General features: G+C 40.7%; 8 protein-coding genes and 1 non-coding gene across 10 annotated transcripts in view; 7 read left to right on the forward strand and 2 right to left on the reverse strand.

Moving 5' to 3' along the window:
* LOC139645984 (GTPase IMAP family member 6-like) overlaps window positions 1–2172 on the forward strand; it is a 2565-nt gene extending 393 nt beyond the window's left edge. Inside the window, exon 2 of the mRNA XM_071521874.1 lies at window positions 1448–2172. Coding sequence (XP_071377975.1) covers window positions 1448–2172 — 725 coding nt within the window. The remainder of the gene's footprint in view (window positions 1–1447) is intronic.
* A 4293-nt stretch (window positions 2173–6465) lies between these two features.
* Window positions 6466–11511, forward strand: LOC139645983 (interferon-induced very large GTPase 1-like). The gene is made up of 3 exons (XM_071521873.1): window positions 6466–6828; window positions 6904–9652; window positions 9722–11511. Exons 1-3 carry the CDS (start codon window positions 6466–6468, stop codon window positions 11188–11190), a joined length of 4581 nt encoding a protein of 1526 aa, XP_071377974.1. The 3' UTR covers window positions 11191–11511.
* A 907-nt stretch (window positions 11512–12418) lies between these two features.
* Window positions 12419–15084, reverse strand: LOC139645972 (galectin-2-like). Its single transcript, XM_071521859.1, has 5 exons — window positions 14958–15084; window positions 13964–14038; window positions 13681–13760; window positions 13135–13306; window positions 12419–12565 (listed from the first exon to the last, which is right to left on the reverse strand). Exons 2-5 carry the CDS (start codon window positions 13970–13972, stop codon window positions 12419–12421), a joined length of 408 nt encoding a protein of 135 aa, XP_071377960.1. The 5' UTR covers window positions 13973–14038; window positions 14958–15084.
* Window positions 14561–21649, forward strand: pick1 (protein interacting with prkca 1). The gene is made up of 13 exons (XM_071521858.1): window positions 14561–14706; window positions 15166–15230; window positions 15649–15760; window positions 16031–16159; window positions 17132–17198; window positions 17415–17504; window positions 17687–17740; window positions 17994–18056; window positions 18163–18296; window positions 18744–18836; window positions 18983–19033; window positions 19227–19371; window positions 19734–21649. The coding sequence occupies exons 2-13, from the start codon at window positions 15190–15192 to the stop codon at window positions 19991–19993; spliced, it is 1239 nt and encodes a 412-aa protein (XP_071377959.1). The 5' UTR covers window positions 14561–14706; window positions 15166–15189; the 3' UTR covers window positions 19994–21649.
* Window positions 21650–22213: 564 nt separating this feature from the next.
* On the forward strand, window positions 22214–22286 carry trnar-ccu (transfer RNA arginine (anticodon CCU)). Its single transcript has one exon. It is a non-coding gene; the product is annotated as a tRNA-Arg (tRNA).
* Window positions 22287–22546: 260 nt separating this feature from the next.
* On the forward strand, window positions 22547–29730 carry plbd1a (phospholipase B domain containing 1a). The gene is made up of 11 exons (XM_071521870.1): window positions 22547–22730; window positions 23255–23477; window positions 23870–23953; window positions 24646–24787; window positions 24985–25125; window positions 25955–26099; window positions 26413–26613; window positions 27024–27164; window positions 27521–27706; window positions 28442–28548; window positions 28658–29730. Exons 1-11 carry the CDS (start codon window positions 22661–22663, stop codon window positions 28832–28834), a joined length of 1617 nt encoding a protein of 538 aa, XP_071377971.1. The 5' UTR covers window positions 22547–22660; the 3' UTR covers window positions 28835–29730.
* Window positions 29731–30463: 733 nt separating this feature from the next.
* On the forward strand, window positions 30464–35459 carry LOC139645990 (tumor necrosis factor receptor superfamily member 13C-like). Its single transcript, XM_071521879.1, has 3 exons — window positions 30464–30612; window positions 31518–31700; window positions 33777–35459. Exons 1-3 carry the CDS (start codon window positions 30504–30506, stop codon window positions 34097–34099), a joined length of 615 nt encoding a protein of 204 aa, XP_071377980.1. The 5' UTR covers window positions 30464–30503; the 3' UTR covers window positions 34100–35459.
* A 1573-nt stretch (window positions 35460–37032) lies between these two features.
* On the reverse strand, window positions 37033–53667 carry gucy2ca (guanylate cyclase 2Ca). The gene is made up of 27 exons (XM_071521865.1): window positions 53457–53667; window positions 51121–51233; window positions 50267–50334; window positions 49939–50163; window positions 49363–49481; window positions 48646–48742; window positions 48399–48510; window positions 48081–48225; window positions 47393–47478; window positions 46569–46683; window positions 46240–46321; window positions 45921–46014; window positions 44913–44975; window positions 44706–44777; window positions 43782–43886; window positions 42812–42898; window positions 42450–42582; window positions 41934–42071; window positions 41611–41699; window positions 41324–41415; window positions 40959–41117; window positions 39685–39877; window positions 38601–38775; window positions 38236–38334; window positions 38028–38122; window positions 37818–37894; window positions 37033–37240 (listed from the first exon to the last, which is right to left on the reverse strand). Exons 1-27 carry the CDS (start codon window positions 53665–53667, stop codon window positions 37033–37035), a joined length of 3252 nt encoding a protein of 1083 aa, XP_071377966.1.
* Window positions 53668–60348: 6681 nt separating this feature from the next.
* LOC139645974 (phosphomannomutase 1-like) overlaps window positions 60349–69832 on the forward strand; it is a 13876-nt gene continuing 4392 nt past the window's right edge. Inside the window, exons 1-7 of one of the 2 annotated variants that reach the window (XM_071521864.1) lie at window positions 60349–60445; window positions 60593–60743; window positions 62721–62838; window positions 64560–64636; window positions 65685–65776; window positions 66174–66273; window positions 67656–67731. In XM_071521864.1, the coding sequence (XP_071377965.1) occupies window positions 60660–60743; window positions 62721–62838; window positions 64560–64636; window positions 65685–65776; window positions 66174–66273; window positions 67656–67731 (547 nt within the window). In that variant the 5' untranslated portion in view covers window positions 60349–60445; window positions 60593–60659. Of the gene's footprint in view, window positions 60744–62720; window positions 62839–64559; window positions 64637–65684; window positions 65777–66173; window positions 66274–67655; window positions 67732–69832 lie in introns of both variants that reach the window. The other variant, XM_071521863.1, reaches the window with a different exon arrangement.

The raw sequence follows: 69832 nt of genomic DNA on the forward strand, positions 1-69832 counted from the left end.
GTGACTCATACACTGTACACAAAGAATGGTTCTGATTGGCCCATAGTAGGGCTGGGCGATATGGACCAAAAATCATATCTCGGTATTTTTAGGCTGAATGGCGATACACGATATATATCTCGGTGTTTTCTACGAAGTAGGCTAAATGTTCAGTTGTAAGTCAAAGCCACATGTGAGATGTCACAAGCACTTTCATTAAAACAAGACTGTGATCAAAATAAAATGCAAAGACAGGGTTTCCTTCCCTGTTTTAGAACAGTCTGGTAAGTTCAGAAAATGACATCACTTTATTGTAATGCAGCCTTTAAAACCAGGAAAAGACAACACTTATGCCATATCACGATATTACAATATCCAAAATCTAAGACGATATCTAGTCTCATATCACGATATCGATATAATATCGATATATCGCCCAGCCCTAGCCCATAGGGGGCGCTATTATGAGCCCTCAAAATCTAAGGCTCAGCACTACCACACCGTTAGTCATAGAGATGTGAAACTTGGTAAAGATATGTATCTGGACATACTGAACATTTTTGCCAGTAGGACCCATAATGTCCACTGTAATGGAACATTTTATCATGTGCATATAAATTTGATAGGTACTTTCCTAAGTTGATTTTAGCTTATCAAACCTATCTCTGTGACCGGGACATGACCCTAGCCAAAAGGGAAACTTCTGCTATCATACTCAGACTTCTGCTATTGTTCAGACAGAACAGACAACAGAAGATGCTATTTAAAGGGAACTTCATCCTTTGTCTGTATCAGTCTGCCTTGAGATCTTGAAACGCTCAGTAGCTGATCCTTCCCTGTGCCGAGAAGCTCAATAAAGAATAACCAAGAGAGTTGTTCAAATTTGCCTTTATTACCTGAATTTCCATCACATCCACCATACATTTTTGACCACCATTTGGATTTTTTTTTAAAAACCTTCAAAAATCTTCTTCTTATGAACCACAGAATAACACGAAATTGGCAAGTACATTAATTGGGAATGCCTCTACTTTGTGAAATGCTAAGGGAGCGTTCCAAATATGGTCAAATTATTTCGTTTTTTAAAAATGCACAAAAACTTCAACTGACCATAAAATTATGACAAAGTAATCAATCCACTGGAAGTTTTACTGGTTGGTCATTAACATCATTGTAAAGATATCTACCTAGCCGCTTGATATATTGAAATTTGAAGAAAATACAGTAATTGGAACTTCTGGTATGTTGTGATAATGACATAAACTCCAGTACCCACAATGCCTTGCGGGCCAATCAGGGAACTCAGTGCATTGGTTGTCACGCTGTACTAACTGGCAGCTATATTTATTTCTTTTTATTGCTTTTTTTGTGCAATATCTGTAGACTTTTTGTGAAATTACTTTGTTGTTGCTATCATTTCTACAGTTTTCCATAGTTACATGTTGTTCTTCCTGTCATTGTGTTTCAGTGATGCCTGAGCTAACAGTTGTGTTGATTGGTGACACAAATTCAGTGGAGACTGGATCAAAAAACCTCTTACTTGACCATGATGAGCAAACAGCTGCAGTAGATGAATTCACACAGTTTTCATCCAAACTGTATGATTTGTGCGGTCGGCACATCTCTGTTATCAACATGCTCGGCCTTCAACATGCTGAACAACTGGAACAGGAGTCGTTGAGTCACATTGATCAGATTGTACATGAGCAGGGAATCCAGGCCTTTCTCTTACTATTACCAAATGGTCAGCATGTCAGCCACTACACTTCAGGACTGCAGTGGTTAGAGAAAATATTTGGGAAAGGATCGCTTGCTTTTGTAATGACTGTTGTGACTCACGAGTCAGATGAAAAATGTGAAAGTGCATTGGCAGGCCTGAAAGCCTTTAGTGATATTGATGAAAAAAGGTTCCACACATGTACAAAAAGTATGAGGGATGAAACAGAGATAATAGCTTTGTTGGAAAAAATAGATGTCATGGTCTCTGAAAATGAGACGCACTGCTACAGTGGACCAATGTGTGTTGAAGAGAAAGAGCAGAAACAGAACCTGAAGCTGGACCACGAATCCCAAGAAGAAGAAAGGACCACCGGCTCAGTGTTTCAGCAAACTACGGAAAACGGTGAGATTTTAATGTTGTGTTCTAGTGGGACATTGATAAAATCTCCCCAAAGCCAGATTCTAGAGACCTAATGAACCTATAAGGTCATCAAGAGCTTTTTGAGTGAGTCAGATACTGATTTTTTGGACCTGCAGAATGTTAGTGTGTGTGTGTGTGTGTGTGTGTGTGTGTGTGTGTGTGTGTGTGTGTGTGTGTGTCTTCATACCAACTACTACTAACTCAGTTCATGTTAGTTAGTTATTAATCTGAGGTCCCAGAAGCGATAGCAAAGATTTTAGTTTAGTAAGTGGCCATATATTTTAACATGCCTCGCAGTTGCTAGTTGCTAGTCGCAGTTGCACCCTAGACTGGAGAGAATAAAAGCAACCCCTGAAATCAGGAGTTACAGTAGGGTCCAGCTGCACCCCAGAAAAGCCCCTGGCTTGGCATAGCACACTCACCCTAACCCCTATCCCTAACTTCGCCTTGCCTAGCCAGGGGCTTCTCCGGGGCTGCAGCTGGGTGCTATTGGAGTAGCAATCCAGCTAACTCAGTTAGCTAGCTTCATAGTAAACCCCCTGGTTGACACTTACTCGGCCATACATGTACAATTTGTTGTCAGGATGTCGCCTTTTTCAGTATGCACGTACACCCACATGCATCACGTGCATCACAGGGCTTTGCCTTCACACTTTGATGCTGGCTGGGTAAGACCTCTGCTCTGAAAACACAAAACTCACCAGAGATGTAATGTTTAATTTGTTGCACATGCCCACATACTACGTAATTTACAGCACCAAGAGATTTGTATGCTCGGAGGCAGTCTTACGCTAGGCTTTTCAATAAGATACCTATATATGTCTGGCCATTGGATGGGTGGCCACTTGGCCATGTCTACAACCCATTCATCAAGTCAGTCAGCCATTCATCGATCCTAAGGGGGTAGGATCCAGGTTTAAACCTAAAGCCATTATGAGCCATATGGGCCCTGCTGCCCTCACAGGCTGGCTTCAGTACTTCAGTACTACAGTACAGTAATTCTAAATCCCGCCTACACTCCTAAGGAAGGAGATTTTGAGATGTGGAACATTAGTATGAACCTACGTGGAAATTTCTATCACTTCCCATTGTGTGAAGTGATTTCAGTTTCACCTGATCTTTAGACATTAGTCAAGCCAAAGAACCATTGGAATACAACATGGAAAATCAGCAAATGCCCTTTAATATATTTAATAATACCACAACATCTATGTTAAATGTTATGATTTCTTTCTCTTTCATGCTCTGCAATCTGTTTTTTCTTCCAATACCCTGCAGTAGGTGAATTGAAGGAGGGTACAGCTGAAACCAAGATTAAGGTAAGATCTTTTGACATCCATCAGTCATCATTATATAACTGTTTTGTACTGTAGAATGTGAAGTACAAATATATAGTAGCACTTATATTCAACTGTCCAGGATGATGGGTAAATGCTAAATTTCAAACTGAGAAACCCAGACACCCCATTTTTCTTCTCGAGATACAAAAGGACTAACAACAGGGGTGCGAACTACTCACCTTTCGGTGAAATTTGCTGTTTTGAATCCAAAATACGTGACCTACGTGATTCGTGTAGATCCGTTTTTGTTTTTGTTTTTTTTTGGGACGGGGGGTTCTTGGGGGGCCTGTCTGCCTGCCTGTTTTGTGTCATTAATCGAAAGAGTGATGCGCGTGTTGAGCACTACTGGCTGTATCCAAGGCTCAGCCAATCGGGCAGCACGGACAGCACGCGTGTGAAGAGAGAAGAACCAACTTGCCAGTTACAGCAGCATCTTGTGCTCTGGAAAGACAACGGAGAGTGGAAAGGCAGCCAGTTACAGCAGCGTGAACTTGAAAGACGACAGAGAGGGAGGTGATTAGCAAGCTAGATATATGTTCGATACTATTTAGGCTGCTGGCACCATGAATCTGGATCGAATGTTGAGGAACATTCGATAACTGAACAAATTATTGAGTTTGTGGTGTAAAACATAACTGGCTAATAGTGATGTGTGGGTCAGGTTTTTTTTTCAACCCGCGACTGCCCGATCGACACATAAACATATCCAAACCCGCCCGACCAATTTTCATACACATAAATAAAACAATGACCCGCCAACTCGGGAAAAAATATATTCAGGCAGGCAGGAAAATTTCCAAAGACTCCTGTGTAACTAAGGCTATATGTAATGCATGCATGTTTCTTCATTTTTACTATTTTACACCTTTGAGAAAAAAGTGCTAAATCAAAAATATCTTATATTTTAGATTATATTTTAGATTCTTTAAAGTAGCCTGGGCCTGGGTGCCATGTACTGCTTATTTTCTTTGTTTTCCGGCGAGAAAAATGTTGTCACCTTTTTGGACCCTCACCAGTTTGCACCCCTGAACAAATTGGTTAATAGGTTGCATTTCCATCAGTTTCTTTCATGCAAATTGCAAATTCTAGTACAAAATATCCAATGTTTAAAAAGTGATGACTGCTCCTAGAAATATTGTCAGCCGAAAAGGAAAATGAAAGAATCATATTAACTATTCAGTGGGTTAATCGGAAAGCTGGCAGTTAAAGGAAGATGACATTGTCTCAGTGCTGCCACAAATGTAACTATATAATGTCTAGCCCAAATAATTCCAAATATTTACAAAAACCCCAAATAATAAAATCAAAAGTGCATAGGTTTATGTAGAAAAATACAAAATTGACTTAAGTAATTTTGGTGAGATTGTACTCCTGTTGTATTTCTTGCAGTGTACAGACAGTCAGTATTCAAAGTTAGTAATACAAAAAGTTACAAATATGCTGGCAGATCAATCATATGTGGAAATGATAATAACAAAGAATCTTGTGGCAGACTCAGTAATGAAAGATCTTATGACAAATTCAATAAAGAGTAGTTTTTGTTTTGTTTAGTCATTAACCTGCTGGTTTGATAAGCGAACTTTCGTGAGCTCTGCCATGGCGGAGCGGCGATCGAAGCTCGATCTCGTGAAACTGTCACACTGGTGAACAACACATGCAGGCCAGCGGCAAGTTTCACCAGAATTGAGATCACCTCAACTTTTGAGTGTTCATCGTGGTGTTGTCGCACATGGTCCAGCCAATCGGTGGAGATTATCTTGAACGACCAATGACATTTCACTTTGTTGTGAAGCTGGATAAGCTATTTGAAGATGGAGGAAAATTACATTTTGGCTGTGTTTGACTATAACAAGTTTATTTCTGTTATTTAATGTGTGTAGTTATGACAATGGGACACCTGGCGCATGTGACACAGTGACAGCGGCAGTATCTAGGTAACCACCGTGTGTTGAAAGCAAACTTCGCTTCTCTCCTTTTGGAGAAACAGAGACATTTATTCCTGTGCACATGGGAGGCAAAGCGATTTGCAGATATTTGCTGCTTATTGGTGTATTGTGTATTTATCCCATTATACAGAAGAGTTTACTTTATTCTCTCTTTTATGTATTTTATTGTATTTTATCGATTGCTTTAGCTTGCTTTTTCTTTTATGTTGTATTGACTGTATTCAGACTTTGTACATCTTTGGATATTGTTAGTCTTGAACTTGTCAATGGGACTAACCTGGTTAAATAAAGGTTAAATAAAATCACCTGTTTTCTTAGTGTGATCCAGTGAGTGAACCTGGTGATGTCAAACACTCCGAGACCAATGATATGGCTGAAAAGGATGACAAGACAACAGTAGCAGGCAAATCTGAAATCAAATCTGTAATCATGTCTGCGACAAATGAGAAAGGTAAGACTTAAATTAATAATTAAAGTTAATGATAACTTGGATGTCCTAAAAATTACTAGCAGAGAGAAGGAAATACTAAATTGATAATATGGTAAATTAATAACAACAACATAATACTAATACGAATAATCATCAACATCAACACCATCATCATCATCATTATCATCATCAAAGTATATTTAATTGTACTGGTGTAATATTTAGCACTTTTTTCTGTCCCTCTAATGATGCAATTCAAATAGGTACCATAGATGAAAACACAGGTGAAAACAAGGATGAGGTAATAAACTGTTAATTAAATTTACAAGATATTTAGGAATATTTACTCCACGTTACATTGCATGAAGTAATCATTTTTTAACATACAGTATATGATGATTTACTTTAAAGGTTGAAAAAAGACAAATGACTGTGAAGAATTCTGAAGAGATCAGCCGGGTGAAGCAACGTCAAAGAGAAACTGAATCACTGCTTAGCAGACTTCACCTCAAAGACAATTATCAAGAGAAGTTGACACCAGCAGATTTTCTTAAAATAGGCCCACCTGTGAAACAGCACCATGAGACATCTGAGAAGGATTTAGCTCATACTTTCCTACAGAGGTTGATGATGCTGGACCACAGAGCCAGATATATTCCTGTAAAAGAAGACAGTACTGAGGGGAGCCATTCAAAGCATGTTCCTACATTTGACGATGTTGATACAGAAGAACGTAACTTTGATGCTCTTTTCAACACCAGTCCAGACACTGATCAAAGAAAACCAACCCATGTTCATCCAATGGATGTTCAAATGGCAGTATTTCACTGCTCAGACAGTTTTCTAAGGCAGAACATGATTACTAAGTTATCACAATGTCAGTACGCCTTACCTTTGCTTGTGCCTGACCCACTCACAATGGATATTGAGTGTCCTCTGTGGACACTTAGACAAATAAGAAAAAGCTGGAAGTTGACAGATAACTCAAATGTTGTCAAAGATAACTCAAATGTTGTCACAGATAACTCAAATGTTGTCACAGATAACTTAAATGTTGTCAAAACTAAGAGTATGCCTATTTGCAAAGCTGAGACACCCATGGTGTCATTTTTCCGCCTTGGTTCAGTATCATTGTCTAAATCTCAGCTGATGAACACCTTAATCAACGACCGTCACAGCACTTTCTTTCATAGGAATTGCCCAGGTAGCACCAAATCTCGCTACTTGATGGACGGTGTGGCAGAGATTGCCTGGTACTGCCCTGCTGGAAAAACCAATGATGCTTTCACTGACTGCATTACCTTTTGTAATCTTCATGGTGATGCTCTATCAAGTGAAAAACAGCGTGACATACTGATTGAAAAAGCTTCAGTCAATGTTGTTCTGTTACCAACTCTAGAAAAAGGTCACAAAAGTATGACAATTATATCAGCCCTTCTCAATAATCCAAAGCCTCTTATTTGTCTCATTGTTGATAATGAGAGTGTTGCAGTTGAGATGAAGCCAGGAAAATACAAGATGGGTCTGAAAGACAGAAACCAGTCAGATGTATGTGAAGAATTGAAAGGAATCATTAGAAAACTTTTGTCTAGACCATATTTGGCCTTCCAGCTTGAAACCATGACTAGTGACTCTGGGATCAGAGTGGATGAAGATGACAGGGTCTGCCAAACAGGGAAATCTGCTGCTTCACAGATACTGAATTTGCTCCAGGAGATGGACGTTTCCAAGATCAAAGACAAATTTCTCCCATGTCAAGGCCAATTGTGGCATGAGTGGTGCAGAAAAAACAAAGAACTGTATTGCCTCAAAGGACAAATTGAGAAGGAAAAATGTAAAAAGCAACAGGAACTGAAGCAAATACGACAAAAACAATGTGGCACTTCCTCCAGTGAACTCATGCAGTTGTTTATTGAAAACCTCCGGTCTCTGCCATCAAATGAGAAAATGTATTTCCTGAAATGGATTGGAATCTTACTGGATGACCTCTCCACAGATGATCTTTCTGTAATTCTCCACAAATATGATGAAAAGTGGTCTGAGGTCTTGGCTTTGAAAAAGAAACATGACAAATCAGATCAGCTAAAAATCAAGCAAATTGAGCTGGAAGAAATGTCAACGAAATTGCAGTCAGCAACTTTTGGCTTAGAGCACATCTTCAGGGAAATGGGACAGATCTATGAAGCCCATGCATCTCTGCTGATAGAACCAAAGACAGGAAAGATTAACTGGTCAAAGTACCCTGAGCTGGCTGCAGAGCTTATGATATCAGGACACCCAATGGAGCTGATGGATGGTGATGCCGGTCACGTGCCTTTAAGATGGATCACTAGTCTTCTGGATGAAGTCATCAAAAAACTGGGAGACCAGCGAGTTTTTGTTTTGTCAGTTCTAGGCATCCAAAGCAGTGGAAAATCAACAATGCTGAATGCCATGTTTGGATTACAGTTTGCAGTAAGTGCTGGCAGGTGCACAAAGGGAGCCTTCATGCAGCTAGTGAAAGTATCAAAGGAGATGCAGAAAGAATTTAACTTTGACTATGTTCTAGTTGTGGACACTGAAGGACTGCGTGCTCTTGAGTTGGCAGGGAGCACCACTCTTCACCATGACAATGAATTGGCAACGTTTGTCATTGGTCTGGGAAACTTGACTTTGATCAACATCTTTGGTGAGAATCCAGCTGAGATGCAAGACATTCTTCAGATTGTTGTTCAGGCTTTCATGAGGATGAAGAAGGTTAAACTGTCCCCAAGTTGTGTGTTTGTTCACCAGAATGTTACAGATATTGCAGCTGCAGAGAAAAACATGGATGGAAAGAGACGCCTACAAGAAAACCTGGACAAGATGGCCAAACTAGCTGCCAAAGAAGAGGTATGTGATGCCGAGTGCTTCAGTGATGTCATTGCTTTTGATGTGCAAAAAGATGTGAAATACTTTTCTCAACTATGGGAGGGAAGTCCACCCATGGCCCCTCCAAACCCAGGTTATAGTGAGAGCATCCAAGAGCTAAAACACATCATCCTCTCAAAAGCATCAAAGTCTAAAGGAATGGCTCTTTCAGAATTCAAAAGCAGCATTCGGGACCTCTGGAACGCCCTGCTGAATGAACACTTTGTCTTCAGTTTCAAAAACACGCATGAAATTGCAGTGTACAGAAAGCTTGAGGCCCAGTATGGGAAATGGACCTGGGCTTTGAGGAGTGCCATGTTGACCATTGAAAACCAACTTCATAACAGAATTGCAAATGGAAAACTTGACAAGATTGAGCACAGTTATCTTGTTAAAGAGATGAGAAATTCTCATGAAGAAGTGGAAAAAGCTATGAGAACATACTTTGATGATGACGAGGATAAAGAAATGTTGGTTCAATGGCGAGGTCGATTTGAAAGCAAAATAAAGGAGTTTCATGATGAGCAGGTGAAAGGAGTTAAAAGAAAACTGGAGGAAGTTATCCAGCAGAAGAATGCTTGCAAAAAGCTTGATGATAAGAAGACAGAGTTTGAGAACAAGCTACTACAAAAGAGCAAAGAGCTTGCTCACAAGTTAAAAGACAAGGCAAAAGATGAAAAGGAACTTGAAAAGCAGTTCAACAGTGTTTGGAATGTGTGGGTTACTGAATTAACTGAAGGTACACCTGCCATAAAGGATATCAACATACAAGAAGATGAGTTTTGTATCCTTGAAGACCTTGGTATTGAATGGTCTCTAATAAATGACCGCAAAAGCTGTGGCAGATACAAAAACATATCAAAGATAGGGGACTATTTGGATTATGTAACTCTAACCAAGCACCAAGATCTCCGTAACAAAAGTCAACAATCTCAAGATCTTGAGAAGGAGAATAAGGATACAAGAGAACAAGGAAAAGCAGCCAGGACATGGGGGACTTTCACAAAACTCCTTGGATTTGGCTCACAAACACAACTAAAAATTGAACACCATGACTCACGGAGTGCTTTTCCTTATGAAGAACAACAACTCATCAGATCCCTCATTGACAGTGTTGAAAAACAGTCCATAAATATAATTAAGAGCAAACCTGTAGCTACAAGAGGCTACAGTATTGGATACTTGCATGAAGTAGCCAATAATGTCAGAGAAAAAGTGAAAGATTTTCAATCAAAGAGTAAGACATATACTCTGAAGAATGAGTTTAAAGTCGATCTTTTACTTTATGCATGTAGCATTGCAGGGAATCAGCTTGTAGAGTCCCACAACAAATTCAAGATGAACAATGATGCGCTCACTTATTTAGAAAGCAAGAAAATGCAATATTACAGCATATTTGGGAGCTTGTGTAAAGGTAACTCATCTGCTGTTGTGCTTGGTGAATTGATTTGTAGCAAACTGAAAGTTTCCACAGTTCAGGCTGTCTATCACAAGACTGCCATTGAGCTGGCTGGAGAGATGAAGTGCAGTTTCCCACCATTCAGTGGGAATAAGTTGAACTTGGAGAAACACGTCTTACAATCACTGGCAGAGCAAGAGGACTTTGACAGTTACATGAACTACATCAGGCACCCAAGGAAACAAGTAGAGAGTTTCATAAAAGAAGCCGTAAAGAAATACATCTTCACTGAGCACAACGATAAAGCACTCGGTATACTCAAGAAAAATGCCAAAGTCATAGGGCAGCTTGTGAGTCAAGCACTGTATACTGCAACAGAGGAAGTCAAAACTCAGGGAGGAGACACTGACATGTGGCTGGAGGAATTTTCCAGTTCACTAGAAGCTGAGCTAACCTTTGATACTAACTCTTGTCAAAATTTTGATGATATAAACAATTTTGACTTTCTTAAGGAGGAGATAGAGAAAGGCCTTTCATCCATAATTGAGGAGATGAGTAGACTCTCATTACGCAACATGGAGGAATTCAGGGTGAGGCCTGATAAAATCCTTATTGACCAACTTTGTAAGTGCTGTTGGGTACAGTGTCCATTCTGTAAAGCCATTTGTACAAACACCTTGGAGGATCACAGTCCTGATGATCACAGTGTCCCTTTTCATCGCCCTTCTGGGATCGATGGATGGCACCGTAGAAATACAGTGGAACTGTGCATCAATTTCTGCACAACATCAGTTGCAAGTGATCGACGTTTTCACCCTAGTCATGATTCAGAAGAGAGCATTCCCTATAAGCTGTACCGAACTGGTGGCCCTAAATATGCTAACTGGAGGATTACACCTGATGAGTCTAAGCTGACATACTGGAAATGGTTTATATGTCGGTTTCAAAAGGAACTGGAAGACTACCATGGAAAACATTTCCAGGGCAGAGGAGAAATTCCCGGTGAGTGGAAATTACACACCAAAGAGGAAGCTATTAAAAGTTTGGACAACATGTACAATCTGTGAGTGACCCAGAGACAAAAACAGCCCTCCTCAAAGTAACAACACTCTCATTCCAACAGCAAGAGATTCACAAAGTCTCATGTTGCTTGAACTTGTCTGTGAATGAGAAACAGGAACAGACAGAGGCTTTGACTAGAATAGAAATCGGAGTTCTTGATTGTAATGAACAAGTAAAACAAAGTAATGGAGGGCAAAAAAACAACAGCACTGTGGAGGATGCAGTCTTCCTCAAATGACTAAAATCTATTAATTTTGATTATTCATGAATTCACCAATGTGTCAAATCCATTAAATGAGTTACATGATGTAGGGATTCCTGAATATGGCGCTATATTGCTTGGAAGCAAATTAGAATACAAAACATATATCATTTTAAATCAGGAGTTTGTTAGCCACAAAGGGATGATGATGAAATGTATAAGACACAGTGAAATGAGTCTTTTTTTTTTATTATTATCTTTTTTATTAAAGTTGTGTTATTTGTTAATTTTAACAAGATGGTTGAATTGTTGACAATTGTTAAGTTCCATGATCAAGGAAACAGAAGTGAGAAGTTGAGCTGAGACATATGTTCTCAGAAATGATGGACTTATATTCATTCATTTAAAATAAGGAATACAAGCAACGATTTACATTTTTTTATTACCTTTTTTACTATTATCTACAAATCTAATCTGATAGTCATGACATGTAACACAAGTGTCATTTATATATTTTCACTTCTTTTTAAGTTTTAAGAATCAAACATAACTGATACAGGATTTATGTTTTTCGAAAGTATTGAAATATGTTGTGCTTTAACTGTCATTTAAACTGTCATTGTTTTAAACATTTAAATCAATCAATCTTAGTATTTTATATATACAGAGTTTTGTTGTTTGCTTAATTAGACTGCTGCTCTGTCATTTGTACAAATGGGAAATTAGACAGATATCGAAAGTTACTGTAAATCATGTTATTCTGTGTGACAACTACAGCTTTCAGAGCCAGGATTTCATCATTTATACAGTTGATACTTCAATGACAACACAACAAGATCACTTGAGTTTAAACGTTTTATGTTAACATGCACAATGGGAATTTGTTAAATAAAATACATATTTCAGATAATATCCATTGAAAGACCAGGTCTCTTATTGATTGATGTTTCTGATTATAACTGACTGTCATACATTGAGCGTTGAACCAGACTGACCAATACAGCATGCATGTGTGAAGATAGTTGTGTCTCCTAGCAGATCTTGAAGGAGGTGAGTTTGAAGTCCCCTCTGACTCTGATGTAGCTGATGACGTCCATGCCGTCACGGTTGGGGAACTGGACTTCCTGTCCATCAGGAAGCTCCACTTCAAACATGTCTCCAGTCAGTTTCAACACAATCTGCAACAAGAAACATGCTTATAGTAATACTTCATTTTTTACACGTTTACAATGCTTTTATGCCAAGAAAGTGTGGCACTGTTTAATAGAGTACTTCACTGTCACTCCCCACCTGTAAAACACCCTAGAGTTATTTATTAAACAAATACTGTAAAAACAAAGAGAGCAAACAGGCCCTGTCAATAGACTGAATAGACCTTTTTGACAGCAGCCATTTTGGCATGTCATAGCAGGGTAAACACAGGTGTAACTAATAACATTAATGATTACATTCCATTTAGGTGTTCCAGTTCCATTCCAATGAGTCAGCATGCACAATACCAGGGCCTTGGCCCTGGAAAACCTAAATGGAATGGAACCATCATTAATGTTATTAGTTACACCTGTGTTTACCCTGCTATGACATGTCAAAATGGCTGCTGTGAAAAAGGTCTATTGAATAACTATTTAGAAATATGCCATCACCACTTAAGCTTTATAAAAAGATGCTCTGCTATCCAAAACTTCCTCAGTACTTCTCACTGTGCCACCACCTACACATCATCTCCTCCTCCATCCGGTTCTCTCACCTTGACGTCCGAGCCCCTCTGTAGGGGGTTGTGTAGTTCCCGCTTCTCATCTCCCCAGCAACCAGCAGTCTTTGAGTTGCACACAAGCACAGCTCCATCGGCGTCGTCATGGAAACGGGGGTTAAAGTGCAGCGCCAGGTCATCTGCATCAAAGCCGAGGTCAATCTGGAACCTGAAAAGATCAAGGATTGAATTGAAAAAAATCAAATCCCAATGACTAGTTTGTGCAGTACTTTGAATGAGGAGTAGATTATATATGAACATCCTCACTATATTTTATAAAAATGGAGCTGGCTAAAGAGAAGAAAAACTTGACTGAAAATACATGGCATCTACACACTTCAGGTCTCTACAGTACATTACTGCCCAGGTCTTTAACTAACGTGCTCCACTTCCCATGAAAGTCGTCATTTTTCCTGATTTTAAATTTTCCACCTCAGCAAAGAACCAGAATGCTTTTGGAGACACATTGACACTAAATTGTATCCAGTAAAAGGGTCCAAGAGTGAATACATGTAAAGTTTTTCTAATGTACCATAAGCTTACCTCTGAGCATCATGCAGAATTGTCCCCTTCAGTTTCAGCTGATCTCCAGCTCTCAGATCCACATTCTTCAATTCAAGTTCCTGAGAAACACAATGTTGCAGTTCAGGGTTTGAACAATGTTAATTTGAAAATGTGAGATTAAAGACGGTAAATTACAGTAAGATATATGCACAGTAACAGTATGCCTTTTTTGACATTCAACAAAGAGCATATTACAGAGTGCAGACCCAAAGTTCATTCAGATACAGTAAAATAAAAGCGGCACTAAAGCAGTCACACATACCATGCTCATTTTGGGTACTGGTGTTGAGGAATAATCCTGGTGGGAGCTGCAAGATGGTCTTGGGTCCACACACTCCTGGGAGACAAAAAGTGGTTTGGTAAATTCCAACACCTTATTTATACTGTAAAGCCCAAGGGGTCAAGAAAGGGCCTGTTAAATTTGGGCCTAATCATCATCATTATCAAGTAGCCTATTCAATGCAGACAGAGCACTTTCAACCACTCTGTTCATTCATTGCTGTTGAACTCACTTTGAAAATATGATTAATGGCCTCCTTGATCACTGAGTAAACTGTAAGTAATGCCAGTGTAAAGTGTTTCAACCAACTCATCTACTAGTGTTGTATCTGCAAAGCTTTGTCTTTTTAGGGCCTGCTAAGGAATAAGGCGTTTTGCTAATGATGCCTTTATACGAGTCTAAATACAACACAGAGATTAGGCCTCGGTATTGAGATTGATCAAGTCAGAGATTGATCGAGACTGATAGTTATTAATTGCATGATATTGATTTTGAATGGGTTTTTTTTTATGATGTGCATTTTGAATGGCTCTCCGCTCTCTGAGAAAACTTCCGTTTATATGGCGGAAGTGACGAAGGGGAGTAAACAGAGGAGCTGTCAGACATCAAATGATCCAGAAATGAAACATTCGTGGCTAAAGGGAACATTTTAAGAAAGACATCTTGCTTTGTATGCATAACAGGGGACATTTACATGAGAATAGCCGGTTCGCACTATAATAAAGGTAAATCTGTGACGTGTTATTGAACCACCGTAATTTGCAGTTGCACCTGCTACTAGCCAAACGTTACAGTAGCTAATTAGCCAGTGTTAGCAAGCAATTTTCTTGCTAGTAGTAGTATACGTCACCATTGGGAAATCTTTCAGATTTAACTTTGTTTTCCAGATAAGTCCATGCATGCAATCTAGCTATTACACCTTCTCTCGCGTGCTAATTTAACTGGCTAACATTAGCTAAGAAGCACTGTACGTTACCAGCTGTTTGCACAGCTACTGCAGCAGCTAGCAGCCTGTTCCCCCTTTTCACTGTTCAGCCCAAAAATAAAAGGATTCAGGCGAGCGCAGCTAGTTATCATTCGCTGGCTTGATAGCTGCTTCTAAATATGTGTTTCTTTTTGCTTCATCATGTCAGTTCTCATAAACACCAAAGTCAGATGTATGTAACGTTAAGGGTTTTCCACAGGAACAGGAGTGACACTGTCCTGCAATGTTAACAGACATGGACTATGAGTTGGAGGAGGACAAGTTGTAAGTCACAATTATATTTTTCCTTTTTATGATGTGGGCCATTCAGTGACATGTATTGGTATTTTAATGTGAGTTTGCACAAAGCCAAAATATTTAGCAGTTATATATGCCAAATCTTGAATCTTCTGTTTATGTATGAATAACGTTTACAGTTGTTTCTTAGTGTGGGCCATTACCCAGCTACACATGGTGACAAATCAAGCCATGCTGTTGAGAGACATGGACTAATTGCTGAAAACACTTCATATTTAATAATATGAGCCTAAATCATGATCTGACCTTTGCACTCCTCACTATTGGTTGTTTGTAATTTTGGTAATCGAGGAATGATTCTACTGCTGCAATTATTGTAAGTTTCCCAATTAGAGTGTCGGCTAAATGCATAATATATGAATGTAAAATGTTGTTTCCTCAACAGGGGGATACCAACTGTACCTGGCACCGTGTCTCTGAAGAAAGATGGTCAGAACCTGATAGGGATCAGCATTGGGGGTGGGGCACAGTACTGCCCCTGTCTCTACATTGTACAGGTAGGTGCAGTCTGACAGCACTGTGTTTGATTACATCAGTTTTTTAACAACCTGTATCAACACATGCCTATCACATTGTAATAAATGATAAACTTCATGGGCATATTAAGTGTTTTAGTCTCAGTTTATACTATTGTTTGGCATTAATTTAATACAGTGGTGATAAACCCATATTTGATTGAGTCAGGGGAAGTATCAATCATCATTCAGCCTTATCATTAGCAGTAGAGTCATTACTACCTTTTTAATCTGGTCTCTATTGTTTCACAGGTCTTTGACAACACCCCAGCAGCTCTGGATGGGACGCTGGCAGCTGGTGATGAAATCACAGGGGTGAATGGCAAACCTGTGAAGGGAAAGACAAAGGTGGAGGTGGCCAAGATGATTCAAGCTGTCCAGGTACACAGGCACTGGGGGTGGAGTCATAGTCCACAGTCATTTACAGTCCTGGACAATACCAGGCTATCATTAAATGTTTTTGACCCTATACTATTCTGTGGGTACACAGTACAGATTGTGACCAATTCCATGCAGTCTTAGCTATTTAGTGGTTGAAATTGGTGATCACCAAATTGGAAAATTAACACCAGTCACCTGTCAAATGCAGGTAAATTTGTTACTGTCTGATAAGTTTGTTTACCAAGCACTGTAGTAAACATGTTCTTATGCTCTTAAAACCAAATTGGCTGGTCCAACAGGCAAAAGTTCTGGTGAATTTTGGAAACCACTAGACATCAATGTCAAGGATTAAAAACATTTCTTCCCCATTGAACACCAGTGCCTTGTAATGAATGAAAACAAGGAATTAGTCACATGTTAATTGTTGTATTAAGTTTAGTATAACATCAACATCTACATTATCCAAATGTAAACACACAAAAAGAATGAAAAATTACTCACAGTTGACTGCAGTGTTTATAACATGTGTCCCACGATTTTGGATCTATCAGTGAATTGTGCAGCAGTATGATTATGGGTGCAGTCCCACCATCGGACAGTGAAGAAGAGGGACCGTGCTAGAGAGGTCAGGACAAGAGGCCACAGTATGCGGCATAACGTCACCTATGCAGAGTGGCTGTGTTGTTTTTGGGATCCATTGTGAGTGCACAGGAAGTTCCATGCCTCCCCTCATGGTGGATTAGAGAGAGGGTCCAATGTGGGAATTAAAGGATTAGATTGTGGTGCTGTTGCCCAAACACTGCACATGGAATTCATTAGGTAGCTGAAAAGTTTGCAAAAGACTCATTTTACTTGTTTAATAACACATACTGTTGTACTTCTGAAATAAGATGGATAGAAAATGATTTTGTTCTTGGGGTGGTCTTCCATCAAATATATACAGTAGATGTGTTCCTCTTATGTTTTTTGCAGGGAGAAGCAACAATCCACTATAACAAACTGCAGGCAGACCCCAAACAGGGGAAGTCTCTGGATATAGGTAACTGCTCCAACAGAGAGATAATTGAAATAGGCAGGCAGTTATACTATAGACTGGGTTTAAATGTGTTTACTATTACTTTTGAACCGTTATTTATATTCATTACTTCCTGTAAATTACTTATTTTAGCACAGTATCTTCCATTGTTAATAAATAAAAGCCATTCCAACCTTTATTCAGTGGTGTGTTAAGCAGAGATTGTTCTGTGTGTTTCAGTGCTGAAGAAAGTAAAACATCGCCTGGTGGAGAATATGAGCTCAGGCACAGCAGATGCTCTTGGACTCAGCAGAGCTATTCTATGCAACGGTGAGATTGTTATGGTCTTTCATTATTTTTAATGATAAATGTATGTTATGTTATGATTGTACTAGTTGGTTTTTATTAAAGATTTATACCTAGATATAAGAGTGTGCTGCTAAATTAAAAGCTTACATCAAGACCATCTGAAATTTTACTCTCTACTAATTTGAATTCATTTTACTTTACAGATGGGCTGGTCAAGAGACTGGAGGAGTTGGAGAAAACGGCAGAGCTCTACAAAGGTAAATTGATAAAAAAGTTGTCAAAATGGCCTTAATAGACCAAATGTAACGGTTTGAATCAGCTGGTTCTGTTGCAACCAATAGACTTATCATTGGCCTGACCCTGATTGTATATTAGTTTACTCTCCCTCTACAGAACAAGTAGCTTTAGTGTGACAACTCAGAATTTACCCTATTCTATCAGAAGGGTGATGTACCATTGTGAGTAAATGGAAATTCTTTTCATTTTGTTTCCTCCTCTGCTTCCTTGTAGGGCTGATGGAGCACACAAAGAGATTGCTCAGAGCCTTCTTTGAGCTCTCCCAAACTCACAGAGGTGAATTACCGTGCTCATTAGCAATTATGTAGCAAAGTATTAATGAAGTAATTGGTACACTGTTTCTCAGCCATTTGATATTTGATAATCTTTCTCACCCCTCCAGCGTTTGGGGATGTTTTCTCTGTCATTGGGGTACGAGAGCCCCAGGCTGCAGCCAGTGAGGCCTTTGTGAAGTTCGCTGAGGCTCACCGCAACATTGAGAAATACGGCATTCAGCTACTAAAGACCATCAAGCCTGTGAGTACAGATTATAGTGCAGAAAACATAAAGTACAGAGAGTTGCTTTGGATTGGACTGAAGTATTCTTTGCCCTTGAAAGCACTCATGACTCCCAAAGAAGAAAATAAATTCTAGAAATTTGTGTGGAAGTACTCCATGTTTTATTTAATTGCCTCCAGGGACAGTTTTCTTCATGCGTTGTTGACCTAATATGAGGGCTGCAGCAAGGGATTTTCAACAATATTTAATTGTAGAATTGGACATATTGTGTCTGTTCTGGCTGAAGATCTCTTCAATGCCTCTCAAGGGATGTTTATTGTACATAAGGATAAGGATAGCGCAGCTTTTAAACCCTGTAAACCCAACCCTCTTCTGTTTTGTCACCCCTCTGTCTTGTAGGGGCTTTGTATTTGCATTTTATATCAAACCCCTGATTAATCATAGTCATTGTGTCCTGTTGCACAGATGCTCCATGATCTGAACACATACCTTCACAAGGCCATACCAGACACCAAGCTCACCATCCGCAAGTACCTGGATGTCAAGTTTGAATATCTAGTAAGGCCACACCGCTGTGTACTTCTTTTTTTTTTGTTTTTTTTGTTTAGTGTGGCATCTCAAGTTTTCAACAGAAGAAAAACAGCTGATAAACAAGTTGTATGTTAATCATCAGATAAACAGTATTAATCCCTTGTGTCTTTCAGTCATACTGCCTGAAGGTGAAGGAAATGGATGATGAAGAATACAGCAGTATCGTGAGTTTCAGTTCTACAAAATGTGACATTAAATAAATGTGCTATAGGATAAGACATCATTTTGTAATTTATTTTTTAGGAGCCAATGCTACTAAAGTGATAGTCTGAGCACACTATTTGATAAACATATTTTCCCATAGATTGCATCTGCCGTCTAGTTGTTAATGCACTCTTGATACTTTTGTTCCTTCAGGCCATGGGAGAGCCCATGTACCGCGTCAGCACTGGTAACTATGAGTACCGCCTGGTGCTGCGGTGTCGGCAGGAGGCTCGTGCCCGGTTCGCCAAGATGAGGAAGGACGTACTGGAGAAGATAGAGCTGCTGGATCAGAAACATGGTCTGTTTTTTTTCCCCCTTTCTCATAGTTTATCACTGTTTCCAGTCTGTCAGTTCATCAGCAGGTGGAAGCTGGCACCCACAGGAAATGGACAGATGAGCTCTTTACAGTCAATCTCTCTTTAACCACCGCATATGGAACAATGTAATCTCTGTCCTTCCCCTCTCTCTCTCTCTCTCTCTGTCTCTCTCTCTCTCTCTCCCTCTCTACTTTTTCCCTCACATAGTCTATATTTATCTTTGTTTCAGAGAGTCTGTGTGTGACTGTGCCTACCTGTCACTAGATTCTATTAACATCTACACCCCCCTTTTTTTTTTTCTTCCATCCACTCCTTCATTCCCTTCTGTCTTTCCCCTCTCCAGTCCAGGACATTGTGTTCCAGCTGCAGCGCTTCGTGTCAGGCATGTCGCGTTACTACGACGAGTGTTACGCCGTTCTGAAGGAGGCCGACGTCTTCCCCATCGAAGTGGACCTCTCCCGCACCATGATCAACTACGGCAGCCAGTCCCACTCCTACACAGAAGACGAGGAGGAGGAGGAGGGTGGAAGAGGAGAGGAAGGAGGAAGCGGCGCAGGCAGACAAGCAGAGAACGGCGCTGAGAAGCTGATCGATGATGAATGAGAGTTTGCAGTGTGTGGTGGTTTTCCTCTGGATCTTAAGTCTACCCCTCTAACATATTCCTCACTAGCAGCTAATCTCCATGCACTCGCCTAGCAATGATCTTTGGAGTGGGGTTTGGCAGTTCAAATGGTTAACACTGTTGACACACTGGAGTATACTACTGAAAAGTGCTGCTATACCACTGTATGCCGGTCTGTATATTGGAGCATTTCCTCTATACATCTCAATGATGTACAGTATATCATCTTTAAACAATGCCTTTGCAATTATCTTTTACTATAGTAGATTTAGGGTTCTCTCAGAAAACAGTTCCTGCTTTTTGATGTGAAAGAGCGTGGTATTTTCAAGTCCTCCAGACATTAGGTCATTGCTAAATGAGTGAGAGTGACAGAAGGCAACTTTGTTTTAATCAGAAGGCTGTGGAGCGGTTTTGCTGTAGGAGTAGGAATATATGGGGCGTGCCACTTTCCCTCATTTGAATTAAATATGATGGAGTCTGGGCTGTATTTCAATGTGCAAAACATTGTGGATTGTTAAAGGTATACCTTGACATTTTCATTTTCAATCTCATTTTCTTTGTCTGGGACTTGTCACATTATTGGGGAGAATCTACTACTTGTCCTTCAGCTACCCAAAAAGTTATTTTTTATTTAACCTGTGCGAATGCAGACATTTTCTCCACATTGTAACAAATAACTGGTAAATTAAAATAATAGATATTCAAAATGGTAAGTTATTTTTTGAAGCTAAAAATATCACAATGACTGAAGCAGATGTGATTCTGTTCGTAGATGGAGTGTTGTTACATGCTGCAGTTACACTCCAGTTTGTCTCCTGTCTGAACACTGGCCGATATGCCATCCTACTCAAGGATGCGTGTCCCCTACGCTTCTTTTCCAGCTCCAGCACTTTTTCTCAGTCGTTTTCGCAAGGGAGAGAGCATGGAAACCAAAGTCTTTTTTCAGAACACTCCACCGTTTTTTAAGTTAGCGACTTTTTTCTTCACCGCACCTAGGCGCTTCATCCCACCACTGCCCCGCACCCCGGCAGTGTTTTTCCACCAGGAGAAGAAACCTAATGGACACCCACCCAGACAGCTTTGTCACTCTGTGGAAATGGGTTGAAAAACACAAACACTAAATGTAAAGTATTTACAAAGGGAACAAGTGTGATTTTAACTAAATTTGTTTTTTTTCAAGACCTAATGATGTTTTTTTGTTGACATTCCCACTGAGTTGATATTCTTTTTGTCAGCCTGTATTTAAAAGTTTTAAAATGCAAGTGTGATTTCTCTGACTATTTGGAAGGATCTTAACCTTTGTTGAAAACATATGTTGAAATCTTGAAAACAGTATGTTATCTATTATTTAGACTTTGTTTTTCCGTCTGTCATTGTCTGTGGGGGAGTGAGATTAATTTGTCTGTGTGCTGATCTGGGATCAGCTTGCACATTTTCATATCCATGAGGAATATTTGAATTTAGTGTTGGAAAGCTGAAGTTATCACTAGGGGGCAGCATCACATCAGATCACCTCCTTCCAGCTCTGCATTCAACACTGAGTGCACTTGTGATGAAGTGGAGGGAAAGGTTTTGTTTTTGTTTTTCTCAAATAACTGGAATGTATTCAATAAAAGGGACCTATATTGTCTGTTCTATCTTGTTTACACAGCTCAGTTCATAGACAACTATATTGGCTTTGATTTAGAAGAGTTTTCTCTATTGTAATGACGGCTAAATGAACCTTAACATTATCAACCCAGATATATTTTTTTTCTTTTCTGTATGTGTACCAAAAAAATGTACTTCATAGTTATTGGTCTGTTTTAAAAGAAATATAAATCATAGATAGGATTGTAAACGTAATAGACCAGAATTTATCAACATTCAACCGAAGAAGCAAAAGGCCTGATTATTTTATTTTTTTTAAAACATATACAACTATTTTCTTTTCTTTTTATAATGCGTTGTTCAATCGTGTGTTGAGATGTTTTGTGTTACATTGTTATGCTAGTCTTGATTACAAAATGCATTGACTTGAATGTATGTGAAGGAGGAAAAACTCTTTATTAAATTAAATTAAATTAAAAAGCAAATTTTCAACAGTGAGATTTTTGACTGCTGTGTGTCTGCAAAATGTAAAGTTATTGTCATTAAATGAACATTCCCACTGTGGTTCTGTAATCATAAATACCCATGCGACAACAATTTTGTGCATCTGAGCCCCAGTGGCCTAATGGATAAGGCACTGGCCTCCTAAGCCAGGGATTGTGGGTTCGAGTCCCATCTGGGGTGAAACTTTTTATTCTTTTTTTCGATGGAAAACTTCTTAAACTATCCTGAAATCGCCGAATACTGTTACTGAGGCAAATACGCCAGTCAGTGACATAATTTAATCCATAATTTTAACCCCTTTCTCTCACAAATAGCCAACGAAACCAACCCGTTCCCTTTCCTTGTTCTGCAGAAAACCCCTCGGCTGGACTGCAGCAGCCAATCAGGAACCGCTCCGCTCCGTTTCCACCAATAAGGAAACCTGAAGCTGCCTCGGGACTTTCTGCTCTTCTCGTCTTGTGTCATTAAGGCTTCTGTTTCTCCTCCACCTTTGGCGCAACTGTCTCTTTTCCACACTTCGACGAACTTTTTTTGTTTTTAACTCCAAACAAGCTATGTTTTTAGAGAAGAGGCTCTGTCTTTTGGTTTTATTCAGTGTGGCTGCGACCTTCGCCACTGCTGACAGTAAGTAGGCCGGCTTTATAAGAAATCACAGCCCAGGTTGTATAGGAAGCTCGCTTTACTTGTTGTAAGTAACGTTAATGCTGTGTAAGCATGCTGTTGTGAATGGATGCAAAATATCACAACTGTTGGTATTAAATTTATGCGCTCCTTTTAATTTGTTGTGATTTCAGGCACATTTTAGGTGCCCTTGAGCAAGGCCCTTAACCCCAACCGCTCCAGTGGAGCTGCTCAGTGGCCCGCAGATCAGACTGTGGTTGTACTGGTCAGCTTCCAGGTGTGAATGTTTGTGTGAATGTGATCAGGGCGTTCCTGAAAAAGAGAGCATTGCTCTCAGTGAAACTCCCCCTGAATAAATAAATAAAGGTGAAAAAGAAAAAAATATTGGAGTTGCCAGTTTGAGTTGCATATCCTCTATTTAACTATATACCACAGTAACACCACACATAATCCAAGCCCTATTGACTAACTTCATTGCCCTTTACAACAACCTGCATGACTGTTGCAAATCAATTCCTTCTTCTCAGAGATGACAGCAGCCACAGTGTACTGGGATCCCACACACAAGACTGTCCTACTGAAGGAGGGAGTGCTGGAGAAAGAGGGGGATGCATACGGGTACCTGAACGATACCCTGTCCAGTACAGGCTGGAGCGTCCTGGAGGTCCGGGCCGGGTACGGGGAGACCCCCGAGCCTGATGAGGTCACCTTCTTCCTAGCCGGCTACCTTGAAGGCTTCCTCACCGCCCAGTAAGAGTCAGCTTGACATTCCTACATTAATAAAAACAAAACTGGTGAAAGAGAGTGAGACGAAATACACAAGTAAGTAATGTAAGATAAGCTCCAGTCCTAAGATTATGGTTATCTCAAGGTGTTTTTTTCCGGATAGTTTTTTGACCCCCGAAGGAGAAATTTGTCTTTTCGCTTGCCCCCGCCCCCTGCTTCACAGGAAGGTCAAAGGTCAGCTAGAGAGCAGCCCCCCTGGAGCTGGTAGAGATTCACTGCCTTGCTCAAGAACACTTCAGCAGGCCAGATGGTTGCTGTCACCAGGGACATGTACCTGGGCTTTCTGCTCTCTCTACTCACTGCACCATCCTCATTTCATGATAGTCTGTTAAATCTCTGTCTTTCCCCCCCAACAGGCAGATGATCGACCACTACGCCAACATGTATCCTCAGTTGATCCACGACCCAAAGGTCTTAGCTGCGGTCCAGAGTTTCATGAAGTGAGTCTGTTCTCTTTTCCTTTTAAAAAAGACACCCAAACCACAGTGGTGTCACCACATTTGCATATACAGTCTGAGTCACACATCATTGTCATCATCTTTCATATCCTCACCTCAGCTCATATTGTCATGATGCCAAACATGTGAGCTCCCTCTGTAATGGCAGTAGGCTGCTCTTGAGCAGACCATAGCTTAGTTCAATTTAGACCTGACAATGATCATATTGTCAAATTCAGCATGTCAGTGATGACGGTTCTTGTATGCAGCACACAGGCTGACCAGAATCTAAAAGACAGTATTGTTCTGTTCCTGTGGATGTCAGCTTTTCAGGAATAAAGAAAAAATGCATTGTTTAGATTGATAACTATGCATTTTTTACATGGTACAACAGGTTTGAAAGGGTTTCACAAGCCCGAGTATGCTTTTATATTTTTCTTCCTCCCACAGTGAGCCATGTGGTTCCTCAGTTCAAGTCAAAACATGCACAAATATTGCGGCCTGACAACAGCAATATGGTGAAAGTCATGGCAATCAAAACGTAGCTGTTTGACTACTTCTCTATGATGAGTAAATCACAGCTTTTGATTGTAACAACTCCATGTGTGTGGCTCTTATCATTTGCGTGTTTAGTATCATAGCACTTCACATGGAAAGCAGTAAACAGGGAGCACACTTTGCTTTTTTGCTTTCAGAAAGCAAGACTCATGGACCAGGGAGCAGGTGAAACTGAACAAGAGCTCCGATCCTCTGTGGAAACATGCTGGATTCATAGTGGCTCAGTTGGACGGACTCCAGGCCGGAGTCGCACACTGGGCCAAGGGAAAAGGGAAAAAGGTGTGATGGCCATTTCTCAACACAAATGATTACATTCTCTAAAATGACACTAGTTTGTTAGCAAAGATCTCCAAATAGCTCATAATTTCAGTGCCATTCAGTATTTTACTTAAAATGTCATCCGTCTCACTGTGGAAACAAAACGCTTCATGTTCATTGGCGGACTAACAGCTGTTTATCTGGTGTCCTTCCCGCAGCCCTTGTCCCTGTTTGCTGTCCAGTTCCTGAATGCAGTGGGAGACATGCTGGATCTGATCCCAGCCTTGGTCCCCTCCTCCAAGCCTCCACTCAGAGACTTCAGACTGCCAGGGATGGGACACTGCTCCGCACTCATCAAGGTCAGAGGTCATAAACTGTAGAGGTCAAGGTGTAAGTCGGCAAAATTAACAAACCTAACAAATTTTATGTGGCAGTAAAGCAAATTTGATACATCCATCCATGCTTCTTACACAGTGCACGTTCTTTATTTCTAAAGATATTCAGTCACCCCAACAGAAACCTCAGAAAGTGTCTCTCACCCTTGTTAACCCTCTCCAACCTGGAAAATATTTCAGAATTTTTTCCTAAACCTGCAGGATGACAACACACAGCAGCTTTATGGGGAGTGCAGTTTTGTTCTGTGCTGTGTTTGTATTCGTTCTTTTTCTGTGCTCTACCATGATATGTGTTTATTTCATAAACCTGTTTGCTTTCTTTATTGTTCCCAATGTCTGTGCCAAATGCATTGCAACATGTGTGAGATGCATGTTACATGTATTTGACTTGATTATGTAGCTGCACTAGCACATTATTTAAGGATGTGCAATAGGAAGCTTTGTCAGTTTATTGACCCTCTGCCCTTTGAACTTTGACCCTAAAATGGCTCATTACATGAAGCGTACTGTATCGGTGCTGAGTCAAATGTTTTTAATCTGAGTCGCATTCTTGTCACAAACAAACATTCGCACATCCAGTAGGTTTCAGCACAGGTGCGTAGGATTAGGATTAGGGATGAAGTCAAATAGAAGAAGAGTCCAGCACACTGTTCTTGCTCAACCAGTTATTACAGAACTAACATTTCGGTTAAAGTAAACCTTTGTCAGAGCGCTAATCTGAGTCACATGGACGCAAATTCCAGTCATTTCTGTACCAAATTAAATCTTGACTATCACCCGTCCTGCACCTCAGATGCTGCCAGGCTTTGAGAACCTACTGTTCGCCCATTCCAGCTGGTACACATACGCCGCCACCATGCGGATCTACAAGCACTGGGATTTCCATATCAGTGAGCCCCACACAGCCACTGGGAGCCTGTCCTTCAGCAGCTATCCTGGTACGCACTGGAAATTCCTCTTAAAGAATAACACATGGTTTGCTATGCGTTTGGTTGTTGCTATTTTGGGTAGTAAAGTCAGTCTATAGTTTGTCTCTTCTAATCTCTCATACATTGTGCAATACCCCATTCCAGACACACATATCCCTTTTCTGTGATATGTTATAATTGAAAAAAGCATTGACAGGAGTAGATAAGAATCCCACTTTTGGAATGCGTGGAATTGCTCGTGAATGTTGAAAACCATCGCGTCTGGAATCGTCTCATCAGCTTATCGTTTCACTTTCTCTCCCTCTCTCCATCCCTCCTGCAGGTTTCCTGGTGTCTCTCGATGACTTCTACCTCCTGGGCAGCGGTCTGATGATGACCCAGACCACCAACAATGTCTTCAACTCCTCCCTCTTTGCCGTCATCTCCCCCAACAGCCTGCTGGCATGGCAGAGGGTCAGGCTGGCTAACAGCTTGGCACATACCGGGGAAGAGTGGGCCAAAACCTTCTCCAAGTACAACTCTGGTCAGTAGAGTACAATAATAATCTTTATTTGTGTAGCACCATCCAAATCACAGGTACAAATCACTTTACACTGGAATAAATAAGAATAAAAAGATTAAATTGACAGGAAAAGTAAAAAGTAATGTCAACAAAGCAGGAAAAATTAAAAGCAAAGCAAGAAACATGAACGTACAACATAAAAAGAGAGGTCAATGACAATTAATTAAAGAACATTACATTAAAAAGTCTATAAAAGTCTATAAAAGTGAGTTGTGATGTGAAGAAGTGATGTGAAGGATGCAGGTCATTACAAAGTCTAGGAATCCTGATGGCAAATGCTCCATTGCCTCTTGTTTTCAATGTTGACTTTTTTCTTTGGCTTTTGCACCACCCTTCTTCCGTTCACCACCACCCACCCTCCACCCCTTTAGGTACCTATAACAACCAGTACATGGTGGTGGACAGGAGCAAAGTGAAGCTCAGCCACAGCATTGACGATGGAGCTCTGACTGTGGTGGAGCAGATCCCTGGGCTGGTGGAGTACTCCGACCAGACACCGGTCCTGCGCAGAGGTAACAACAGATATAAGTTACAATGCAGTTTTGTGTTCTCTCGGATCAGTGTTTCCTCTGTATTCATGTAGCTGTGGTGCGCCACCACAGCAAGGAAGTTACCACCACTGCTAGAGAAAATGTGAAATTAAAATTAGCATTGTAATTTAGTCTGTCATCTAAAACTACGACAAGTGCAGTCGAAATGTTTTAGAAAAACAGTTTTAGCACTACAACCTCAATTTGACTTGGACCCAAACAGCAACAGATATGGGACAAAACTAGAATGAACCCTCCAAGCACCACAGCTGCATGAAATTAAAGAGTCTTGGATGTTTCAAGGATTCACCTTTCCCTGCTTCTTCCCCTTCCTGTAGGGTACTGGCCGTCCTACAACATCCCCTTCCACCGCAGGATCTACATGCTGAGTGGCTACAGTGAGATGTGGAAGGAGTATGGAGACGACTTCTCCTATGACCTCTGTCCCAGAGCCAAGATCTTCCGCCGGGACCAGGCTGAGGTCAACGACCTGGACTCCTTGAAGCACATCATGAGGTTCAATGGTGTGTGGCTTGGTTCCTTTGTCTTATGATGACTTTCACATCCACCTGACTCTGTATATTCACGCTGCGGTACACTTTTCTTCAGCGGGAACCTCCATTCCTTATATGTTTTTTTAGTTTCATTTCACTTACAGTACACTCTTATGATATTTTTTGACCCCCACAATGAAACTGGGGGACAATGGATCAGCCCGGTCCATCCTTCTATCTGTCATGCACAATATCTCTGATGCCACTGATAGAATTTTGATGAAAGTTCAGGGAATGATGTGTGTAATAGTTCCATTCTGGCTTTTTTGAAATTGCTCTGATTGGCCTAAGGGGGGCACTAAAACGTTTGTTTACTTGTTGGCTTTTGCCAAAACTTGGGGGAATGATGCATCTCACCACTGCGTTTTCATATTTTCAAAGTTACACTGATCAGCCCAAGGTGGAGCACTACATCATATGTTCGCTCATCCATGTGTCATGTGCAATATCTCAGACACCACTGATCTGATTTTGACAAAACTTGGGGAAATGACGCATCTCAACGCTGCATTCCAGCTTTCAAAATTACACTGATTGGCCCAAGGGAGAACTACAATTACAGCTCTAAACAAGGTGACATCTGTTATGACTGGCCCAGACAGGGGCTTCATCAATTGTGGGGGACGACATTTTAATCCTTTAATCCTCATCAGTCTTCCTCTTTTTTCACAGTGCAACTGATGAATTACTGTTTACTGTTTTTAGACTACAAGAAGGATCCATACTCCAAGGGCGACCCCTGCAAGTCCATCTGCTGCCGTAACGACCTGAACGCAGTGCACCCTTCACCAGGGGGTTGCTATGACACTAAGGTAGGATCTCTCACCATGATACTCTTTCTTTTTATTCAGGTCACACAGGTTAAGAAACATATCTAATGCTTTTAGTTTTTCTATTGTCCCTGTATTTTACTCTGCCCAGGTAACAGACTTCCACATGGCCGAGGAGTTCCGTGCCGAGGCGTTGAACGGGCCGACGACACAAGACGGCCTTCCTCCGTTCTCTTGGGATAAATTCAACAGCACTGCCCACCAGGGCCTGCCGCCTTACTACAACTTCACCTTCGTCAGCATGCAGCCCCTTCTCTTCACGCCCTGAGGTGTGTGTGTGTGTGTGTGTGTGTGTGTGTGTGTGTGTGACAGACCGACTGTGTAGAGGAGGGTAAGGAAGATTCATGAATGTATTATAAGGTGATCACTTTGCTCATTCATGTAGAGGGTCAAAGGCACAATCTGTTGTTTTTATTTTCATTTTGTGTAGACATCAGTCCACAGGAAATCAAAAGAAAAGCCAATGATTTGATTTGTTTTTTCAAACTATTGCTTAAATGTTAGGATTGCATCCTGCCAAGATGTTTTTAAGGCTTTCTTCTTAAGAATTTACATTTTTTGCAAGTTACGCCTTTCGTCCTAAAGAAATGTGAAAAATGGCTCTCAGCCTTTCAAACTAACAATCATATTTTAAATATTTTAATGAATATCTGTCTCAGGGTAAAATGAATGATCAGGTTTGGGAATCAGTAGAGATCAATTGATTCTTAGTCTCTTTTATGTGCTTTAAATACCTGCAACCATTTGTGCCTCGGACATTGAGGGTAATGTTGTGTTTTTATAAGATGCCCAATCGATCCACTAAATCAAAGAAACACCCAGCGTTTGTGTTATGCTGTATCGAATATTGTATATATAATATAATATTTGTTCTCTGTTGGGATATTTGTCTAAACTTTTGTAGAACTGAAAACTAGATCAGTATTTGACAAACTTTTTTTTAAAATTGCAATCATGTGGTTGAATGTCTCACTGCCTGCGAACACTATAATTTTAGTGCTAAATGAAACATTCAGTGCAATGTCATACTCAGGGCTGTTGATCCAATCAGCTGTCTGCTCTTATGCCTGATTTATGCATCTATTTTTGTGTATGTCTTGGTGAAATGCTGCACTTTCAAAATGATACTTCTTATGTTCATTGTTTATTAAAATTTTATAATTCTACCCATACAGTCCTGCGTCTTGCGTCTTGTTTCATACATTGTAACTAATAACCAGCCTTCGGAGGTTTAGAGGATTGCCCAAATGCCATTTGATTGAGCTTCAAGTTGAGTCACTCACATGACCCAGCTTGGCATGTTTTTAATTTCAGTCTGACAGACAGGAAATGAGTCGGATCAGCATATTTCAATAGTATTCTGTAGAAGAACCAATACTGGGAACAGAAATGGCTTGCATGGCTGCTTTGTGTCTGTGGGTTTTGGTTTTTTTTTACCATGTGAAATTTGGACATTTAGCTAACCGCAGTGAGTTGCAATGAGTACGACAGAAAAACAAGCTTGGATTTCTGCATCACCAAGTGACCAAAATAAGTAAAGGTCACAGTCTTCTTGTGTAACAGACACACAGACCTCCCCACCCCCCCACCCCCCCTCACCCCCCACCGCTATCTTTCAGAGCCCATGGGGCACACTGAGTGATTCACCCTTTCCTATCAAATGGAGGAACTGAAACGTCTGTTAGGGTGCTCTATATTCATTTCACAAATCCTACCCTCTCATCCCTACTCTCTCTCTCTCTCTCTCTCTCTCTCTCTCTCTCTCTCTCTCTCTCTCTCTCTCTCTCTCTCTCTCTCTCTCTCTCTCTCTCTATCTATCTGTCATAGTTCGCTCTGGTTTCACTACATGTTGTTTTTTTTGCCTCCAACACATCTTTTGCCTACAGAGGAGGGTAACAGAGCAGTAAGTCTCCACTAGTGCTCACCTTGCTCCAACCATGGCGAGGAAGATTTGTCCTCCTGGCACCACATGGGACAAGCTGCTCCTCACCTGCATGCCCCCCATGCCCCCCAAAGTAACCAGACCGCAGCCTAAACCCACAGCAGGTGAGTCCAGCTTGAACCTCTCTCTCGCATTCTTCTTCAAGTCCGTTTTTTGTAGTTGTTGTTTGTTTCTATAAACTCAAACTCTCTATTCTGTTGTTTTTAATTCCCAGATATGAATGTGTGATGTTTATGTTTTTTGAGTCTGGTCTCAGGAGGGTCTCAGGATGGCTTGTCTTGGTCTTGCCCACTTTTGGATGTTGACTTGACCTTCCTGCCTATCTAAAAATTTGAAGAGATACGTTCTCTTCCGCCTAGCCCACCTTTGTTTATTTTGTCCCCAATACTACAAACAATGTAAAGGATTACTAATGAGTACAGTATGTAATGGCCCTCAAACTTCTGTGCATTGATCAGTCAAAATCTTATGCATTAATTAGTTGGATGTTGAAGGGTAGAGTGCAAAGCAGATAGATCTACATCTCTGTTGATCCTCAAGAAACTCCTCAAGCACTGTTTTTCTTTTAATTTCATTTCAGTTGTAGTTGCCCTAAATGGTACTGTGGGCTGCAGCTAGGGAGGAAAATCCACCAAGACTGCTGAGAGACAGAATGGCTTCCTAGACCCGCAGTCATGCATGCATTCAGGTCCTATTTTTAGATGTTCAGAAGAAATGCGTAAGAAATGAGACTGTTAAGATTTGCACTTAAGAACTTTATAAAATGTCTTCTTATGTCATTTCTTAAGCTCTATCTTCAGAACACATTAATGAATCCGGATCCAGGTCTTGAAATTGAGTTGGACTCGACTAAAGGTGGTCTTGACAGCAGCCGTGCTCCTTTAGAAACAGATTGATGCTTAGAAATCCCAGTTAGCGCTCTACTCCTGAGTAAGAATACAGATCAAAACGCTGTTGAACATGTAAACCATTTCCCCAGTGAGGCAGTGACTCCGTTTTTTCCCATCAGCACCGCCACCCGCTGTTGTCGTCCAGCTGAGAGCCACTGCCCCTGCGGCCCAGGTTGACCCTTTGCTGGTGCTGAGTCCGGCTCTGTGGGTGTTGTCGGCGCTGCTGGCAGTGGGATCCATCCTGGCTCTGGTCCTCTGGTCCATCATATACAGACGACAGACCAGACACAGCAGAGCCGCAGGTGAGGAGGCAGAGACATGATGAACCAGTCAGGAGGTTCAGAATTCTATCACAGCCATGATTACGGTTGGACGATGTCAGAGGAGGAAAGTGACTAAGTACATTTACTCAAGTACTGCACTTAAGTATAATTTTGAGGTACTTGAACGTTACTCCACTACATTTCAGAGGGAAATATTGTACTTTTTCCTCCACTACATTTATCTGACAGCTGGAGTTACTAGTTACTTTGCAGAATTTTACATGCAAAACATACAATAAGCTCATAAATTATGATGCATTGTTAGAGTTTAAACTCCCCAACAGTATATGGAGCAGTTAGAAATACTTCTTACAGGTTAATGCATCAATAATTTAACACTCTGAAAGGGACTTTTCTTCAGAATGTGTACGTTTACTTTTGATTTTTATGAAATATTGGATATCAGCTAGTCAGAGATGGAGGTTCCTCCCTGACCACATCTACATAAAAACAGTCGACGAAATATTGATCTTCTTTGCATATATTGTTTATTCATTTAATTGTTCTTTTTTTTTAATCAGTTCTTCATTTAAAGGCCTAATGTATCTCAGAGTTTCCCCAACAGTTGAATAGGTGCAATTGGCCTTAAGTAGTTGCTATTCTCCTCAAAGAATTTCATTATTCTTTGGCATGAAATTGATTGAACCCTAGTTACTGTAATAACAGCGAGCTACTTAAATAGGATTTATATACATATTAGATATTGTGTCAGTGTGTGATATTGCAGCCCCTGCTTTCATCATATTTTATTCCTGCACTGGTGTGGCTCTCTTTAATCATGTACAGTAGGACAACACGGTGTTCTTCAAGTGTTTATGGAGTGGTGGGTATGTCTCATAGTGTGTCAGCCAGGGGATCTGACACACAGAAGCAGCGTTTGAGAGCAGTGTGGAGGAAGTGGGGTTGCAGGCAGGCAGGTGATGAAGTGTGACGTTCATCACACTAGAAACTCCCCAGTTTCTGTTCTCTTCTTCTCTGGGGTCCCATGGGTCAGCCCCACTCCCTGACTAGCTATTCTCGTTTCAACACACATCCGTTGGTTAAAGAGGACAAACGAGGTCTTTAAAGGGCCCTGAACACACATAAACTGACAAAAAGGCACACAGAGAGATGCTAACGTTGCACACAGAATCACATGCACCCATTATTCTAACATTCCAGCTTTATGTATGAGGAGAGGCTGGAAGCATTGCATGGAAAGGTAGATGCTCCACACACTTTCTCTCATTAAACTCCTCACTGAGGCGACTGCATTGTTCAGCTTTATCCACAAGACAGCCAGGAATGTAAAAAAAAAAAAGGAAGGGAAGAGAGGTATTTATCTTTGTCCATTTAGTGGTTGTGACACACAGTCCATGTTTTGTGAGATGTTATGCAGAAACGTTTGTCTTGTAAAGTTTTCAAGGTTTTTGTGTTTTTTCACTAGTCGACAAAATGTTTTAGGCTAGAATTTATGTACTATTTACAGTTTAATATGTATAAAAATATGATGTTACAAAAGCGGAAATCCTCCAAAGTACTTATCTCAACTAGTAACATCTATTTGAGCTGTTAACTTATCCATTTGACTGCCACTCTGACCCTCCTATATAGAAATATAATAGGTTGACATATATTTAAATTCAGTTTTAGCCATTTTAAAATATATGTACATAATAAATATATTCAAATACATTCAAGGAATATATATTCTGTAAATGTTTATCAAACTAATAAATATATTAGTAAATAATGTACATATGTGTGGATGGGTGGGATTTGAAAGCCTTTTTTATTCTTTATTAAACTGTATTATGGGAATATATTCTTGCCCTATTTTTTTTGCTCTACCTTTTCTCTCTTTCCCCTCTGTATATTGCATGACTTTCTTGAATAACTGAAAACAATAAGAAGTGTCCAAGAAGAAGAAGAAGAAAATATATCAGTGCATTGTATTTTCCTATGGGCAGTGCTGCTCAAAGTCTAGTCTAAAGATCCACCAGGTGTCCTAATGAACAATACATGTTATTCAATGTCAATATTCAATGATATTCATTTTATTGTCTTTTGTTGCAGGAGACTTGGATCCAGGAGTGGAGCCTCTTGCCAAACCAGAGCCGCCCGTCACAATCCCCTCAGCGCCTTTAGAAAGAAACGTTCAGGCAGAGATGCTGCAGAGAGCAGCGCAGGCCCCCTTCGCCTGTTCTCACCTGGATGTTGGGGCCCAAACAAGCCCCAGGTGGGAGGAGGGCTTCACCGCCTGCAGGGGCCCCGCAAAGCATTCTGGGATGGAGGGGGGCGGAGGCCTGGTGGCATACAGCACAGCGAGAGAACACAGGATCCCACTTCCTGCCACAGAGCTCGGTGGCACCGCCTTAGTGACAACCAAAACTGTTTAGGCGTGTGTGTGTGTGTGTGTGAGTGTGTGTGTGTTCTTCAAATGACTTTTTCTCCTTGTTTTTATATCCAGACTTGGGATCTTCTTCTATCTCTACCAGTGGCCCGCATTAAATTAGTCCACTTTTGACCACACAATCTTTTTAAAAGAACACTGTTTTCCGGTGGAATTGGACTCTCTTTTTTTGATGTTGTTTTCTCTGATGGTTCAAGTGTCATTTTCTTAGGAACTTCAAATCATGCTTCAATCTTGTTCTGTCAATCAGTGGTGAAGGAGCAACCCTAACCCTAACCCGAGGAAGGAAACGGCTGAGAGCCTCATCAGTACAACTAAGCCTCACCTGAGAGGTTTCAAACTACTATAAATTATGTCAGTTAGTACAGCTGAATGTATAAAACTGTGAGGAATTGAGAGGCACTTAGATTTTCCACACTTCCTTCTTGTTCGAGGAACAAATTCAGTTTCCCTGTTTTTTATATTTCCTCTAAAAGCTTTCATATCTCTATCAAAGAGGTTCAGCTTGTAGAGCCTAAGCCTTTGTATCTTGGGGAGAGAGGAGGTGGCCCATGTGTGTCAGGGGCTGTGAGGTCACTGATGGCCTGGACTGTGAGCGCACTCTCAGGCGTGGGAAGTTTGTTTAGTGTTAGTTTGGTTGTGTGGATTATTTGTGAGCTGTTAACTGAAGAGCCATTATGTCCTTAATGAAGTGAAGAGGCATGTGTTACTTTGGAAAAACTGTGTTCTTGCTGAAAGTCCTTGATGAAACAAGCACCTCTGCTGTCTGAGGTCAACCAGCCACATTGATCTGTTTGCTCTGTCTGCTGTCCAGTTTTCCTTTTGTTCCAGTTTCAAGTGCGTCTCAAGACAATATTGGGGCTATTATGTAATTTTGGATTAGTGATTTATTCTTCTATGCCTTATTAAATTATAGAAATGGCTGATATTTTGTGCTTGAATAGATTTTGGCCCACAGCCCACTGCTTGACTGATGTATTGTTTGAGTGTTTGAAATTTAATGTAACTCAGATTTATGGAGTACAGAGTTTTGAGTAATTTATGTTAAGTACGTAATTGAGTGAACTGGCTAATGAATTTGAATGCATTTAATTGTTTCCTTTAATGTGATGTGGAATATTTCTGTTTGCATAATTTTATACAGAAGCTACCACTTCATGAAATATTGTCAGATAAAAGCTAATGTGTTATGTGGTAAGTTGGACTCCAATAATGCCATGTATATTGTAGGATATTTCTCATCTTCTCTTTAAGCTGAATTATATGTATGTGCCGTTTTGTAATATACAGTTGTAGTTGTACAGCAGCCATTTTCAGGGACTGGTGGTTATTTTAATTTTTTTTAATAAACAAATATGCAAAATCAAACTGTATTATGTGTACTATGATGAGGACATTATCACAAAATTAATATAAAAACATGCCAAACAATGGCACATTTAAACCTAAGTGTATTTCACCCATCACTTAATACAACACAAAACAAAAATCAGCATATGGAAATATTTCTGAGTTTATTAAAACATAAGGTAGCAAAGTTTTGGTACGAAAGAGAAATATTCTCAGATGTCCGATATATTATGACACGTATTGGTTTGATATAGTCTTTACAGTAGAACTAGCTATTTACACGGTAAATAATTTTGTCACATATTCTTAATCAATAAGCTTTCTGCAGGCAATATCTATCTAAATATGAATGGAGAACTATGTAAAGGTAAATGTAGAGAATAGTACATTTAACATCTTTCCTCATTTTGGGGTTTTCTTCTCAGTTCTCATAAAAAAATAAGACCATTGAACTCAAGGTGGCACTCTCATACTAACAGCCATATAGTGGATGTGTGAATGGTAATTGTCCACAGGCTGGATGTACAGTATATATAAGTAAGTATATTATTATATATTATTATATAAGTATATCTATAGACAGGTTTCTCTTGGATACTCTTACATATATGTGTAGGGATGTGACATCACAGGTAGTATAATGACAACAAATGCATATTTCATTTGAAAAAAGTGAAAGGAAAAATCCACCCTAAAACACTTCAACCTTGCATTTCAGAGCCCATTTTCTTGTTTGGTGTATTCCAATGGATAACTGGTCAAACAAAGATGATGACAATGTGACGTCACGTTGAGATATTTCCAGCACATTTACAATGGAGTTTGATAGCAGAAATTTTTCAGTTGTCTAAAACATCAACAGTAAACATCAGGTTTCGGTGTCAGCTCCTCAGAATCAAAGAGCAAGAGCTTCTTTCTAGATCCACCATTTTGCACCGATGTTCAACTAGTACAGGGCAAACCCATCGTAGAAGAGGAAGAGAAAACAATTTCTCCACTGACATTATAGCCTCAACAGACCAGAATGCAATACAGCCTTAACACATTGAGTTTTAAGGGATGAAATTCATTCAGGGAAACGTAGGAAATCACTAACTGGAGCAGAAGTAGACGAGGCAGGTTGAGGGAAAGTGGGTAGGAAAAAAGTAAATGACAAAACCTCACCGCAAAATAACTCCAAATTGATATCTAAGAGTGTAAGACTCTCCGAGGGCGAATGCTGGGACACCTATCTGGCGAGAAACATCAGTTCATTTTAACTGGTTGATGGATCTTCAGGAAGGTGTCTCTTGAGGGGAAATACGTACAAGTGGAAATGGGGAAGTGGGTGATGAGAAGTGAGAAAACAGTAGAGTTCGGGGGCAAATACAGAGAACTGTGACGCGGGGCGGGCAGAGGGGGGGATCCAGATACAGGTGTGGTCATGGCAGAAATCTCACTTTTCAAATGCCTGCTCCACTGCTGCTGCTCCACCACCCGCCACATGAATCACGTAGAAAAGCCAGAAGTGCTGATGCAGACCAAGAGGCACTTCGACGACGGCTACTACCACACCGATGTGGCGCGGGGTCACAGGAAGGTGCTGGGGCTGTCGGTCACAGCCAGGTGGAAGTACTCCGGCAGGCCGTCGCCCTGCAGGCTGCTGTTGGTCTCCCTCCGGCGGACCTTGGTGGACAGGGTCTTCCTCTTGCCGAAGCCCTCGCACCCGTCCGCGCGCTTCTCCAGGCGGGACACGATCATCTCCGCCAGGTCCTGCTGCAGCCGCTGGAAGTTCTCCCTAACAGAGAGAGGACGGGATTTATTACTGTTATTGCAAATTTTGCTTTTATGGTCATTGAGCTTTTTTCTATAGCATGCAGGTGAGAGATACCAAACAGAGAGAGCGGATGTGGTGAGCAGAGATGGAAAAAGTGCTCAAATCCTTTACTTAAGTAAGAGTATAGATTTAAGATGTACTTAAGGACCAAAAGTAAAAGTAGGCTACTCATTCTGAAGAACGGTCCCTTTCAGAGTGTTAAATTATTGATGCATTAACCTGTAAGAAGCATTTTAATGTTCTCGGTCTAACTGCTCCATATACTGTTGGGGAGTTTAAACTCTAAAAATGCAACATATTTTATGAGCTTATTGTATGTTTTGCATGTAAAACCTTATTCTGCAAAGTAACTCCAGCCGTCAGATAAATGTAGTGGAGGAAAAAGTAGAATAATTCCCTCTGAAATATAGCGGAGGAAAAGTATAAAGTCTCACAAAATGGAAATACTCAAGTAAAGTGCAAGTATTTCAAAATTGTACTTAAGTACAGTACTTGAGTAAATGTACTTAGTTACTTTCCAGGGCTGTGTTGTACTCACGCTGTCGGTGGTGTTGGTAAGTTGTATTCTGCCCCTGTCACGCCTGTTAACCAGTATGTCATCTCCTTGCCTTTACCCTGTGGACCAGGTACACACAGACACACACACAGAGTATCAAAGTATTACTCAGGACCTACACTTATGTTACTGTATGTATACTGTACATGAATAACCAACTCTCACTTTCGCATAAACCCAAACCCTGCGTACCTTCAGGTAGGTCTCTCCTCTCTCTTCATACTCGAACTTGCAGTCTGTCCTCTGCAGGATGTTGATGGTGGACTGGCTCACATGGATTCTCAGTGCTGGAAAGACGACATGGGAAAGGTTTATCAGATTCTAACCCCCCCCAGTTCTCAACTCAAACCTGCATTACTGTGAGTGTATTACACATGAGTTTGTGTGTGTTGTGTCTTACGCAGGCCTGTGGACTCCATGCGCGAGGCGGTGTTGACTGTGTCTCCAAAAAGACAGTAGCGAGGCATCTTGTTCCCCACCACTCCTGCTGCACACGGCCCTACAAAACAAACACGCATTTGTAACTTACACTGAAAACCTTGTAACTCACTTTGGAGATTTTCATGTTTTAACTTGGTCTTCTATGGAATGCAAAAGTTCTACAACCCTTTGGCTTATGAAAACCTTTCAAAACCTATTGGATAAACTGAAGCATTTCCAGTATATCATAGCCTTAAAGCAAAGCTACCAGACACGCTACTGTAGCTGTAAAGGCCTACAGAGTGTGTTTTCTTTGCAGAGATGGAGATGCTGGATCTTTGTTACCTGAGTGCACCCCGATGCGGATCCACAAAGGGATGCCAGGCAGGTGCCTCAGCTGGAAAGTCCCGACAAATGCCAGGATGTCCAGGGCCATGCGGGCGATGTCCACTGCATGCCTGTTTCCATTCCGCTTGGGCAAACCTGATGCAACCATGTACGCATCTCCTATTGTCTCAACCTGAGCGAGACATAAAAAAGAGGAGAAATTGTGTCATTAAGATGATTATATGTCTGTGTAGAATAACATGCTTTTGGGTTTTATGCCAGAAGCAAGCAAGCTTTTAATTTTAGCTTTTAATTTTAGCTCAGGTTTCAACTATTACTTTCAATTTTTAGATGACTCTCTCCCATCCAGTCAAAATCTGTTTCAAATCTGTTCCATCCTATAGGAATGAATCAAGAGTTTAGAATTAAAATGGGCAAACTACAACAACAAGAAAAAAACGAGTCCTTATGCAGCAGAATAGCCCTGCCTGAGACCTTCTAAGCCTAAATTTCTCCCTTGGCCAGGTTGCTGCCCCTTTGACTGACCGGTACTACGGTAGATGATTGGTTCAGGCATGAGGGACCCAAGCTTATAATTTATGCATGTATTGTTAGTTTTAAGTAAACTGTTATAATGCTTTTTTTAAATACTGCTTTATTGCTGTTTTTATGCTGTAAAGCAGTGATTCTCAAACCATTTTCCATATCATGGACCCCTAATTTATTCCATATTAGAGCCACGGACCTCCATTTGATGAGATTTTGTCTCTTGGACCCTAATCTGAGAATATGTTTTTTTGTTAGATATGATTTTATCCAGAATTCCGTGACTATCTGTATTGTAGGTAGAGAGATAACAGTGAAACTATGATCAAAATAGTCTACTTCTACATTCTCTAATTGTGTTAACTTGAAATAATGCTGACGTTTAACAATTCATCAATTTGCTGGAGATCCCCTGGAACCCCCTCAAGGACCCCTGGTAGTCCCCGGATCCCACGTTGAGAACCACTGCCGGTAAAGTGCAAGAGTTATTGAGAAAGCGCTTCATAAATAAAATGAACGTGCTATAATCTTGCCTCCTGTCTGTCACACTGAGTACCTTGTAGACGTCGTGGTGGTCCAGGATGCTGTCGAAGTTCTTGTAGATGTCGTTGAGCATGTCGACCACCTCCATGGGCGTGCTGTAGTGGCAGAGGGTGGTGAAGCCCACGATGTCGCTGAAATACACCGTCACCTCCTCAAACAGCTCGGGCTGCACTCTGCCCGTCTCCTTCAGTGAACGCACCACGGGCCTGGGGGGGGGGGGAACAGAGGGGGATTTCTCAACTGACGGCTTCTGATAACATGAAATGTCTTAGCTGTCAATTCCATTTTTAAACGCTTATGGATTATGAGATGTACATGGGAATACGGCTTTGCCTGGAGCTGCAAAATGGCTCTCATGATGGACAAGATCAAGACTATTTCATAAGAACATTCATTTGGCAAGGACACTCACTGTTTTGCCTCGTATTTCTCTAACATATGTAGTTAACAATAATTGAATAATAATATTAACCTTTATTTATATTCAATTTTGAAAATGGAAGGAAAATTAGGTAAAGCAGTTATAATGAATATTGAAATAAAATAAAATGTAATAAATAAATGGTTAATAAAGGCCGATATGATAGAATAACAGACAAGGCAACAAGAGTAGAAATAAATGAATCATTAAGAGCAAAAGATTATAAAAAGGCCTTATGATAAAAGCAGCAGTAGCAGGTGTGTAAAGACAACTTCTCTCTATTTGGCTGCTATCTCTATCTTTATTATATCTCTGCCATAAGATAAACCATCATAGTAATCTGGAAATGATTCTATAACTGAACTGAAACATTAAGGTGGCTTCGCCTCTCCCTTTCAACCTTTCACCATCTCTTAAAATGTTATCCTCTCTCTCACAAATAATTCATCAGTGTATTTAAATGTCAATCAATCAAGTAATATTTATTTATATTTTTATTTATATAGCACATTTTGTACAATCGAATAAAATACAATGTGCTTCACATTAGAGAAAAAAAAGTGAAAATAAAGTGCAGAAAAACTAGGTGAAATCAATAAAATGTATAAAAAGATGTCAATAAAATGTATAAAAAGAGAGAAAATGGAAATCAACAATAAAAACAAGAGACACAATAAAAAAAATATAAAAGTAATAGATAGAATAAGATGGAAAAATTAAAGATTAAAAACAAAATAGCGGTTCCTATGAAAAAGTTTCAAGTTTATTTGCCATTTATATAAAACTACATTGGAATTTTGACCTTGTGTTTAAAGCTGTCTGTGGCTTCCTCTCCCTCAGATGTGTATCTGTACATGTAAACCTACCCAGGCAGCAGCATGAAGTTGAGGCGATCGGCCCTGTCCCTCTCAGCTTTGTACAAAGACGTTCTCTCTTCCACCAGATGCTCCAGGTTTCTGGAGTACATCTGCAGACGACGGATCAGATTGTCCATGTATGTCTCAGTGGCCTGGTTGTGCAGGTTGCTAAGTTACAGGAAACAGGCAAAATGCAAAACGCCGTCAAATGCATTGATAGTCAGAGCTTTGAATTATTTGATGACATCGCTGAGTTATTTAGAAGGAGACTGAAGAGGAAAATACCGTATAATACCGTATATCAGAGTATCATTGACACTGTTGGGTAAATGATAGAGATGAACCTGGTCGATGGACATGTGGTGTTGACGTACCTGAATATCTTACCCAGGCTTCCTTCTATCTTCTTAAAGTCTGGCCTCCGTTCTGGGTCTTCATCCCAGCAGTTCTTTATCAGCATGTACAACTGTATGCATATGCAGAGAGAGAGAGGGAGAGAGAGAGAGAGAGAGAGAGAGAGAGAGAGAGAGAGAGAAATCAAAGTTAAATCAAACGTTTTACCTAATTTATCCAACTTTGATGAAACCAAGCAAGTATACAATATAATCTTTCATGCACAGAGCATGTTAACAACAAATACCCACAGCATTTTGACTCTTACCTCTGCCTCACTCTCTGATCCACTGTTTAAGTTGAGGTCAGGTCTGAAGACGCTCAGCCCACTGGGATACTGCACTCTGTATATCTTCTCTGAGGAACAGGATTTAGAAAGCAACTGTCAGTCTGTGATGACTGTATTTACATATAGTGACTTATAGGAGGTGCTGTTGCATCACTTTGTCATCACTTTTTTGTAGAAATGATATGCTTTTGCACAGGCTGCTGTGCCCGGGCAACTAAAAACGAGTCAACAGTATATAAAATAAATTCACTAATTACACAATCACCCTCATTCATTTGCATTGCCTCATTATCTTGGTATACCTGTACGGTTGGAGCAGGTCTGTGTATAGAACGGGGCGCGCCTCATGACAATCTCATGGGCGATGATGGCATAGCTGTACACATCGCCTTTTTGAGACACTCCATCGTGACGGAGATGCTCCGGGGCCGTCCACACATCTGAGAGGAGAGGGGAGGAGAGGAGAGGAGAGGAGAGGAGAGGAGAGGAGAGGAGAGGAGAGGAGAGGAGAGGAGAGGAGAGGAGAGGGGAGGAGAGGAGAGGAGAGGAGAGGAGACAAGGAGAGGAGAGGAGAGGAGAGGAGAGGAGAGGAGAGGAGAGGGGAGGAACACATATGGCAATATATGAGAAATGAGTACCTTTAGGGTTTGACTGCAAAATAGCTTATACTCTATGACTTGACAACACTCTATACATAGTTGACATAACAATAAGCACAATCGAAATAAAGACAGTTGAGCCTCCATCCTTGGTGCACACACATTTTTTTTAGATCAATAATCAACCTCATAGATGAAATGAAACATGCCAAGTCTCACCTCTGCCTGGGTGGAGGATGGTGTGGCAGCCAAAGTCAGTGATCTTGACCACCATGCGGTTGTCGACCACACAGTTGGTGGACTTGAGGCGGCCATGGGCCTCAATGTTACTGGAGTGGAGGTACGACATGCCCTGTAGCAGATACAAGGACAAAGAATAGCACTGAACAGGATGGTAAAGTGTCCACTGACAATGGAATAATCTGTTTTTTGCCTTTTTCCTTGAAATGTAAGGTTGAACACAATACTATGAGCTAATTGATTAGCACTCCTAATACAGTTACAATAGCCTGAATATCCAAAAAGAAAAAGTTACATCCCCAGAAAAAAAAAAATAACAAAACCAAAGGACCTATAAATACCTTTGCTATGTCATACATGACTGATATCTTGAACTCCATGTCCATGAACGTTTCATCGGGGTAGGAGATCCTATCATTAAGAACGTGCTGTAAATAAAACAAGAGGAAGACGCTTATTTTTTATATTCTGATTTCACTGTGATTATGTGCGTTCATGCATGTAGAAATAGCGTCAGAATTTTCTTTGCTATGCGTAAGCAGTGTCCCATAAACTGTGTGTCAACGGCTTATCAGATGAGCAATAAAGTCCCTGTGAGCAGGAGGAAAACTAGGCCGCTGGTCGTAAAAACCATCTACTCATGTTGTGCCCTTCCCCAAACCCTCAGCCACATGTCCCACTCAGGTGTGTAATGTCATATCAGCAGCATAGAAGAAAGGCCCGTTTTTGTGTGTGGTTTGTGCTCATGGCATTGCATCATGAGGCATATTAACTTTCAATCAATCAATCATTTTGTACAATCAAATGCAGTACAATGTGCTTCATATTAAAGTACATGAGAAACAATAAAATGCACTAGAATAAAAGGGAAATTAACAATAACTGGAGAAAGACAACAAAACAGAAAAGGATTACACATTGAAACATTGGAACAAATGTCTGTATGTGTTTTAATCACTTGTGGACTTGTGAACTTCCGTGATCTTGTACATATTGTGCTGTCTTGTCCTCGTAGTTTACTTTTTATATTTTTATATTTCTCTTTCCTTGCTGATATGGACCTATATGTGTCTGAAATAAAGTTGAATTGAATTGAATTGATTAAGATAAAAAAAGAAAGAAAAAGAAAAGATTAAGAAAATAAGAGTTCCTATAAAAGGCTAAACAGGTAGTTCTTGGGCTTGTGTTTAAAAATGTCTGTAGTGGTCTAATGTCTATCTTGGTGATGTCAGTGCTGATACATACTGACACATATGGTAGAAGAGCAACAGGACCTGATACGTAGAAAAATGTTTGATGGATTGCTCTTACCCTGAGGGAGCCCCTCTCACAGAGCTCAAACACCCCAAACACGCCATATTCAAACTTCACCGTGCCGTAGAACTTGGTCAGGTTGTAGTAATCAATACGCAGGAGCTGAAATGTGGAGGAGAGGAGTGGGAGGGGAGTGAGTGACAGGGAGGTGAGACAGAAAGTGTAAAGAAATGTTAAATTAAATGTTAAATGATATGATAACCTGATACTCTTCAACACAACTCATGTTAATAATAACATATGACAAATGTGTATAATTGTAAACCAGAAACATGGATGCACTGAAAATGGCACATCCTTTATAGAAGACTGGAATGGAAAGCTCTCCAGGTGACTTTTCTCACTCGTTCATTTGCGCTCTACTACTTTTATCACCGAGTTGTAAGACAAAGCCCTAAATCTCATTTATTGGCAGGGAGATAAGGGATTACTAAATGTGTTAAGATAGCCACAAATGACTGTCATAACAAGGAAAATCCTTAGCCGTTAAAAAGTTACGATATGCAAACTAGTGGTCAAGGCTGAGCATCGTCTGTTACCGCTCGCAATGAAGTTGGCTTGTGCAAAGTAACCAGGAAGGGAAAGTGAATGTGGAGTTTAAGAGGAAGGAAAAGGGGAAGTGGGTTCACTAGACAGGCTTTGTTTACAGACCTGCAAAATGTGATTTACCATGCGCAACTGCTACATTGCAATGTCAGACTATACTCTTTTGGGATATTTTTGATGGTATTTCTGCTGTATTAGATAGCAAACAGGAAAGCAGCAATAAAGATGAGAGATAGAAAGGATGATTCTTGACAAAGGTCATGCGCTGGTCTCAAACCAGCTACACAGCGTGCTTGGCATTTGTCTGCTGAACCACCAGGTTAATGTCACATTTTTTCTAATGCTTGCATGAGCTCAGAGTAAGAGGGGTCTTACAGTGTTGAGCTCAATCTTCTGGTTCTCGCTGAAGTTTCCGTCTGCGTGTTTCAGCTCTTTCAAGATTACAGGCTGAAGGATATGGAGAGAGGATGCATTAATCACACAGTCAGACACGGATCAAAAAGGCTTTACATAAACCATTCTTTTATTTCATTCTTCTTAAATCCAAATCTTAATTTGGGAAGCTGTAATGCTCTGGGATACCTTTTTGTCATAGCGGCCCCGATGAATTTGATATATGCTGTCCTTCCTCTTATCCTCATCAATCTGTTAGGCACGCAGACACACACACACACACAAACACACACAGTAATGATAATAATAGATCATGATAATAGACAGTAATGATATCCCAATAGAGCACTTCCTTGATTCATTATCTCAACAAGTCCTAAGCCATGCTGAGAAATTATTGCATGAAGGCAAATTTCATAATTTCATAACACCTAACTTCCCCTGATTTTATCTTATCTTGGTTTATCTCATCTAATCTCACCTGACATGGGTCAGGTCACACCACCTTACGTCACCTCATGTCAACTCATGTCATCGATCTCATTTTAGTCTCTCATCTCGTCTCATTTTATGCCAATTCATGTGATCTCATCTCATTTCATTTTGTCTTATTTCATGTTCTCATCTCATTTTGTCTCATTTCGTGTTCTCATCTAATCTCATCTCATCTAATCTCATTTTATCTAATTTCATGTTCTCCTCTCGTCTTAAATCCTCTCATCTCGTCTCATTTCATGTTCTCATTTTATCTTGTCTTATTTCATGTTATCTCATCCTAATTCATGTCCTCATCTCATATCATCTCATCTAATTTCCTGTGATCTCATCTCATTTCATGTTCTTATCTCATCACATTTTGTCTCATTTCATGTTTTTATCTAATCTCATCTAATTTCATCACATCTCACGTTAAATCCTCTCATCTTGTCTCATTTCATGTTTTTATCTAATCTCATCACATCTCATGTCAAATCCTCTCATCTTGTCTCATTTCATGTTCTCATCTCGTTTTATCTTGTCTTATTTCATGTTATCTCATCTCGATTCTTGTTCTCATCTCATATCATCTCATCTAATTTCATGTGATCTCATCTCCTCTCATCTCGTCTTGTCTCATCTAACTGCTTATTGATGAGCCCACAGTGAAAACCTGTAGTGATAATCTAAGATGCATAGACAACTGCAGAGCATGTTTACCTTCAGAGAGACCTCCTTCTCGTCCAGCGGGCCAATCAGGTCTGGGTTGATGTGGGACCACTTCTTCTGGATGAGACGCTCCTTCCTGTTCTGTCTGTCATGAGACACACACACACACACACACAAATAAAACATGCACACACACACATACAGGAGTGCAGGGGGAATTTATGTGATAACCCTCTTACTTTGCTGGTTTACTAAGTTTACCAATCATGGTAATTATAATAATGTCTAAAAATTATTGTGGTAATGATTTATTGATGTTAATATGCCCCTATAATAGAATTAGAAATGAGGTGTCTGCTTGTCTGTTTACCTGTAGAAAATGAGAGCGATGGCTGTCACCACTACCACACTGATACTCAGAACTATCACAATGGCAGTCTGTGGATTCGGGCCTGGAAACACACACACACACGCACGCGCGCACACACACACACACACACACAAGGGCATTGACAGGTAAGAAGCCACAGTGTCGCCTGGCATAAAGGCCATGAAACAACACTCTATTTCTATATGAATATGACTTTAAACGACAGCCTTGTTGACCGTGTGGTGAAACAGTCTTTAGGCTGCAGTGAAGTGCAACATAAACCTCTAGCCACCCACTATCTACACTATCAGTGTTTATGTGTGTATTACCACTGAGATTAGCTGGCCGGTCCTTTGGCAGACCCCCTTCCCAATACAGGTCGGGGCTTGTGTCCATCACTGTGGTTTCATTCCGAGACGTGTCGAACACAAACAGGGTTTTGTACTGGAGAGGGAGACAGAGCAGGGACAAAGGGTCATCTTAAAGCAATATTCCACTTAGTTTTTAACATGGGGGTTATGTGGCACTTGACCGCCATGAAAACCAGAAAGACTACTCACCAAGATCAGATGCAGCTGGACAAGTTTGTAGTGTTTGGATTTTTACTTCCCATTCATTTGAATGAGGCCACAAAAATAGCCTGAAAACTGACATTTAACACGTTGGTGAACAGATTCAACAACAGATCCTGCTGCTGTGATTTTCAACTGAGTGTGGGTCCAACATTTTAGAACAGAATGTTGCTGAATAGCATTTTTATTGATAGAAGAGAACATAGCGGAGGGATACTATTTAGTTTTGGGAGACCGGATCTACTTTTATTTTTAAATACTAATTTTAGTGTAAACCAAGAATAGAAATGCAAAACGATGAAGGACCCAGAATTGTTTTGTTGTTTTAAAATGGGATATGTTGTTGAATCTGTTCACAAACTAATGGGAAGTAAAAATCTGAAAACTACAAACTCGTCTCAGAGACCAGATCTTGGTGAGTAGATTATATTCTGGTTTTCATGTCAAGGGTCAAGTACTGAATAACCCCCATGTGAAAACTAACTGGAATATTGCTTTAACACTCGTTAAAGGAAGGCCGAGGCGTTAATGTTTAACGGAAAATTGGACAATTATAATGGCTGAATGGATAGTGGTCTCACCTGGCTAGTGGTCTTTGACGTGTAAATCACAGAGAAGTTGACGTCCCTGTCCCCGTGCTCATCCAGCTCATAGTGTCCTCCCATACCTGCATGCAGCCAACACACACACACACACACACACACACACACACACACACAGGCAGACCAAAGTAAGGAGAACTTTTCAATATACCACAGATTACATTTCAGCTGCATTCAAATTGGAAGTTGGTGTCTTTATTGTGAAATAAATCAAAGGTTCTAACCATAATGTGTGACCTATATGTCTTTGCTCTGGATTTGATGAGGATAGTGTGACAGAATAATGAAACTTGGACAAGTTCAACTGGCAAATCCAGCTATTTTTGCCATAAAAAGCGACATAAAAAGTGGTTCATTTTACCCCGTTCCCTCCATTCCATATACATTATAAACTGATGGATGCCTTATGTTTTACCGAGTTACCGTTTCTGCTGACATCTCTTTTCCCAAGTGTGAAAAACAGTAAAACTGATCCATCTATTAATCCAAGTATATTGTAAGTATATTGCCATCTCTCAATTGTTTCATCAGTCATAACAGTTACAACTATAATGAACTATAAATTCATTACCAATATCTTATGCCAACAATCCTGGTAATTTTTCACACTATATTTGTAACAAAAAAGTTACAACAATTCAATTCAATAAACACACTGATCTCATACCTTCAAATGAGGCGTTCCCAAACGGGTTTTCATTGGGGGGGGAAGCAGTGGATTCTTGATTTTGCTGCTGACTGAGCATCCTCTGCCTCAGCACATGGCCGAACAGCAAAGCCCCGTCATGATACCCCGCCACATAGTCATTTATCTGCACAGTGGGGAGAGAGTCAGAGAGAGAGTGAGAGAGAGAGAGTCAGAGAAGTAGTGGTGATATGAGGAACTACTGCAGCTGTTGGCCTCCAAACTGATAGCAGTGTAAAACGTGACGTGGTTGCTGCAGGTGTGGTTGGGTGTTATATATATATATATATCGTGGCTCACTGTGTCGTTGTATGGTAAGTCTCCTCCATAGTCGTAGTTCCTCTGCGGCAGAGTGACCACCAGCACATCCTCCATAACCCCGCTGGATGTTGTGTTGACATAATACTCCGGGCTAGAGAAAGACAAAGGCATCGTTTTGACCCCTCCCAATTCTACACACTGTCTGCTGTTCATGATGAGAGTGGATAGAATTAATCAAAATATCACTGAAATCAAAAACATTGAAAAACTGAAGGACCAGGCTTACTTATAAATGTCAATGAGAATGAACAAGATGTCTGGGTCAATGACTGTCCCCATCTTTAGTGAAACGATGTCATTGAGTGTCCCACACAGGATGAAAACTGAAAGAATATGAAATCGGTTTCAATTGTAAAGACAGAGACAATGTGTGAGGTGTAATGAACATTTGACCAAATTCTGTCACTGCTACAGCTGCAACACTTACATTAAGCTACAAAATATTGTTTTCTTACATGTTTCACAACAAAATGTCAGCACTTTGCTCTATTTAGACAGAAGAAAGCCAATGGAGAGGGAAGGATAACAGAGACAAACGGAGAGAGTGTTTTGGCAAGACAATAATGAGTAATAGCTAAGATTTTTACTGTCCCATAGCACAAAATGGCCACAGTATATCAGTAGGAGGTTGATAGAGTTGCTGATGAATGCCAATGACTCAATAATTACCATGCCAGGTGCTGAAATTTCTCGCTAGGTTTCAGATTTCAACTTCCAGATTTTCAATTATTCAATTCCAATTCAGTTTTGGAACAACAACACTGAGTATGAGCTTCTTGGTCACTGATACTGGTCGATAAAAGTCATAGATTACTTAATGCCCCTTTTAACGTTAATGTATACTTTCTTTTCTTTAAACAGAAACGGTTAAAAACGACAGTGTGTAGAGATATAACGTAACTACTGTATGTATACTGTAACTCAATTTCAACAAGACACCCACTGTTGCTGTGTCTTTTTGGGGCGGTGAGGGCCTTCTGCAGCTCGTCCTCGCCGCGCAGCATCTCTCTCTGCGTCGACGTGGCGAAGGCGGAGGAGGAAGCTTCCAAGGCGTTGATGTACCTGCAGGGACAGCAAGGGAGTAAAACTGCAATGAGTGCATGAGTGAGTGTGAGTGATGCTGTCTATATATACATATCTATACATCTCAGTTGTATCAAAGCTTAAAACTCTCATCTACATCTCCTCCTTTCTGATTGGTATAGATTTAATACGGGAAAACAATAAAAGATCATGGCTTTTACCTGGCTTCACCTCAGCAGTGTACTTCAAGAAAAGAGTAAGCGTTCCTAATGTTTTGTACATTCAGTGCATCGCCGCATAAGTGTTGTTTTGTTTTTTTCTTGCAGTCCTGAACATCCCTATCCAGATGCTCCTCTGATTTAGTTTGCTGTGGTTTGCTTTCATTCATTTTCATGTAGAACTGAATACAGTCAAAAGAAAAACTTCAAAAATGACACTGGAGAGGTGGAAGAAGCGACAGAGAGATTCGCCATGTTCCCCCCCCATGTTCTCTCACCAGAAGCAGTCCTCGGTCGTTGCGGTGTTGTTGGCCTTCCTGTAGACATAGACCCGCTCCCAAGGGTGCTTAAATGGGCAGGTTTCCGCCATGAAGTGGAGGAAGAAGTCCGCGATCTTGCGGGCCGGAGGCAGGATGCGGGTCAGTTTGGTCTTGTAGTCGCATGACAGGCCGAAGCTCCCGGCGGAGATGACGGGAATGCTCAGGCTCAGGCCGATTTCCTCACTGAGACGGATGACAAGGGGTCGAAGGTCAGACGTGAACAGAAACATCGGTCGATCGGGACTGGTGAGTATCGTGAAGTGATACAGGAGAGAGTCATACTTACTCCACCAGCTGGAAGGTGGCGTACGTGCAGGAAGGCCCCAACATGACACATCCCACCTCTCCATCATTCTGCAGAACACAGAGCGTTGCAGTTATCCTGTCTTCACAGGGTAGTTAGCACGTGTCATGTTATATTAAACCATTTGTTAAACACTTCTTCATGGTGTGTGTTGCTCAATGGGTAGACCATGGCACGAATACCGCTCCCATACTACATGAGGAAATTAAAGGAAAAATCCACCTCAGATACTCTTACACTCTTATTTTGTGTTTTTGTGTTTTGCGTTTAATTTTGTGATGAAATGTTGTAATTTACTTACTTGGTGAACCCACTTTCCCTCAGCCTGCCTCATCTGCTACTTCAGTTAGTGATTTCCTACATTTCCCAGAATGACTGTTGACAACCCTTTGAGAATGAGCCTGAACTTGTTGCAGTCAGCCGGGGGTTATGCATGTAGGTGGAGAGAGCGATAGCAATGGTGACAGCGGAGCAAGAACTGTTCCAGTCAAAACAGTCAAAACGCAACATGTCCTGTGGCTGCATTGCATTCTGGTCTATTGAGGCTGCTGTCAGTGGAGAAATTGGTCTCTCTTCCTCTTCTATGATGAATTTCTCCCTGTATGATTGTTGATCATTGGAGTAAAATGGTGGCTCTAGAAAGAAGCCCTCTCTCTCTGAGTCTGAGGGACTGACACCAAAACCAACATTTAGGGTTGATTTTAAAAGCATGGTTTGATAACTATCCTGTCATGGGGCAGTGGACGTGTGACTGTGCCAGCTGCAGATGTAGTTACACTGAGCCGGTAGAGAATCAAGTGTGATTCTGAGGCAACGGGATGATGGACAACACTCACATGCAGCTTCTTGATGATGGCCACTCCCTCGCAGGAGCTGCTGCCGCAGCCCTGCCGGTTGTACACCGTGGTGTTGAACCCATTGAAGTTAGCCGTCAAAGTGAAGTTTAAACCTTGGGGATGGAAAGAAGATAAGAGTTATTAATACATACCAAAAATGAACCCATTAATCTGTTTGCATTATTAAGATTAGATTAGATTGACTTTATTGTTCACTATAGTGGAAATTTGGCCCTGATTTCTCCCACACGTTTTTAAAAACTAGAAAAATAAAAATACACAGCATCAGCAAGAGAAACACTGAATATTTCATTACATAATGTGATAGCAGCATCACAAAAAACAATTGCTGTGAAAGTAAAACTTGTTTTAAATATCATTGAAATCACTAGTAATATGAAGTCATCTGAACCTTTACTTTCATCATAATAGACCTTAACAGGATGCAGTCATCTGAATTTTTTGACCGATGAACATCAAACATTATTTTTTTCCAAAAATGGATATACAGCATTTTGGAATGAAGCACATCATTTATCATTTTGAAAACTAGTCACTCATCCTCCCCAACAGTTTATGCTAAATTGAGCTCTCTGCTGCTGAACGATTCACTGACTCTACTGAAGTATCTGACCTGATCAACCCTTTACTGACTTCATTTGGTCTTGTTTCAGTGATGAGCTCTTTAGTCTTGGCTGTATCATTTCTAATTCACTTGCTTGATAGAACAAACCAAGGTGAAGTTGGCCTGGCCATTATTGAGGTTGTCTCTCAGCAGAAACCAACAAGGGCAATATCATCATTTGTGACTCAACATGAACAAACAGACTCATTGTGGGAGATTGTTTTTTTGATTTTCATAGATTATCTTTTCATTCAGAGCTTGACATTGTATATAACAACAGATTCAACATCATATCCCACTTTTATGGCAACAAAGCATCCTGGGTCTATCGTCATTTTGTCTTCCTATTCTTGGTTTACACTAAAATTAGTGTTTAAACATACAAGTAGATCCGGTCTCCCAAACAGGAACTATCTCTCCTAAATGGTAGCCCTCTGCAATGTTCCGTTCTATCAATGCTATTTGGTGAAATTATGTTAAAAAATGTTGGACCCACAGCCCATTGAAAATCACAGCAGCAGGATCTGTTGTTGAATCTGTTCACCAACGTGTTTCACCATTCTATTTTCGTGGCCTTATTCAAATGAAAGGGAAGTAAAAATCCAAACGCTACAAACTCGTCCAGCTGCATCTGATCTTGGTGATTAGTTTATATTCTGGTTTACATGCAGTGGATGTTAAGTGCTGAATCCCCAAGTTAATACTAAGTGGAATATTGCTTTAAATGACATTTGGTTACATTTGAACATCAGGACATTACAGTAATGAGCAGCCATTTGTGAAAATTGGAAACCGAAGGAATGAAGCCCTGAGATGTACCTGTGCTTCAGACAACCTCACCTCAACATAGTGGGCCACATTTATTAAAACTCAGGGAAATCAGAGTGGCTGATCCAATAAGGCCGCTGTTGACACTTTGTTTAAGATGTCATTGTAAAAGAATATCAGTTTGCATAGCATGGACTGCTGAACTAAAATCAACAAAAAATTTTACGCCACAAAAGATATTCAACTCTTCCAAAAAATAAAGTGAGTGAGGTGATTTGCATTTTTTCCAACACGGCTTTACTTTTTTCCAGATTTTTCTTGCTTGCATGAAGTGAATTGAAACAAGTGCAGTGGCCAGCCTTATAAAGATAAAATTTAAAGACTAAATGGCTTGTGAAGGTGACTGTTTTTTGTTGTGAATGCAAGATTCTGGCTGTTGGATGTGTTTGGAAATTAGCAGTAGGTCAATGTAGCCTCTCACAGAGGAAGTAAGGCAGATGCTAACAGCTTTTTCCATACATTTAGTGAGAAGAGGAAGCTAATCTGAGGTCTTTAAATACAAACATATGAATGATGAACATAAAGATCGATGTAGCTTTATTGATGGGGTCGGTTTGGTAAACTTGCCTCCTTTGGCTCAATAGCTTGACACTAAAACATGAAACTATACCAACACTATTTTATTAGTAGGCTATTGATTAGATAAGACTTTAATGGATCTCTAGTAATAACCATAATAACCCTAGCAACATTTAGCTATTGTTAAAACAGTGTAAGCCAACTTGTAACAACCAATATGTATGCCCCATCACCATATTATCTCCTATACTGACACACATTAGATTGATCCAGGCCATTCCAGTCTCACCTGGCCTATAAACCGTTCATCCAGAGAGGCTGTTCATCATAATTTAGGCAACCTTACAGAAATATTAGTCTCTACCTGATGCACTGTTCCGTTTCCTGTCAATTTCAATGGCCCGTAGCACCGCCGCCTTGACGTACGGCAGACTCCACTCATAGGTGTTGTCCTCCAGCAGCACAACATTCATGGTGTATTCAGGTTTGGATGACAAACAGTTATCCAGCATCTGGTTGGCGACCACCGCCACTATCAAGACTCCCAGGTACAGCAAACTGTGTGCGCTGTACATCGTGACCGTTCAGATAGTTGTTTTCCCCAAAAAGTCTCTATGTTTCCACAATGTCTACATGTCAAAAAAAAAAAATTTCAAATAGAGAGAAGGCTGAATCCAGGTTTTCACATTTGTTCACCAGAGCAGATCATATCCAGCGAGGCCTTTCCATAAAAACAGAAGTGAACAGGACTCTTCAGTGAGTAAGCAGAAGCCACTGTGTCTCTGTCTTCACTCCCCAAAGCCCAGACAGGTGGAGGAAATAAACTTTTTCAAAAGCTTGAGCCAATCCACCTCGGTAGACGAAAGAAAACGTGGATCGAATCCAACAAAAGCAGACTTCATCCAAGCTGGTCCTGTGGAGAAAGCCTGGGATCGGTGTGTGTGCTGCTGGGTGTGAGCTCGTCCACCTGTCCTCCACGCGTTAATGAACAACTGCCAAGTGACAGTCGGTGCGCCAGTTAAAGAGAGGGAGGGGAGGAAAGAGACTCCCACACTCCATCAAGACTGACGCCTCAGTTAGAAATTCAGAGATCATAACTCATTCTGTTTATAAACATGCAGGTTAGGCCTGCTTCCATATTATATCTCATATTAGTAACAGCAACGGTTCCAAACTGATTTCCAAAAATCCTGAAAAAGTGAGATTTGGATTTGTGTACTGAATAAAAACCAATGTCCAAGTGATAGCCTATACTTGATATTATCATTTAGTAATTGTGAACATAACACACCAATACCATTGTTCCATGTATATTTGACAATAGCTGATGAAATCTAGTTGTGACTGTTAGATTGGAAGCAGAAAATGGATCCTGAGGTAAAGGAATGCCAACCAGCTGACTGACTGAGGCACAAACCATATAGATACAGCTGGCAAGGAATCATTAACAACATACATGGAGACAAAGGAATCAATACAAGTAAGATTATGTCTTTTTACACACTCCAGTATGTCCCGAAGACTTCATGTTCGGAGCAAGCGGGGGGGAAAGCTTTCATGGCAAGAGGGGCGAAGGTCACAACAGGCCATAAAAGTGAAGGCTTTGTGTGGAGCTGATAAATATTGTCTGTTATAAAAGCAGGGTGGATTAAGCCTGTAAAAGTCTGAGCCAGACCACTCATAAACCAGCATAGACCAGCCTCATTTTGTGAAATACAGCTTTATTTCTCATCATAATGCATTACTATCCTAAATCAAATGTGTAGTTTGCAAACAGACACAACTGGTTATGGGCAGAAGGCAAGTGTGTAAACTGAGCTTGGATTTGTATTCTTATTCATTTGGATGCAAGAAGGCCACAAAAATTATTTTTTCCACTTATTATATTATACTATTTATTATTATTATTGTATTATTATTTACTACTGACATCTTGAAATGTAGTTCTTTAATTGCTCATCCGCTGGCTCAAAATACCCTCAAATCAAAATAGTCTGTACTTTAACCTCATAATATTTTTTATTAATTGCATGGTAAGAGGAGAACACGTGTCACTGTCCACACACATTATTGTTTTTTTGATCGGTCTATTGATTGTTTCACTATCAATCCCTCCCCACTTGAATCACTTTTATTGCTCCATTATCATTCTTATACTAATATGCTCTTTGCTTCGCTATTAATCAGAGGAAAAACAGAAAAAAAAAAATCTGAAAAAAAATAACGTGTTCAGGTGTTGCCTAATGCAGGTTCACTGTGAGTGTGCGGGTAAAAGATCATCAACATCTGAAAATTTCTTGTCAATAGGCTATGTTTAAACATCACATATTGTAAAATGAGATTTAGATCCATGACATTTATATTTGAAGGATGCTTGTTTTATGTGAATGTTTAGTTTACTTTTGGTATAAGGTCACAGATTTGTTACAAAAACTTTTTAATCTCCTCAAATGGGGAGGGAGGGAGAAAAGTAGGGAGGAAAAAAGATGCATGGTGGTAGCGTTCAACCCTGTTTTGTTCCTTACTAAAAAAAAACTAAAAAGAAGCTGATGTCCATCATCCTGACTGCTGTTTTGTGTCCTGTAATAAACCTATAATTAACACCAAAACTCACTATTACAATATGACACTCTGATACCACCACATAAAACAAACAAAAAAAATATTTTTGGTTCGTTCACACACAGCGCATCCTGACTTAATCCTGACATAATCCTGACTTAATCCTGATTTAAAAGTAAAGGTGTGAACTGGAAACGTTAACTTTCAAGAACCTTTTAAAATCTTCTTAATTATTAATTATTAGATGGTGAGTGATCTCATGAATGTGGAAAACAACCAAACCCAAACCCAAATATATTGTGCAATTGCAAATGAAGCTATAGAAGGGCAGATTAAAAAAAAAACACAATGAAGGTGTCTAAGCAAAGGAGTGCAGAAATGGAACCATTTTCAGTACCTTTATTTTTCTCTATGCCTCTGGCTTCAGAGGATCTGCAGCCTTCAGCTTCCTGCCCGGCTGCCATCATGTAGGGTCATAAACACCTTAAACAAACACACACATCTGACACTATAATAGCACGGTTGGCTTAGGACATCCAGTCATTTAGTCCCGTTACAGCTTCACGCTAAGAGGCCTTCCGTCTCAGCACACCCTGGGTTATTATCAGGGGGGAGGAAACAGTAATGTGTCAGAAGGAACAAGACTCTGTGTTTTATTGTCTCATCACAGCTATTTAATCACAGCTGAGCAGTAAGATGTGACGCTGTTAGCAGTGTTTGTTATTGTTATTCTGAGAAAACGGGTCCCACTGAACACTTTCCACTGGGCAGAAACATAGATAAGGAGGGTTAGGGTGATTTTGATGGAAGTCTTCACCTACTCTTGCAAAGCACCCACACACACAGGCACGCATGTACACACACACACACACACACACACACACTCAGATATAGTCTTTTTATAAGCTTGCTTTCTGTAACAACTCTAAGATTCTTAATTCTTCATCCTTATTTATTCTTGCCTAATGTATTATTGACAGATTTTTATTAACTCTTATCATACTCTACTATTATACTGTATATACTCTCTTTATTCACTTTTTAGACTTGCTTTTACTTAACTTATTTTTCTGGGAATGTACTTGTATTGTTTATTTTACTTTGTCATGTATCCTTTTCCTACGATTACATACTTTTCTTTTATTCAGTTTTTATACACTGTAACTCTGTTTTGATAAATGCTATATAAATAAAGTTTTTATGATGATGATGATTATTATTCATATCATTAGCCTATTATTATTATTTTTATTATTATTATTATTATTTCTAAAGACTACAATGCCCATCAAACTGTAGCTCTTTGTTTAACCTTTGTGTGATGTAACGGCAGTATCCTAAATAATCTGCCATGACAAAGTGACACAAAATCCACACAATCCATTTCTCAGCAACCCAACACTCATCTCTCACTCTCACACACACATCTATACACGCACACACACACACACACACACACACACACACACGGACGCCTGCAGACTGGGTGGTACTCATGAACAAATACATCTCTCTCTTCCACAAATGGTCTTGTAAACTCCATAATGCCCATAACTTCAGAACTGTACACTGTTAACGCTGTATATTTCCCATACATCAAAGCTGTAAAGTCCAATATCCTCCAGGATGCATCCTTACAGGCAATAACACATCATATAGACTCGCTGCCCATCTGTCTAAGCTCTCCTCATTCCCCATGTGCCATATGTTGTCTCACTACCCCGCAAAGAAAATATTGGGCGTAGAAGCATTAATATAAAAACCACATCAGGGTCTCTTGCATCATGAATCTGCCCTCGGCTAAAGCTGAAGCTGTTTATCCTGTTAAAATTCCCGATGTGGAACTGGATGATAACAGTGACACCAGTTTCTCCTCACCGCTGGCTTTGTTTACTTCTCTGGATTCAGGACTCTGTTTTTTTTTCAGTCCCAGTTTGTCTGACTGAGCTGGTGATGCAATGACTGGTAACATGTGGCAGCAAAGACAAGCTTTGAAAGTATTTTGAGGCTTCGTTGTTTATGTTCATGTTGTCTGAAAACAATTACTGTGCGATCTTGACTGTGGGACTCTTTGATAATCAATGAACTCATAACTGATAACTCAAAAAATGTAGCTGATTGGGAGTTGAGTTTTGTTTGAAATCCTTTACAGACAGTTAGAATGAGGCAGGGTTGCAGAAAGGGAACATGGGGAACGAGGTCAAAGTCAGACAGCGAGACATGTTTGTAATTTAAACAGCTAATGATTAGTCTGTTTATGATTAGTCAGTAGTTGCCCTCTGCTAGCTCCTTCCTTATACAATTTGTCCATATCGATTAGTAGCTTATTAATAGGCTAGTGTACTAAAATGACCCTGATAAAGCCAAACTCCATGGCTTTCAAAGTCTTGAGGGCAAGTCCAACAACTCAGACATACTGACCAAAGGGGTCAAAACACACACACACACACACACACACACACACACACACACACACACACACACACACACAGTATGCCATATTCAAGACAAACTGAGTCATACTGCTTCTTGCTGTGATATTATCGCCGGTTTTGAACTTCAGGCCCAAGCAGCATTGATTTATGATTGCTGTGAAATGCGGAAAAGATAAAACATACCAGTGATTTATGGTGCCAGTATTAAGCTTGTCACTTGCTGCACTACTGCCCCGGTTAATCACCTCTGCCTACTGTTTTATCATGCATTATCAAAGAATTCAAGTTGCTTTGAAATTGCCATGTTTTTCAGTTTTGTGTATAGATCTAAATAGGAAACAACAATTCACTTTAACATTCAGATGCCACTTACGAAAAAAATCACATGCGAAAAAAAGCGCTTGTGAATACCACATATGACTTGAAATTTTCACATATGCCCTGAATTCACATGTGGGTTTTCACATGTGACTTGTTTGACAGGGTGATATTGCACATTTGATATTGATGCTGTCTGGCCTCCTCTTGTGAACAAGACTTGAACATCAATTCAATCAATACAGCAGTGTGAAGTGGGCGGACCTCATGTGTACATAATAATGTTAAACCCAGTGGAATTTCCTCTTGTGCTATTGATTCTGACATTAGCATTGAGTGTGGTGGGGAATTCGGTGACCATATTTCATTGGGTAGAAGGACTTCTGCATTGCAACAACAACATGATACAACTCACTGTGTCTAGTGCCTGATACAGCATATTTGATGTGTTTTGGTCAGTCTGTATTTTGAAACTTTCACCACCACTATCATCTCTTACTATGTTCACACAGCTGACTCACTAAAGTAAGGAAATGCATTCATTTCCTGAAAGGTCTAAACTGTCAATGAGTGAATCCTGCTGCTGAACCTCCTGCTTATTTCTCTCTTCCGTTCTGCCCTCTTGTGGATGTCAGGGCTTAGTGGGGAGGAAGTTTTAGTGTCACATGGTCTAAAATGCTATTTCAAAGGTTTTCCCTATCTTCCTAAGAGTAAAATTCAAGGGGGAAATTATAAATATTTGTGATTTTTTGGCATGAAAATGGGAAAAAATATAATATTGAATATTAGGAAAAAATATCAGCTATTGGCAGCTTCAATGCAAAAATATCTGTATATATTCAAATATATAAATATCTTCAAAAACTCATCTCAGTCAAACCTGATATGTACTGTATCATACAACATTTTGCCCCAGCAATGAACATTTTCCAACATCTTTTTTTTCACCTTTATTTATTCAGGGGGAGTTTCACTGAGAGCAATGCTCTCTTTTTCAGGAACGCCCTGATCACATTCACACCTGGAAGCTGACCAGTACAACCACAGTCTGATCTGCTGGCCACTGAGCAGCTCCACTGGAGCGGTTGGGGTTAAGGGCCTTGCTCAAAGGCACCTCAGTATGAGGGAGGGGCAAGCGCTGCTTTTCACTTTCCCACCCAGATTTATCCTGCCGGTCCGGGGGATTGAACCGACGACCTTCCGGTCACAAGCTCACTTCTCTAACCTTTAGGCCATCTCTCCCTCTTAGACATCAGATTATGGACATTAGATAGTAATTTAATCAAGAGGAGGAGGCATGTGATTGCAGCCTATAGAAATCCTAACAGGCTACTGAATGCATTTTCAAGACGATTCCTACATGAAATGAAAACCAGAGGGCTGATAAACAACAATAATAGCTATATTTGTGCAGCAGTTTTCTTAGAAAAGTTACAAAGCCCTTTAAAATAAATGGAACATACTGTATTACGAAACGCATCAACAAACAGTCACCTATAAAAAAAAAAAGAGAACATTTGCACTGCTGGCTCTTAAGGCTCATATCTTATTGTAAAGGATAACAGAATAGACGTGAGTGATGTATTTCAGGAGTAAAACAGATTCTCCATAAAATGAATTACATATTTTACATGCTAATACACACTGTTCATATCACACATATCTTTTCTGTTTTTCTGCTGTATTACTGCATTATAACACCTGACTGCACTCTCTATCACCTCTGTCCTTGCTGTGTGTGTTTGAATGGAAAGCAGTCTGCATTGTCCACAGTTTCCAGTTCACTTGTAGGTAAAAGGTCAACTGGCTGATGGGAATGGCTGGCTATATGGCTCTGTGTGTTTACGTGCCAGGTCGCCGCCCACTTCGCAACGTCACGGCCCACATCCCGCCTGTGATTGGCTGCCTGCAGCGCCCTCCGGTGAGTTGCAGTGTTGCAAAATCAACCCGAGACATGCTGTGAGGAGAGAGCCGCTGATTCTTAAACCGAGCCAAACCGAGCCGAGCCGAGCCGAGACAGCAGAACCGTGGACAAGAAGTAGCTCTCAGCTCATATAGGACATATAATTTATTACCTGCAAGACCTTGAGACCTTCTATTTATTTCAACTGACACAGAATACACTCTGGAGTCATTTCTTCCCTCATGTTAAAGGTTGTTTTTTTGTTTTTCTTGTGTGCATGAGGGCGGAATTGTAACACTTGTCAAACAAACGTGTGATCTACTAAAAGAAAACACACCCAGAAGAAGAAATGGATGAACCGAACAGCGTCTCGTCGGACCGAAACATCCTCTGCCTGTTTGACGTGGACGGCACTCTGACACCACCGAGAGAGGTGAGCTCGAGCCGCATCAAACCACAGCGCGTTTGATTGGTCGCTTGCTTGACTGAACGTTATTACAAACCTTTATAACAGCTGCCTTACTCTGCATCTTCCTCATTGTGCCATGCCGTTGTAAAAAAAAAAACTCATTTGCTGTTGACGCGCCTGCAAGGGGTCCAGTGTCCTGGTACAACCGTAAAAACAGTTTTCGGTCCGTGAACTCATCATAACACATTAAGTGAGGCAGTGACCTAGATGTAGTTTAGTATCTTCCACCTCCTGGACCCCTATTAACTCGGTGTGTCGCTTCTTTACCTTCATGATTGCCTTTGGATGAATGTCACGTCGGAGTCCCGCTCCAGACAAACAGGCACACCGCGTCCCCTTGAGCTCTCCTACTCTTTGCGTAACATTCATTCATACTGTCAGCGGTGCATTCCAGTGTGTTTTTTATATTAAATCACCTCCTTCCCCCTGTAGAAGTAAACCAGGACTTCTCTTATAGCCGCCTTTACTGCAGTGAGTCTGTCCCCCTTCCCTGCTGAGACAGGTTTGCCCTGTCGGTGTCTCCGGTGTCCTGTTGACACATTTCCTAAGCACACATGGACACTGCCCCACATGGGCTTTAATGAGTTCAGCGTCAGTGGCTATTATTATAGAGTCTCCAGAGGAAACTGCACATAAGGGCTCCCAGACGGTCCTGACACACATCTTGGAAATGCCAATCACTCAGAAATACCGATCTGTTAAGAAATGTTCAGGGAGGAAACTCAATGTTTGTTTTCCATAGGCCTATAATGATTTCTCTTTCTTTTTTTCTTTAACACTATTAGGGATTAGGTAATAAAACCATTATCTGGATTACACAACTCTGCTCCACTTGCACCAATGTTTTTTTTTTTACAATTGTCACTGAAAACCTTCTGCTATATATTGTGATTCATTTCACTTTGAATAATTCAGTGTTTGAATGTTTGGGTTCATATTGGGTAACTAGGTGTGCGAGAGAGAGAGAGAGAGAGAGAGAGAGAGACAGAGAAAGAAAGATGACAGTAAGTGTGTGTGTTGTGGATGAGTAGCATGTGTTTCCTGTTGGAGCGTAGCCTAAGTGAGCAGAGCAAACCCAGCGCCCTGATATTACATAATGCAGTTTCCCCTGTGTGAAGCTCAGGCGGTTTTCCTCTCAGCCCAAACATCAGAAAAATGTCTGTGGACAAAGAGACTGGAGCTGTTCCAAATTAAGTTAAACCTGTTTCTCTATTCCAGTTTCTTGTTTTTGTTTCAGTTAACCATCATGCTTGTGTGTTGTGTCTGTACATTCACTTCATGTCATTCATCTCTATTGTTTTCTGTTGGTTCTATGTAATGATGCTCTCATTACACTGTGCAACATACAGTTTCATCTTTTAACTGATGATGTGTCATTCATGCATGTGTGTATGTGTGAAGGTGGGAACTCTTTGCCAACGTACACAAGGTAACTGCAGTTAGTTGTTTTGCATATCCCTGCTAGACACACACAGGCACATGCAGTGTACAACAGTGCAGTGTACAGTCTACATCCTTTTAATCGGAAAAATTAGAAACGACAAAATAAAGTGCACAAACAAAATAAAACTGGTGGCTGAATGGCTCTACAATTGGTCAATTTATGATGGTCCAGTTCCTGTTGCTTATGGAGAGCCACAAAATCTGTATTCTGTATTGGATGTGATTTAAAACGTAGTAAAGTACAATACTTAAGTGAAAACGTAATTAAGTAAAAGTAAAATTGCTGACTTTAAAAATACAAAAAATACACAAAACAGCTACTCAATTACGGTAGCATGAGTAATTGTAGGCCTAATTAGTTACTTCCAGCCTTGTTTGTCACAGATGTAACATCAGCTGCCGGCTAACAGCTGAAACAAACCTTCCTGATGATCAGACAGCAGCTGTGTGTCAGCCTCTCTGCCTCTAAGCCGACTTGTATGTGTTTCCCGTCTGCAGAAAATCGACCCACAGCTGGACGAGTTTTTCCAGACTCTGCGGAGCAAAGTGAAGATCGGCATTGTGGGAGGATCGGACTACTCCAAGATAGCAGAGCAGCTCGGGGAGGGGGACGACGGTGAGAGAGCCTCTTCCCGCCTCAGCCTCGTTTCCATACTGTACACCCAGCTGGGTTACATTACGTGACATAACACCTTTTTTATGTTGTTTCTGCTGAATTGGACACCTTTCAGCAGAGAGCGACAGGGAGGATGGGAGAGAGGTGGGGATTAATATGGGATGTAGGTCATGAGGCAGACTCAAACTCTGTCTTGAGTGTGTGTTGTGCACCTTAATCCAGCGATACACAGAGCTTCCCCATGGCATAATTTTCAATAGAAAGCCACTAAGAGGATGAAAACGCAAAAAAAACACCAGGAGCCTGTTGTAACTAGTTTAGTCTCATCATTCGCTTCCTGCATGATTGTCACATGATGACTGTCTCATTTTCATTCATCATGACTGTGTCTGTGTCTTAATATGATCTCCCAACAGCGCTTTTGGACACACAGTTCACCTCTGTCCATAAATCATGAACATACTAAACACAGTCACCTGCGTCATAACTGACGACTGTGGACTTGTTTAGTTTACTCTCCTACCTGCCATACACCAACCTGCTGCCAAAAACACACTGGCACACTGACCCTCACACTGTCAACAACTTCCTAACTGAGTTGACACACAACTGGAGAGGCTGGCTGGAAACCACAGCTCTCTCACGTATCAGGAAATATTCGGCCATAGCTGGCATGCAGTTAAACATGTTGTGCCAAAGGTGAGCCGTGTGGTTTGCCAGCATTGCCAAGTGTGCCAAGTGTGACACAACAGGTTTGCGTAGCAGACTGAGTAAAATAGCAGAATGAATCCCCAATTAATTCTCTACACTAAGTGATACATGCTGCAGCAACTGATACTGTAATAACTGCTGGATAATGTAAGAACTTGTCAAAATGTAATAAAATGTCACTCTAAATGGGTTGAAAGTGTAATTAAACCTGTTTATGTAATAATAACATCACATTATTACATTAACCAGTGATTATTACTTCATTAGGGTAAGATACTTTTAACATAGTCGATGTTATTGCATCATCAGTTAAAATATGTTACATCCCTTATGAAGTATTAATCACAGTTTAATGTATTTTATAATATCCAGAATTTATTACATTAACCGGTTTTATTACATTTTAAACCAATTTAGAGTGACATTTTATTACATTTTAATAAGATATTACATTATCCTGCTGTTAGTACATCATTAGCTGCTACATGCCACTCAATATACTGTCAATTGTATTTGGATTGTGCTATTTGCTATGTGCTGTATGTGAGAATAACTAACAATACTGACATGAAAGTGATCAGAGCAGCTTTTCCATCGGTCAAAGTTAAGTAGAGTCCATTGCACAAACAATTATTATTGCTTTCTGAGCAGCTTTGTATTTAGATATAAGAGTTACTGTGCACAAGTCCAGTGTTTTCGGCCCATACAGCAGTTCAGAGAACACGCAGGCCAAAATGAGTGGGAAGGTCAAACAGATTAAACTTGACTTTTCCAGATAGTATTACATGCACAGTAATCTGCTACCAGGCATAATCCCTCTGAGGTAAATATAGCAGGTCAGCAGGAGGTTGTTCTGTTGGGCTGTATTCAGACCAAAGTGGAAGAATAGTTTGATTACTTCTAATTTAGTTGCGTGTTATTTCTGAGTCTGTAGCACCTAGAGCACCAGATAAGCAGGGAAGGTCTGTTTCTCTCCATGTTGCCAACTTCCCCCGTTCTCTCTCTTGCAGTGATACACAAGTTTGACTATGTGTTTGCTGAGAACGGCACAGTGCAGTACAAAGATGGCAAGCTCCTGTCAAAACATGTAAGTGTTTTATGTATTCATTATGTAGTTATGGTGGAGCATAAGAACTCAACAACAGCACATGATATGACACATGATGTTTATACTTACACCACAAGTTCCCCCTATAGAGCAAATGATCTGATTAGATTTTGTAGCACCTTCCTGCATACATTTGCACATTATTGAGGAAAAACAGATTTTCTTGAAACTACTATAACTCCTTAATGCTTTAAGATACAGAGTTCATATTAATACCACCCATGTGTTATGCAAGGACAAGTATGGTCACATAGAAATATTTGCTAATTAATGCATTCATCATCAGCTCAATGAATGATCTCATTAGCATAACTGGTTATGTTTAACACGCCACGGTGATTATGGCGGGGCGTTAGGCAGCTGAAGTCCCTCTTGTTCTTTAATGTTTTCAGTCATTTTCAATGAGCATGAACCTTACTGAATGTAAACAATACATGCTTAGACCAAACCAAGATACTCACAATGTAGGGAAAGTGAGACAAAATGCAAGTCAGCAGGTCAGTTGCATCATTTCATTTTTCCCATGGTGCTATCATCACTGCACCATGGGCATCAAGAGGAAAATTCAGGTCAGGTGAAATTCAGGTCAGACCTCATCACAGTTTACCGTAGCTGAGGAAATCATTTTCTACAATCAGGTCTATTGCTTACTTAGCAGTAAACAATAGGCAATAGCAATAGTACATACTGCTAAGAAAAACTATGTTTAACTCTCAATATTCACACCTAGGCTGCAATTGTTCACATAACTCCCACAATCCTCTTGTAGTATTTAGAAATACGTTCTCATGTCAACATCTGAGCAAAAATCTCCATTGTTTTTTTATGTAGACAATTGGAAATACTTGTCTAGGAAAACATTGGATGTTATGGTCACAATTCACAACCCTGGCTGATATTTGCACTTTTACAAGAGGCTTTTAATTTTAGTTTACTAGCTGTCAGAACCAGAAGCAAGCAGTGGGACAGAGCAGAATCTGTGCTTGTGTGTTTTTTATTATTTTGTGGTACATTTTTCCCCTGGCAGGCTATTCAGAACCAGATAGGAGAGGAGCTGCTGCAGGACCTGATCAACTTCTGCCTCAGCTACATGGGGCTGATCAAGCTGCCCAAGAAAAGGTGTGGCTGGAACCCAACTCACAAGACACACACACACACACACACACATACCCTTACTCACTCATAGACACACGCATGCCCTAAAACATACAGAAACACGTACACCCTCCTGTACTCACATGCTTACAGACACAGACACACACACCTTTGACCTGTTTCCAGCTGCACATGTAGATCTCCTGTCTGAGGCCCCCGGCAGGCCCCTGACCTCTTAACATGCCCATCATAGTTATGGGGCCTGACAGACAGGACTGCTGAATCAGTGTCAGTTTATCCTCCAGGTATTACTCAGCTTTGACGTGTTGAGGCAGCAGAACTGTGGATTTTTTGTTTGTGTCAGCCAGCAGACCTGGTATGCCGGTAAAACCACCCGTTAAGTCTTTTGTTCTCCCTGCAGGGGAACATTCATTGAGTTCCGCAATGGAATGATCAACATTTCTCCCATCGGGCGGAGCTGCACGCTGGAGGAGCGCATCGAATTCTCCGAAATAGACAAGGTAAAGGAAGAGAAGGAAGTCGGTGATCAAATGAAAAACACTGTTTGCTCTATTTATCTATTTCATTCTTTCACTGTTGAGCCTTCTGGAGGTCTGGTTGGCCTAATTCAACCAAACATCTATAATGGGAGTAGCCCATGCTGCCTTCAGGTGCACCTCGGTAGTTCCTACTTATAGGTTCGGAAGTCGAAAGTACGACTTGCTATGCGTTCAAGTGGTTTTGGTCATAAATGCCACATATACGGACGCCTCAAACACACTACTGATTGTGCTTCTTTTGTCACACCAAAGAAATACAGAACTATTTTGCGCTTCAGCAACATAGCAAAGAGGAAAGGATGCGCATTAGGTGTGAGACTGATGTTTTTCAGGTGCATGCGTGTGCAGGCTATCGTGAGTGACAGAGAGAAGCACAGGTGTGTGGACAGTTGAAACTGACACGGTAAACACAACACCTCTTGAAGGCACCAATACCTGCGCTCACACACTCAGCCTTGACACATTTAGATTAGCTGGCTAGTGAATGATGCTGCCTGTCTGATGTCCTCTATAGTCACCTTTTGTGAGTTAGTGCATCATTCTGACTTGGGCTTCTGTATCAATGCTCACCTTGGATTATGGCACAAAGGATTGCAACATCAAATCATGCATTGTTGGTAAAATGTTACATGATACATCTATGGGTACTGTGGCTTTGACCTTTTCACTCCTTATTATTGCTTGCTTGTAATATTGGTGATGTAGGAATTTAAGATTATTCTACTTTTGTACCTATAGCAAGTCACTCTAGATAAGAGAGTCAGCTATGAAAATCTAACTTTATAGATCCCTAAAATTCAGGAACTTGTACTGATCGAGCTAATCACATGTGTCTTTTACACTTGAGTCACTGCTCTGAGAGATATGATGGTTTGCCTCTCTCTCTCTCTCTCTCTCTCTCTCTCTCTCTCTCTCTTTCTCCCTCTCTCTGGTGTGGTGAAATGGCCTCAGTGAAGCGAGGATGAGATAGAGGAGGGTGAGGGGGGGTAAAAGACAAAACAATGTTGAGCTTTCAAGACAGCTTAACAGGCGGTCCATTGATGGTTCACAGAGCCGTGCGATATGGAGGAAGCTGGTGGAGGATGGAGAGAGGTTTAACCCTTCAGCTCCTGCACGCTTTTCCTCACAACTGCATCCTCTGCTTCTTCAGTCCACATCCTTTATCCACATACTGACAAAATCATCCGGTTATTGTAGCCCGATGTGTACAGGAAAATTATACAAATTAAAATGAATGGACAACAGAGCAGATAATAGCACAACATTACCATCAAGGATAAGAATCCATCAGTGACAGAGAATTGATCAAGCAGAGTCTGACTCCTTTCTTCCTTTCCCCGCAGAGAGAGAAGATCAGGGAGAAATTTGTTGCGGCCCTGCAAGAGGAGTTTGCTGGGAAGGGACTACGGTTCACTAGAGGTGAGACAAGGTCTGATGCACCAGAGCCAGCTGGCACACACACACATGTGAGTGAGTTTCCAGGAAGAAAGGACAGAATTAGTTCACCCGAGTGTGTGTGTAAATTTGTAGTCGGTTCACGCCCCACGCTGCGAGAAACCACATGATATAGTGGCACTTTAGCTGGACTAGCTTACTAGCAGATGGGTTCTTTCTCAGAGTGAAATCTGTGTCACTGGCTCACGGTGGGATCCATTTCAACACAGCCTGTGCACATTTCATACATCTATTGCAACTTGTTTTTCCCACATTTCTTCTGGAAAGAGTCTTTTTCCGTTGGCCACTAAACGTTACTCTGTGTCATATCAATCACGGTAGTCTCAGCCAGGCAATCTGCTCAAAAAGCATCCCAAATATGCTGATGCTTCCCATGAAGAATGGAAATGGCTGCTGTACTGTCTCTTGTGGTAAGCAGGGAGTGAGTTAACAATCTCCCTTGCTTTTCTGTTCTTATGTTTGTGCACTGAAGAATGTTTTTGCCAGCAGAGATGCGGTGGCAGCTGTTACAGGAAAGCCTGATGGACGTTCTTTACTGTGATTATGGACACTTTGGTGACACCAGCGGTACTCAACTGTGACTCTGACCCAACCGCATCACTGTCCTACCCATAATCACAGTAAACAACACCCTCTTATATTTTTCCTGTATTATCGCGGAGCATTTTATAAGGAAACACACCCTGATCAGAACTCAGTGTGTCACTGTTTGCAGCAGAAACTCTATACTATGTCACACATGCACACACACTTCTCTCTCCCTCTGGCACCATGGGAGCGAGGGGGTGAGATGTTTTTCTCTGGTTAATCAGATACTTGGTGTTTGCGTACATGCTCAGCGAGGTGTGAAGTCCAGTTAATGACTTGTAAAGCTGCGCACCGCTCAGACAAACAAACAGCTGGAGATGAGACAGGCAGGCAGGCTTGTTTTCCCTCATGACTCTCCCTGCTGATGCCTCCAGGCTTGGAGCAGAAGGGAAAGTGTTATTGAGTATGATGGTGACCTCCGGTATTAGTTCACAGATGCACAGACACACACTGATGCACACACACATACATATGAAGAGGAAATATGAAATTTACCTGATGTTCATCATTCAGTATGTGTAAAATATAGAAAGCCCAGGCCCAAGTGCTTATGTTACCTACTGTACAGTCACTTTTTCAACATGGTGGATATCTCATTTTGGAACAAAACACCCGCTACACACACACACACACTCAGTTTGCTGAGGTGGAAAGCAATTGTGAGCATTTGTGACAGCGGAGCCAGTTGCGTGATTTTTACTGTTTGCACTGTCGCTTCTGCCACTGAGGAACAGGGCCAATGAGCACGGCTGTGTACGGAGGATAAGATTTATTTGTTTGCCTTCCACAGCCTGTATCTGCTTCTGCAGGGCTGCCCTTGTTAGCTGATACTGCTGATCACTGCGATACGTGTTACATAAACCTGCGTTTCGTCTTCCATCCAGTCTATACTGAATGTACAAAACATTAGGACCTCCTTTTCATGAGGTACACTGATGAGGTGAATCTAGCCATTATTCCTTATTATTTTCCCTTATTAAATCTCTACCAGTCAGATGAGTTAGAGAAGGGTTTTTAAGTTTTGATATGTGGATTGTGCAGAAGGGGCTGCAACTCAATATCCGGAAGATGTCCCTAATATTTTGTGCATTCAGTGTATTTCCCTCAATTACCCAATTTCCATATAGGGATCATTAATGTTTCATCTTATCTAATTGTCTATATTTTTTCACTTTCATATGCGCACCCTTTAGAGCTTTTCAGTTAAGTATTAAGCTTTTTCTGCCTTTTGGCTAAGATAAACCACAGTGCTTACTCACCCTTATTTAGCAAGTTGCATAATTTATTAACATTTATTTACAGCAATGGCCCTTGGGGTTTAGCAGCAGACTGAAGGAGCGTTAAATACACACACACTTTCACCCTTATGCGTTGTCAGCTGTTTATCCAGGCAGGAGACAGGGGTGAAAATGGCAAGCTGGGGGAAGGGTTGGATGTGGTTGAAGGTGTTTGTGAAGGAGGTGTGTGTGGAGGTGTG

The sequence above is a fragment of the Centroberyx affinis genome, unplaced genomic scaffold (assembly GCF_046629955.1).
Source record: "Centroberyx affinis isolate AG114_WGS23_722 - 3 ecotype Tasmania unplaced genomic scaffold, CSIRO-AGI_Caff_v1 ptg000937l_1, whole genome shotgun sequence".
In the NCBI taxonomy this organism is placed as follows: domain Eukaryota; kingdom Metazoa; phylum Chordata; class Actinopteri; order Beryciformes; family Berycidae; genus Centroberyx; species Centroberyx affinis.

Coding starts and splice junctions, on each gene's coding strand:
- pick1 (XM_071521858.1), top strand. CDS start 15,190: ATGTTAACAGACATGGACTATGAGTTGGAGGAGGACAAGTT. Junction 19,034..19,226: donor ATGAAGAATACAGCAGTATC/GTGAGTTTCAGT, acceptor TTGTTCCTTCAG/GCCATGGGAGAGCCCATGTA. Junction 19,372..19,733: donor GCTGCTGGATCAGAAACATG/GTCTGTTTTTTT, acceptor TCCCCTCTCCAG/TCCAGGACATTGTGTTCCAG.
- LOC139645983 (XM_071521873.1), top strand. CDS start 6,466: ATGCTGGACCACAGAGCCAGATATATTCCTGTAAAAGAAGACAGTACT. Junction 6,829..6,903: donor TGACAGATAACTCAAATGTT/GTCAAAGATAAC, acceptor GTCAAAACTAAG/AGTATGCCTATTTGCAAAGC. Junction 9,653..9,721: donor TCTCCGTAACAAAAGTCAAC/AATCTCAAGATC, acceptor GGACATGGGGGA/CTTTCACAAAACTCCTTGGA.
- gucy2ca (XM_071521865.1), bottom strand. CDS start 53,667: ATGTACAGCGCACACAGTTTGCTGTACCTGGGAGTCTTGATAGTGGCG. Junction 46,322..46,568: donor CCGGCCAGCTAATCTCAGTG/GTAATACACACA, acceptor GTGTGTTTCCAG/GCCCGAATCCACAGACTGCC. Junction 42,583..42,811: donor TCATGTATGACATAGCAAAG/GTATTTATAGGT, acceptor TATCTGCTACAG/GGCATGTCGTACCTCCACTC.
- plbd1a (XM_071521870.1), top strand. CDS start 22,661: ATGTTTTTAGAGAAGAGGCTCTGTCTTTTGGTTTTATTCAGTGTGGCT. Junction 24,788..24,984: donor CCAAGGGAAAAGGGAAAAAG/GTGTGATGGCCA, acceptor TCCTTCCCGCAG/CCCTTGTCCCTGTTTGCTGT. Junction 25,126..25,954: donor ACTGCTCCGCACTCATCAAG/GTCAGAGGTCAT, acceptor CCTGCACCTCAG/ATGCTGCCAGGCTTTGAGAA.
- LOC139645972 (XM_071521859.1), bottom strand. Junction 13,307..13,680: donor ATTCTGCATGATGCTCAGAG/GTAAGCTTATGG, acceptor TGATCTTTTCAG/GTTCCAGATTGACCTCGGCT. Junction 12,566..13,134: donor AGAGGGGCTCGGACGTCAAG/GTGAGAGAACCG, acceptor TTCTTGTTGCAG/ATTGTGTTGAAACTGACTGG.
- LOC139645990 (XM_071521879.1), top strand. CDS start 30,504: ATGGCGAGGAAGATTTGTCCTCCTGGCACCACATGGGACAAGCTGCTC. Junction 30,613..31,517: donor GCAGCCTAAACCCACAGCAG/GTGAGTCCAGCT, acceptor TTTTCCCATCAG/CACCGCCACCCGCTGTTGTC. Junction 31,701..33,776: donor CAGACACAGCAGAGCCGCAG/GTGAGGAGGCAG, acceptor CTTTTGTTGCAG/GAGACTTGGATCCAGGAGTG.